The sequence below is a fragment of the Somniosus microcephalus genome, chromosome 9 (assembly GCF_052327205.1).
Source record: "Somniosus microcephalus isolate GS21.2 chromosome 9, FLI_Smic_1.0, whole genome shotgun sequence".
NCBI lineage: Eukaryota > Metazoa > Chordata > Chondrichthyes > Squaliformes > Somniosidae > Somniosus > Somniosus microcephalus.
In genome coordinates, this window is record NC_140995.1 from 164,343,404 (window position 1) to 164,415,492 (window position 72,089).

General features: G+C 44.3%; 1 protein-coding gene across 2 annotated transcripts; it reads left to right on the forward strand.

The window, feature by feature from the left end:
• The first annotated feature begins 2,769 nt into the window (after positions 1 to 2,769).
• On the forward strand, positions 2,770 to 50,561 carry LOC147112814 (desmin). Of its 2 annotated transcripts, none has more exons than XM_085997452.1 (11): positions 2,770 to 3,098; positions 8,671 to 8,821; positions 10,473 to 10,622; positions 22,136 to 22,255; positions 22,685 to 22,780; positions 23,317 to 23,451; positions 31,322 to 31,432; positions 33,089 to 33,199; positions 42,663 to 42,787; positions 46,247 to 46,390; positions 50,289 to 50,561. In XM_085997452.1, exons 1-11 carry the CDS (start codon positions 2,872 to 2,874, stop codon positions 50,380 to 50,382), a joined length of 1,464 nt encoding a protein of 487 aa, XP_085853578.1. In that variant the 5' UTR covers positions 2,770 to 2,871; the 3' UTR covers positions 50,383 to 50,561. The 2 variants fall into 2 exon arrangements, with proteins under 2 accessions (XP_085853578.1, XP_085853579.1); XM_085997453.1 differs by having other exon boundaries at positions 50,294 to 50,378.
• The last annotated feature ends 21,528 nt before the right edge of the window (positions 50,562 to 72,089 follow it).

Below are 72,089 nucleotides of genomic sequence, written 5' to 3' on the forward strand. Positions count from 1 at the left end.
AGCTCATGAATTTATTTTTCTCTAAGATTGAGACCGTCTGCATAGCTACCCTTCTTGTCACAATTCCTTCCTGTTCCCTCTCTTTTTCCTGACCACCACCAGTCCCCATCAATCTGCAATTTCCTTTCCACAACTCCACTCTCCTATTCAATTACATCTCCTCCTGTTCAATTACATCTCCTCCACCAACCTACTGCTCGCTCAATCTCCTCTCTACCCAACACATAACCATTCAGTTACCATTCTTAGACCCCATATTTGTTGACATTGTTAATGACTCCCTTCATTCTGTCACCAACCCTCTTCCCTTTCAAATCTGCCATCTTCAGTCCCCCTCTTCAAAATGCCCATTCTCAATTGGTCCATTATTAACCTCCCTTTCATCTCTAAGATACTCAATCATGTCATCGCTTCCCAGCTCCATGACTATCTCCCTCAAACCTCCTTATTCGAATCCCTTCAGTCTGACTTCTGTCCCACTAATAGCATTGAGACAGCCCTGGTCAAAGTCATAAATGACATTCTCTGCGACTGTTGCCACAAAGGATTATCTCTCCATGTCCTCCTCAACCTCATCACAGCAACTTATGGATGAATCAAATCTTCCTCCAACTAAACATAAAGAAGACTGAAGCCATAAACTACACTCTTGCTACTGACTTCAGCCTCCTCCCTGGCCAATCAATCAGGCTCTGCAAAACTTTGATGCCCTGTTCAGCCCAGAGCTTAGCTTCAAAACCCATAGTCTAGCTTCAAAACCCATAGCCTATGCATTACAAGGACTGCTTACTCCCACTGCTGCAACATCACCCACATCTGTGCAACTTCACCCCACTACTGCTGAAATTCATGTTTACACTTTTTTTTTACCTGTGGACTTGATTTCCTCAATGTTCTCCTAATGCTTTAAATTTTAAATCCTCATCTTCATATTCCTCCATGGTCTCGCCGCCGCCCCCCCCCCCCATCCTACCTCTGACATCCTCCAGCCTTCAATTCCATCTTATACCTTTCAGTTCTCTGACTCTAGCCTTCTGTGCAGTATACTAAACCTATCACGAGACTAGCCCACCCAAAAATACTACTTGCACTGGCAAAAGGTGTGTGTAATTACAGAATTTTAAAATCTTTGCCATTTTTTTGAACATATGAATAACATTTGTTTAAAAAGTGGCTGTAAGTCATTGTAATAGGAGTGTCTGATTGTTACACAAGTGTTTGTAAAAGGAATCACATAAAAATGCACATTTCTAATGGTCTAACTTATTCAAACATGGTTAAGACCCATGTAAATTCCCCCAACCAGCCTTTTATTCAGCAAGACAAAAGCAAAATGGTACCACGCTGTTTAGTGACCTTTCAACCTGATCACAGGCAATTATAGCTTGAGTTCAGTAGTCTTTCAAGGACGTTGTAGTAATTTGTGTCCCTAAACAAATTATTTATTGTTTAAACATGGCACTGTAAAACGAAAATACGGGTTATTTATAAAATCTTATATTTAGGTAAAGGTATGCTACCGACCTGGATTTTGCGGTCGGCAGTGTACCTATGGAGGTAATGGCCCATGGATCCCAGGGGCACAGCCTGGTGCTCCAATCAGCAAACAGAAGGTCTCTCATTCATTTATCATCTCCGGAAAGGAAAAAAAGAACCCTCACTACTGCAGCCTTCCGAGATAAACATCTTATACTTTCGGTTTGGATTTTTTTTAAGCTTATGCTCCACATAGATGCCAAAAAATAAATAATTTTATCAATGTAGCAACCGCTTCCTCCGAACTTTCATGGACAAATAAATACTTTCCATGGACAAAATCCTAAAATGCTTCCATTTCTGGCCTCATAAGTTTTTTTAATTACTTGCATTTATCAGGAGGTAGCCCCTTACGCTGTAGAAATAGGCCCCATGCCTGTTTCCACCAGCTGTAAAATTTTCGTATGTAATTGCTGGGAAGTTGGTGGGCAATTAGCCCAACTCTCCGCCAGCAATTGGGTTTTCAATGTCGGTGCGGTGTCGCTGCAGATGATCCGTCAAATCGGAACTTGACAGATCGCAAGTTCGGGATTTAGCGCATGCCCAAGCGCTAGCGGAAATCCTGAACTTGCGGTCCATTTCAAAGGCGGTATGGCGGCGTGCTCTCAGAGTATGCTGTCATAGCCACCGCAAATTCTGGCCCATTAATTTGGTGGAAAATAATATGAAATGATCAGTAATGGTTAACATCTGTGAAATATAATCTTATTCTGACCTACATATTCAGAGGTAAGTAAGTAACCTTTTGCTAAAGCATGTAATGCAAATAAATCTTGCAATCTAATTAGGTGTCTACCAAGATCTCCTTAATTTGATTACATCACGTTAAGAGTGAATATTCTTAAAATCTAGTACAAAAAGAATAATCTCTTTCCGGCAGAAACTGCTATATATTTTCTGAAAGTAGATTACAAATAAATGTCTTTCGAAATAACTAGCAAAACTTTTTAAACAAAGTCTTCAGCTAGGGAAACGTAGAGAGACGATTTTTGATTGTAGCTAATCAAATACATTTATGTTGTAAAGGGAATATCTGCATGAAGTGCATGTGCTCCACTTTCCATGCGACCAGGCTTCAGTCCCATCCAGAAGGATTACATCAACATGGTGTCTAATTGCTTAAACGCTCTATTTTAAGATCGTGCATTCTTTTGTGCCGCTTAACACGACTTTGACAAATATTAAGGGAGAAGGCCCGCCTACAAGTTGAACTTAAGGTAAAAAAAAATCCAGTCTCATGCGCTGATCTGGCATTGCAGTGAGTGTATAAAATGTCCCTCTGCTGCCCGGGTAAGTTGCACGGGATCAGCCCTCAGTCAACAGCCAGCCAGCAAGATGAGTCGCAGCCCGGAAAGGATGTCCTCGTACCGCCGCCACTTTGAGGACTGCAGCACCAGTAGCGCCTCGTACCGCGTGCGGGTGTCCAGCCCATCCCCACCTCGCCGCCAAGCGCGGCGTCGCTCGGCCAGTTACAGCCGCACCACCGGCCGGCTGGTAGCGGGAGGTAGATTCCAGGCGGGCAGGAGGACCGCCACAGCAGTCTGTGGACCTCGCATTACCAGGTAAAAAGCAGGGGATTGACCATTAAAAAAAAAATCAATTCTTGTGTAAAACAACCGGATTGTGAAAGAGATTTAAAGAAAAGAAATGACTTAATGTCAAACAAAAAATACACAAGAAAGTCTTACAAAAAGAATCTTCAAAATTGTTTGGCATAAGGCGATTTGGTCAGACATGAAGTGCTTCAGTTACGTAGTACCTTGGTCAGACCAGACCCCATCTGGAGTGCTGCATTCAGGAAATATATACAGTATTGGCCTTGGAGGAGGCCCTGTGCAGATTCACCAGCGTTATACTAGGGCTTAAAGGGTTAAATTATGGGGAAAGGTTACATAAACTACCCTTGAATTTAGAAGGGGTGATCTAATTGAACGTTTGAAATGATGAAAAGATTCCATAGAGTAAATACAAATAAACTATTTCCTGTGGTGGAGAAACCCAGAAAAAGGGGGGGGGGGGGTGGTGGTGAACAAGAAAAGAAAGACTTGCATTTACATAGGGCCTTTCATGACCCCAGGACGTCCCAAAGCGCTTTACAGCCAATGAAGTACTTTTGAAGTGTAGTCACTGTTGTAATGTAGGGAAGCGTGACAGCAAGCTCCCACAAACAACAATGAAATAAATGACCAGATAATCTGTTTTAATGATGGCTGAGGGATAAATATTGGCGAGGGCACCAGGGAGAACTCCCCTGCTCTTCGTGGAAATATTGCCTGGGCATCTTTAACAGCTACCTGGGAGGACAGACACAGCCTTGGTTTAACGTCTCATCCGAAAGACGACACCTCTGACAGTGCAGTACTCCCTCTGTACTGCACTGGAGTGTCAACCTAGATTGTGTGCTCAAGTCCAGGGAGTGCAACTTGAACACACAACCTTCTGACTCAGAGGTGCGAGTGCTACCCACTGAGCCACAGCTAACACCTATAAATAATCTTAAAATGAGAGCTCAGCTATTTAGGAGTGAAATCAGGAAACGTTCTCACACAAAGGGGAGTAGAAATCTGGAACTCCCTCCCCCAAAAGGCTGTGCATGTTGGGTCAATTGAAATTTTTAAGACTAAGATCAATTGATTTTTGTCAGGTAAGGGTATCAGGGATATGGAGCAAAGGTGGGTAAATAGAGTTGAGGTACAGATCAGCCATGATCAGATTCAATGGTGGAACAGACTGGAGGGCCTGAATGGCCTCCTCCTATTCCAATAATATTGCACAGCCTTGTGAAAAACGACAATTCATTAAATCAAGCGGTGTCGCCTTTAAAGAGTGTAATTAAATATTTGAATGCATTAGAAACAATAATTCAACATTACAGATGATGTGAATTTGTAATCGAATAATCTGTATTAGAATAACAGGGAGATCGTTAAGAAAAACCCCAAAATGATTGTGGTACCGAATTAGAAGACAACTGACAGGTCAAACAGGTCAAGTTGACACTAACGACAGATGCGTTGGGGGAAACAGTCCTAGGTGTGATTTTTAGGAAGCTCCGACCTGAGGAAAAAGCAATCCTGGAGGCGATGCTCTCTTGCCATTGGGCTGTTTGCACAGTTCACTTCATCAGAGTTTTACTGCTCTATTACATTGGGATTGAACGAGGGTGGGGTCTAGTTTTTTCCTAGATACAGCAAAGATCGTTTCATAAAGTCTTCCCAAACCTAGGGGAATGTACACGTGAAATAAAGTAAAACGGTTGTCAGTTGTTCTGCATGAATATATTTTATTCAGCCGTTGTCTCTTATTTATAACATGGGTATATTACCAACGGAAATCCTGGCAACTTTAGCTGAATGTTCTTTGACCTCCAAAATTGTAAAAGGAAACGATGCTATCAAATGTGAGCCCAGAGGGATTGAATATATGCGTTCAGTCCCGCGATATCACAAACCAATAGGTGTAAATACCTAATAACAATTAAGTAGCAATGGGTTCACGGTGATATCCGATCTGTTATTGACAGAAACAATGTAGTGTCCACAAAATTCTACACAATTACTTCAAGTCCTATGCAGGAATTATATTTTATGTTATTAGTATTAATATTACCCCACTAGAACTACTAATATTTAAATCTATGATGGCTGCAATAGTACTTGCGCACCTTCAAAGCACTATTTAAATTCAATTGATCTTCTGTCTTGCTTCCCTATATTTCACGAATGTAACTTGAAGATAAGAAATTAGTACTTGTTAGGAAAAGTAGGCACGTGATGTGTTTAGAGATTTGCAAGCGACTGGAAGGGCTGTTTCCTCCATGCGCTGTGCCATCTCATTCCACGTTACTAGGGCTATTGTAACTTACTCCCGTCTCTTCTGTCTTTTAATATCCCTTTGTGTCTAATGCTCCTGATGGCGGCACAATGCAAAGTGATATGGGTTGATTCACTTTTGTTTAAATCGTCATTTCAAAGTAACAACAATATATTAATTTCAAAGGAAATATGCATTACAATTGGAATTCCATTGTAGTTTAATCTGTCCATTTTCAATGCCGAGTCTGTTCCACTTTCTCTTTGTTGAGTGTTATACTGGTAGCTCGGTAAGGTATGCTTTCCTTTAAGCGTGCACTTGGACTGTAGATTCGGTCCACCCTTGTTCCTTCTCCTCCCCCGTAATGTTAAATCTGGAATCGAATCAATTCCCTCAATCCAGCATCAAAAGCTTGGGGATCTGAGAATTCATGAGAGTATTTTTTAAAATATGCTTTAATAGGAAACTAGTTTTTTTTGTAGGTAACAAAGAAACTTACTGGAATTTCTAAATAGTGACAATGAGAAAGGTAACATTGAAATGAATGCATCAGAGACGATGGATGTTTGCTCCAGTTTTAAAATAAATGTTACCTTTCTCTCCACTGCTATGGTGGTATTAGAATAATCTAACCTCGTTCAATTTGCTATGGTACTGTATACTATCAGTCACAGTGTAGTAATTTAAATATACCGTGCTTTGTGCAATTCAAAATGAACGTTTTCCTAAGGCTATGGTAAATAATTCAATATAGTTTATGTAGGGACAGGAAAGGAAGCTTTGAGAGCTGAACGGAAGTTCAGTGTTTCAATGAGCTCCCTATTTTGGAATTCCATATTCCAGAACAGGTTTTACCTCATTCACTACAATTATTCATGCTTGCTTGCGAATGAAGCATTCTACTGGCTTCCCGGGAATTTCTGCTGACCCATTCTTATAGTTTCCCTCCATTAGCTTATTTTTTTTTTACCAGTAATGAATGACAATCAAAACTTCGACCATGATGAATCTTCTAGCCAAGATCCCGTTGCTCTTTCATTTGGAATAGAAGGAAAAGGAGAATTGATTCATCTCTGCGTCTCAGTTCCGAAAGAAACCATTGTGGAACATGTATTATGGTGAATATTATTTCATCATTAGTACATATAGATCCACCAGACTGGTTTCACTATGCATTAACGCTTGACCTCTTGATCAGTCAGGTTGTTTCTGCTAAATAGGAACTTATCCAAATAATAAATTTGAAAAATCTATACACATACCCACAACCCATTTGTAAGTAGGCGCTTGGCGGCGGGGGTTGGTGAGTCAAAGGATGGCGAGCAGATTTTTTAACAGAACTTTGTTCTATTTCAGCATTCATCCTTTTTTCAAAATAAAACCACTCTGGGCGGTGAGAGATTTATTCAGCCGCCTACAGGTTAATGGATTTGCACATATTCCCTCAATGAAAATGTCGGGCCAGTAGATAGTAAATTCGGAACTCGTATTTTCACTCCGTTATAAATCGAGAGGGTTAAACCGTAGATTAATAATAGCAGGGTTAGGTGTAACAGTTCAGAATAGAATAACGAGAGCAGATGAAGGCCCGAAACTCGCAAATTCGGAAAAAGTGATAGTATTCCGTAGAATGTCAGGCAATGCTGTGCAACATCGCACGCTGAATGTTTTACATACCCTGTTCCAGAAAGTTATTTTTTTCACACTAATAATTACTTGAAGGATACCTTGAAAGGATCAATTAGTTTTTTCCCCTCTAAAATACGTGTTTAGAAATGTTTATAAAGAGGTTGTGACGTACTTGCTTACAGGCGATTGGGAAATAGCTACATTCTGTGGCGGACCTTCCAAACACTGGGAAAGGAATGGCGGAGATTTGTAGCAAAGGTGTAAACCTGTATCGATCGAGAATCTGACAGCAGCTCGAAATATCACATCTATATTTAATATCGTTAGTCACACGAGGATGAATCTTTGCAACCGTCTCCTTCAAACTAAATTAGAATTCAATTAAAATGCTCCCCTGTCACATCTACTCTTGAAATATCTGTACAGAGTGAATGAATGTCCGTGCAATAAACACATCGTCAGCACTGACACCTGGAGTAGAATTGTTTCATGTATGCGCAATGGTGGTCAAACTATTTTACTCGCTATTCACATTGCTATAGTAAAAGTAATGGGAGTATTAAGGGAACATCAGTTCGTACAAGTCATGAACTGAACAGTTAATTATCTACAATGCCAACAATGACTGGAATATTAATGATTTGCAATTTTAAATCGTACGCTGCCAAATATACTGCAATTTCCTAATTTAAGGAGCGATTCGTGCACAGCATTCTTTAGGGACTCAGTTTGAAGTTTCTGAACATCAGCAGTGCAGAATGCAATCTTCGACACTTACACACACACACACAGACTGCAGGACCTTTGCTGGTCGGCAGGAGTTACTCCTGTTTTAGATTCCGGTTTAAATGATCTAACCTATTCAAATTACACGAAGGGATTCCGTATATTGCGTGAGACACTACACGTACAGCGGGACCTTCCCGTCTGCAAATATATTTAATTCTTGCTAAAAAAAAGTAAGGTAGCCTTTTAATTTTTTTCATCAGTTATCTGAACAGCTGAAAGAAGAGCAGTTTTAAATGATGTTTGTAATAGTAGATTACATTTAAATGAATTCAGACAATGGCATTAATTCAGCATTGAACTGTGTGGTCCGTCCGTCTCGACCAGATGTGCTTTGTACATTGCAAATAACCAGTCGCCAAAGAAAATTAATGTTCTTAATGTAGTCTTCATTTTTTCAAACCATGCTATATATTTAAAACATTAAAAACAAAGCCGCATTAAAGTAATAGATTGGAGAGAGCAGAAAGCTACTCATAAGGATTTGAAGTCGGCGTTTATTTTCAGTGGTCTGAGTCCTACATTTTAGCTGATATTGCAATCGCATTTATATTGTTATTAATAATTAAGTTTGATGCAGCATTAAATATTAGTGATCCCTATAATACTCAAAACTATTACAGCGAAACATTGTGCAATCGAGGGTGAATTGTCTTTTCTTATTTTTCGGTTTCCCCAGCATTCACTCCAACATCTTGTATACATAGTACGGGTACAATATTAAGTTTTGATAACTACACTGGTAATCCAATTCTCTCAAACGTTCGAGAATAACTGGGTTAGACGATTTCGAAATGTAATAGCTAATATATAAATAAAATATAAAGAATCTCGTTGGAACCTCTTGTTAACAAGGTGCGGTTTCAATGTTGTTAACGGCCTGAACTCTTTTTTTTTCTGTGACAGCATGGGGACAATCTACCTGGGAGCGGGGATAGGACCGGCTTTGGATCTGGACGCCGTGTCTGCAACAAATCAGGAATTCCTGAGCACGAGAACCAACGAGAGGAAAGAGATGATCATTCTGAACGACAGGCTGGCTGCTTACATCGAGAAAGTAAGAAACGCTTAAAGCTGTAGCATCCGCAACATAAATCACAAACCCAAGAGCAGTCTTCATCCACAACTAAGTACATCTAAATTTGGTGTGATATGATGAACAATTATTCATATCTAATCAGACCTGTTATAAATTGATTGAGAATTGTTAAGGGGGAAAATCCATAGTATTGAAACGGGATTTTTTTTTTAGAACTTGAAATATCAGTTTCACTAAACTGAAGGAGATGGAGTCAAAATGTAAACAGGTAACATTGACGCAATCCAGCAGTAATCATCTGTTTTCGAAAAAAGAAAAATGAATATTTTTTAGTATATTAAAGAGTAATCTGGAAACGTTACAATATTTTAAATTTGCAAAGGAAGCATCATGGATTGAAAGTAAATTAAAATCAGAAGGGGAAAAAAGGAAGATAAAGGGATCGATACTTTAGACATGTCAATACAAGTAAAAATGGAAGACACTGGGACGTCTCGTGTCGCTGTAGCAATTCTAATACAACAATATCATACAGCAATTCTGTAATCAAGACCAGAATATTGATGTGTGTTTTGTTCCTGTTGCATTGAAATGATATTTATTAGGCATTTTGTAGAATATACTAATGGATCTCCTTGCGGCTGTTCACGTCTGACGAGGCATTGTTTTATAAGACCAGGCGTGTTACAACATCATCATGTACTGTACAATGCATATTGTTCTGTTAAGATGGAGCTGCGTGCCCAAAATCCAGTCGTTAAGTGAACACAGCCTCAGGCCAATCAGTCTAATTGTTGCAAATTGGAAAGTGCTTGTGAATTTCAGGCTCAGGTCTGTCTTTTTTAAAGATTGTTCTGCAATAAAATGACACCTGGAGTGATTCGACATGTGTAGACGGCAGTGTACCATGCTGTATGTAAGACGATGTTGATTTTGTTGCATTCAATAAGGTTGCAGTTACACTACACCACCAATCTGAGGCCAATAGCTGTCGAGTTTAAAGTGTACACTAGTCTGCACACTGCACTGTGCTTGGGACTAAGTGGACAGCTCTTTTCAAGAGCCGGCATAGGTATAATGGGAAGAATTATTTCCTTTTGTGCGGTAACAGTGTAGGGGATAATTTTCACATAATGTGACGCAACGTTTGTTATAGAACTCGTCCAATTCTCATCACAAGGATTTCAATGAGATGAAAATCAGATGAGTTCTACAATTGATGTTGCTCTGCTCCGTCACATTTCAGCTTGACAATTGCCCCCTGTGATTGTAGGGGAGAGCTCTTCATATTTTTTTAATGAGAGCGTGGGATGCAATGGCTGTCTTCTCCTATTATTAAAAAGACTCAATATTCAGTTTATAGCATTCAGGAGATTTAATGGATTGTCTGACAACGTCTTAAATCTGACTTCACCGTGGATTGTATTTTTACTTCAGCGAGTGTGAAGCCCAGATTGTGTGAGATAATTTCTTGAAGGGGATTTCACACTGCTGACTTTAATATGCTTCAGATTCGGATTGGGGTCTAACTCCTGAGTTATAATACCAGATTTACAATGATGCGCTCCTGAAGCTATTTTGCATCAATGTGAAAATGGAAGTATAACTGGCCAATTCACACCTTGTAATATTGATGTGCATTGACAGCTTTGTAATGTGTATGTTGCAGGTGCGGAATCTGGAACAGGACAACCGAATTCTGGAGACAGAGGCCGAGACTCTGAAGAGTCGCTGTCTACATCCACAAGGCCTGAGGGTTCTGTATGAAGAACAACTCCGAGATCTGCGCCGGATAGCTGATCAAATGAAAGTTCAACGGGTAATACACAGTCAATTCTTTAACACAAGCACATCACTGTTTCATAATCTAATCCAGCATTTGGACCAATTTGTTGTACCACACATTGACCCAAACTTTGCGATCGGAAGCTTCCCGTGGGTGGATGTCTCCGACCTGTAAAAAAATCTGCAAGTTTACCTGGTGGTCCGGGAGGTACGGAAAATTGCACTCCTGGGCCTCTCCGGGTACCCGCGGGCAGAGGCCCACATATCCCAAGGGTGCATGTGGTTCGCAAACGCCCCTGGGATCACGTGGGCCGGCCCAAACAATAAAAGAAAGGGAATCCCCATTCATACTTATGGGAGTTCTGTACGTACAAACGCATGAATTAATTTTTTTTTAAATTACATATTTAAAATTAATTACAATGCCATTTAATTAAATATTTTAAACAGAAATGTAATTAATGTTTTAAAATATGTTTTAAAGGGGCTAAAAATAAACTTACCTTATTGGACAGGGTTTCTAATGTATAAATGAGTGATAGCATTTTATTTTTCTATTTTTAAAAAAAACTCTTATGCTGATAAAAGCCGGCCTTACACCTGCTTTTACCAGGCATAAGAATTTCACAGGCATTCAGCGGGCGGAAGTTGGGCAAATAGCACAACTCTCTGCCTGTGGAGGCCCTTTTCCCGGGGATGCGCTTCGCATGCCTAAACCCGGATCTTGTGCGGCCCTTACGGGCGCATACGCATCACATATGCACCCATGGGGGTTGCAAAATACGGCCCATTAATATGTATTAATACCAAATGGTTTCAGATCTGCCTTGATACAAAGCGTGTTACAATTAAAATGTGACATCACTAATCTGACTACATAGAGGTGAATTTTCACGAGGGGTAATCCCACTCATCTACCGCATCTTCAGCAGTAAAGCCGTGCAAACCCTGGAAAAGCAGCGTAAACTGCATGTACGCCATTTTCCCAGGGCTTTCATGGCACTTCCACCAAAGCCAAGTTGGGCGAGTGGGAGAACCACTGTGGAAATTCATCCCCTATCTATTGTTTCTTTCAAGCTTTTTAAAAAGCGACTTTTTATGTTCATCAAGGTGAGTGATGTCAGTGCATCAATGGGAGCTAGATTTGAACCCAGGTCCCAGAGGTGAAAGGTCATTATGTAACCCATCTTGTTCCCATATATCTGTCTTTAAGTTATTTTGCTATCAATGAATATACTCCAATTAATTTACATTTGCTGTGGCATGAATTTAGATAAGATAAAAGTGCACACAGGTACCAAGCAATGTAATTAAGAAACAGTTTGTGTAGGTCAGACCCTAAATCTAGTGTTTCAGGGTAGCTGGAACATAACTTGCAGATTTATCAAACTGTAATGTATGTTAGTACTCAAATTCATTTCCCTCAGGGCTTTCTATGCTTCTAGTAACTATCAGGGTGGATATGTAAGGCAGCTATCCTCATTATAGTTGACTTGTTACCAAACAAAAGTATTGCTAGACTGATAAAGACCATTACACATATGCTTTGTGTTTATAAGAGTCTAAAGCAAACCTTGCATCTACATAGTGCCTTTTACATTCTGAGACTGTCTCCAAGTGCTTCACAGATAATTAATTACTTCTGAAGTGTTGTTACTGTTGTTTTGTCGGCACCAATTTGTGCACAGCAAGATCCCTCACACAGCAATGAGGTGACTGACCAGTTAATATGTTTTGGTGGTGGTGTTGTTAGAGGGATGAGCGTTGGCTAAAACACTGGGCGAACTCCCTGCTCTTTTTCAAAAATGCCATGGGATCTTTTACATGCATCTGAGCAGGCAAAGAATGCTTCAGTTTAACATCACACTTGAAAGATAGCACTTCTGACACCGCTGAACTCCAGCAGTACTGCATTAAAATGTCAGCTGCGATTACATGCTTAGGGCCTGCAATGGGACTTGAACCCACACTCTTTGGAGTTTGAGAGGCGAGTGCGATCACTGAACTAACCTGGCCCAATATAACTATAAATATTTAACCCCGAACCTTTCCACCCTGTACATATTTTTGCATCCAATGTGCAGATTTATTTCCTATTCCTATTTGCAATTGCCTTGGAGTAAAATATCATGGATGAAAATAAACGTTTTAAGGAAGTGTGCTCTTTGATTCACTACTTCACATTTTCCATTAGTCAGATTCTCGTGGTTGTTCACATTCAAATAGCACCCTTGTGTCTATAATATTTGACAGTAACTCATAAGTAACAACTATTTGCAAACAGTGTAAGGTTTGGGAATTTCTAACTATCACTATGAAGATATTTAATTGTATATTTCCCTTTACTTACCTACAGTGTTCCAGTCTAACATCAGTCTCAAGCTTTTTCTTAAGCAGAAGTCCCCTTTCTATTCATGCCTGAAAGAATCCGATACCAGAGTACCCCAGTCATCTGTGTGTGTGTTGCAGTGTCAGTAGCATAGCTTAAAGCAGCAAGGATTAAGGATGACCTGTTTTCCTGGGCTTCTTGATGACTGCTGGTCTTACTGGGGCTAGTAAATGTGTTGCTGCACAGGTAACAGGTGTGTTTTGGTAGTGATGTCATATTGGGTCACAATGTCATCACACAAATATCCCTGTAGTGACATCAATAGTCTGCACATGTGCGCTGGTCAAATGTAGATGCTAGCCTATGCATGTGTGGAGTATTGGACTTCCACAGTGCAGCCAACTTATAGGAAGACTGACTGTGTGTTACAAAACTAAATTTGAGATAGCTTATTTAACACAATCTCCCGAGACACCGGATTGCAATATAAAAGCAGTTAGATGATAATTTTGATATTTTAGCCATACAAATTAAATTCTATGGACTTTTAGATCAATATAAATAAGTTCTAATTTGGTACAGGAATAGCTACAATTGGTCTTGCTTTTAAGTTATTCAACTGAATTGCTTATTATAATATTGTCCATGCAATTAACTATTTCAAAGAGGAAGCTGTGATGAGAGAATTAGCAACACTACTTAAAAAAGCAGATTATCTGGTCATTATATAATTGCTGTTTGTGGGACCTTGCTATGCGCAAATTGGCTGCTGCATTTGCCTACAAAACAACAGTGTCTATGTTTTAAAAGTAATTAATTGGCCTGAGGTGCTATCTAAATGCATGCATTTTCTTCCTTTTCAACAGGGAATAGCCAATTATAGCATTTGCTAAAGAATACAAAATAGACTGTGTCATCATTGGTTTAGAGATAATGGGGCAGAATGCCCTCCATATTACTGCCTGAAAACAGGTAATCCTGTGGTGGAGAATGGAGGAAAAGGGGGCAGGGTCTTTTGCCACATCCCTGTCCCTGCAACTGGCTGCCTGTATTTTCCTTCGCCCTCTCTGCTGCCAGTTGCAGCTGCCCACTCATTGAAGAGAGGAAGTCAGAGCATTGTCCACAGCCTAATTTACTTCAATTTCTGCCCCAGCTTTACCTCATGGTAACAGCACTGGAAAAGAAGAAGCAGATGGCATCTACAGCAGCAGCAGTGGTAGTGAGGTCATTCTAAGGGGCTCTCCCTTTTACATGGTGCATGAGATGGTCAGCAGTATGGGGCCAGAGTTGACCTAGTCTTTTTCTAGAACTGGAAGATCTGTAGCAATAAGGAAATGGGGCTTCTGACATGTATTTATATTTATGTGCTAGCTGCTCCCATTAAAGATGCTGGTCTTTTATACTGCTGTAGCAAGGGCTACAGTGCAACAGCAAAGAATTTCCCTCTCCTACAGTGGTAGACTCCCAATGCAGAGCAGTGACACTGTTCGGAGCTTGCCCTATGCACTTAATTGTTCTCAACCCAGGAAAATAGGACAGGGTCATGTGAGATCAGATGGGAATTCTGATGGCAACCCTACGCTTGAGGAAAATCCAACCCACAAAGTATGATGTCAAAGGTACAGACCTCCCAAGAAAACTGCAGCTTGTTGACGTGTACTGTGATCAAAGATGTTGGTGTATCTTAACAGGTAATATCCATGTGTACTCTGTTACCTTAGTTGAAAGAAGAAATTTTGCATCTTTAATTGAATGAATACTTAGGCCGGAATTTTCCTTACCTTGGTGGGTCCGGTGCGGCCAGTGTCCATGGTAGATCGCGACCCCGCTGCTGACTCCATCCCGCTATACAAAATGAACTTACCTCACTGGGGCCTATTAAGCCTGCCTAGCACATTACCCGGCCCAATTAGATGAAGTGAGTCTGGTGACATCACTCATGACGCCTTTTAAGCCGGGATCCTTAAAGGGACCCTGGCCACATTAAATTTTAAGTTCAATCTAACATAGTGGGTGTTGAATCTTTACTGTATAATCATAATAAGTTATATATGAGTGACAAGGAAATATTTAAATAAAATTATTAAGTAATATGACTCCATCTACAATTACGATCAAAACATAATTAAAAGAGTACATTAATTGGGAAGCTATTGGTGCTTTAGTCACAAATCTATAGACTTTTGTATCAGTAACTGGTATAAATAAAAGATGTGTGTGTATAGGCAATACATAAAATTAAGCAGATTTTAAATGTAATTGTAAAGAGGTGGATTTACAATCTTATACAAGTTCAGCAGAACAGCTGCAGAATCCTTCACAAACAGTGTAAGTGGGGCTTACAATGTGTTTCTGAGATTTCTGCAGCTCTTCCGTTGAAGTTAACAATGGACAAGTGAGAGAACCTCTGCAGAAATTCACCCTAAAGTCTCAGACTGAAAAATTTAATTAGTTATATTCAGGGACTGAAAGCAAATTGAACCAGTGAAATGAGTGATGAGAATGAAATTGTTATGGTTGATGACTTGATTTAATGTGTAACTGGACAATCACAGTATACTGTGAGGAAAAACCTGACCAGAAACAACACAAAAAATTATTGAAATGGTATATGTCATTTTTTATAGTGCAGATCAATTCACCTCAATTACTGTTCAGTTGGAAGGCAACAGCTGAGAATGGCCAGTGAAAAATTAACATTTACCAGTAGCTTTTCAAGTAGAACATAATCTCCATCAATCTGTTAGCTGATGTAATGAACAAGTTTTTATTTTGGTTAGTTTTCCATGCTGTCAAGTAATCAGCTGGAGCAATGGCCATGGAACTCATGCCTCAGGTTGACAGACGTGGTTCCCGAGATGTGTGAATGCTGTGGTCATGCAGGGAAATTTTAAAAAGTAGGAGGAAAAAGGCTCTTAAGTGCCTGTAAAGTAACTGATAATGATTTCAATTGGGTTCCCCGTCACTGTGGGAAAGGCACGTAGGAGCAAGTTGACAGAGGGTTCCTGACCCACTGTCAAAAAAACAACTTTCCCACCCGACCCACCACTGATCGCGTCCACTACCACCACGGAAAATTCAGCCCTTAGTGTTTTCACCCACAGAAAGTATCACACTTTTTTGGTGCTGTCACTTTCTAAAAGTGGTTAAAGATGTAGGCATATTGTAGGGTAAAATATTGGCCTGGATTTTCTGGGGCCCATGACCCATAAGTGCCCCGCAAGTTCCAGGTTTACGCATGCGTGAAAAACCGAAACTTGTGATCTGTCAAGTTTGAGCTTGACAGGTCGCACGAATCCGAAGGAAGTGGACATTTGCTGGCGCAGGGTATTTGCCCAACTACTGCCCAGCGAATGCCCACGAAACTCTTACACCTGGTAAGAATAGGAATAAGGCCTACTTTTACCAGCATAAGGGTTTAAATAAATAGTAATATAACTATTTAAAAATCATTTAAACATTCAAAAACCTTCAAAATTAGTTTAGGTTATTTTTGGCCCCTTTAAAAATGTTTAAATTTATTTTTCAAAAAATAAAATTCTTGTTTAAAATGTTTAATTAAATTGTATTTTAATTAATTTTAAACATGTGATAATTTATTTTTATTTAGAAACATAGAAACATAGAAGATAGGAGCAGGAGTAGGCCATTTGGCCCCTCGAGCCTGCTCCGCCATTCAATGAGACCATGGCTGATCATCCAAACTCAGTACCCTGTCCCTGCTTTCTCCCCATATCCCTTGATCCCTTTAGCCTTAAGAAATATATCTAACTCCTTCTTGAATATATTGAATGAATTGACCTCAACTGCCTTTTGTGGTAGAGAATTCCACAGGTTCACCACTCTCTGGGTGAAGAAATTCCTCCTCATCTCTGTCCTAAATGACTTACCCCTTCTCTTTAGACTGTGACCCCTGGTTCTGGACTCCCCCACCATCGGGAACATCCTTCCTGCATCTAGTCTGTCTAGTCCTGTCAGAATTTTATAAGTTTCAATGAGATCCCCTCTCATTCTTCTAAACTCCAGCAAGTATAAGCCCAATCGACCCAATCTCTCCTCCTACGTCATTCCTGCCATCCCAGGTATCAGTCTGGTGAATCTTCGCTGCACTCCCTCGATGGCAAGAACATCCTTCTTCAGATAAGGTGACCAAAACTGCACACAATACTCAAGGTGTGGTCTCACCAAGGCCCTGTACAACTGCAGCAAGACATCTTTGTTCCTGTACTCGAATCCTCTCACTACGAAGGCTAACATACCATTTGCTTTCTTAACCGCCTGCTGCACCTGCATGCTTAGCTTCAGCGACTGGTGCACAAGGACACCCAGGTCTCGTTGTACTTCCCCTTCTCCCAATCTATTGCCGTTCAGATAATAATCTGCCTTCCTGTTTTTGCCACCAAAGTGGATAACCTTGCATTTATCCACATTATACTGCATCTGCCATACATCTGCCCAATCACCCAACCTGTCCAAATCATACTGGAGTTTCTCGGCATCCTCCTCACAGTACACACGCCCACCCAGCTTTGTGTCGTCTGCAAACTTGGAGATATTACATCTAGTTCCCTCGTCTAGATCATTAATATATATTGTGAACAGCTGGGCTTGCACCAATCCCTGTGGTACCCCACTAGTCACTGCCTGCCACTTGGAAAAAGAGCCGTTTATTCCAACTCTTTGCTTCCTGCCTGCCAGCCAGTTCTCTATCCAAGTCAGTACCTTGCCCCCAATCCCATGTGCTTTAACTTTACACGCTAATCTTATGCGGGATCTTATCAAAGGCCTTCTGAAAGTCCAAATACACCACATCCACTGGTTCTCCCTTATCTATTCTACCAGTTACATCCTCAAAAAATTCCAGTAGATTAGTCAAGCACGATTTACCTTTTGTAAATCCATGTTGACTTTCACAGAATCACAGAAACCCCACAGTGCAGATAGAGGCCATTTCAGCCCATCGAGCCTGCACCGACACATATCCCACCCGATCCCCGTAACCCCTACACCAACACATATCCCACCCTATCTCCGTAACCCCACGTATTTAATCCCCCTAACACTAAGGGTCAATTTATCATAGCCAATCAACCTAAACCCGCACATCTTTGGACTGTGGGAGGAAACCGGAGCACCCGGAGGAAACCCACGCAAACACGGGGAGAATGTGCAAACTCCACACAGACAGTCACCCGAGGCCGGATTTGAACCCGGGTCCCTGGCACTGTGAGGCAACAGTGCTAACCTTTGTCCGGTCCTGTCACTGTTTTCCAAGTGCTTTGCTATTACATCTTTTATAATGGACTCTAGCATTTTCCCCACTACCGATGTCAGGCTTACCGGTCTATAATTCCCCGTTTTCTCTCTACCACCTTTTTTGAATAGTGGGGTAACTTTAGCTACCCTCCAATCCATGGGAACTGTTCCAGAATCTATAGAATTTGGAAGATGACCAGCAATGCATCTACTATTTCCAGGGCCACGTCCTTAAGTACCCTAGGATGTAGATTATCAGGCCCTGGGGATTTATCAGCCTTCAATCCCGTCAATTTCCTTAATACCATTTCCCTACAAATACTGATTTAATTCAGTTCCTCCCTCTCATTAGACCCTATATTCCCCAACATCTCTGGGAGGTTATTTGTGCCCTCCTTTGTGAAGACAGAACCAAAGTATGTATTTAATTGGTCTACCATTTCTTTGTTCCCCATTATAAATTCCCCTGATTCTGACTGCAAGGGACCTATGCTTGACTTCACCAATCTTCCAATCTTTTTCTCTTCATATATCTATAGAAGCTTTAAAAGTTAGTTTTTATGTTCCCTGAAAGCTTACTCTCACACTCTATTTTCCCCCTCTTAATAAATCCCTTTGTCCTCCTTTGCTGAATCCTAAACTGCTCCCAATCCTCAGGTTTGCTGCTTTTTCTGGCCAATTTATATGTCCTCTCCTTGGATCTTATGCTATCTCTAATTTCCCTTGTTAGCCACGGTTGAGTCACCTTTTTTGTTTTACTTTTATGCCAAACAGGGATGAACAAATTCTTTAGTTCATCCATGCGATCTTTAAATGTTTGCCATTGCCTATCCACCGTCAACCCTTTAAGTAACATTCCCCAATCCATCCTACCCAACTCGCGCCTCATACCATCGTAGTTTCCTTTATTTAAATTCAGGACCCTAGTCTCTGAGTCAAATACTTCACTCTCCATCTTAATGAAGAATTCTATCATATTATGATCGCTTCTCCCCAAGGGGCCTCGCACAACAAGATTGCTAATTAATCCTTTCTCATTATGGTGGCATAGTGGTTAGCACTGTTGCCTCACAGCGCCAGGGACCCGGGTTCGAATCCGGCCTCGGGTGACTGTCTGTGTGGAGTTTGCACATTCTCCCCGTGTTTGCGTGGGTTTCCTCCGGGTGCTCCGGTTTCCTCCCACAGTCCAAAGATGTGTGGGTTAGGTTGATTGGCTATGATAAATTGACCCTTAGTGTTAGGGGATTAAATACGTGGGGTTACGGGGATAGGGTGGGATATGTGTTGGTGTAGGGGTTACGGGGATCAGGTGGGATATGTGTCGGTGCAGGCTCGATGGGCCGAAATGGCCTCTATCTGCACTGTGGGGTTTCTGTGATTCTGTGATTACATAATACCCAGTCTAAGATGGCCTGATCTCTAGTTGGTTCCTCGACATATTGGTGCAGGAAACCATCCCGTATACACTCCAGTATTGTTACTAATTAGGTTAGCCCAATCTATATGTAGATTAAAGTCACCCATGTTAACTGCTGTACCCTTATTGCACGCGTCTCTAATTTCCCATTTAATGCCATCCCCAACCTCGGCATTACTGTTTGGGGGTCTGTATACAACACCCACTAACGTTTTCTGCCCCTTGGTATTTCTCAGCTCTACCCATACAGATTCCACATCATCAGAGCTAATATCCTTCCTTAATATTGTATTAATCTCCTCTTTAACCAGCAATGCTACCCCACCTCCTTTTCCTTTTTGCCTGTCTTTCCTGAATATTGAATACCCCTGGATGTTGAGTTCCCAGCCTTGGTCACCCTGGAGCCATGTTTCCATAATCTCAATCATATCGTATCCATTTACATCTATTTGTGCAGCTATTTCATCCACCTTATGACGAATGCTCCTTGCATTAAGACACAAAGCCTTCAGGCTTGTTTTTTTTTAACACTCTTAGACCTTTTAGAACTATTATTTACTGTGGTCATGTTTGATTTAAACCCTTGAGTTCTCTGCCTGCCATTTTTGCTTTTCTCCTTCCTGTCTTTTGCTTCTATCTTTGTTTCCAATTCCTCTGTCTCCCTGCACGGGTTCCCAACCCCCTGCCATTTTAGTTTAAACCCTCCCCAACAGCACTAGCAAACACTCCCCCTAGGACATCAGTCCCAGTCCTGCCCAGGTGCAAACCGTCCAGTTTGTACTGGTCCCACCTCCCCCAGAACCGGTTCCAATGTCCCAGGAATTTGAATCCCTCCCCCTTGCACCATTCCTCTAGTCACGTATTCATCTGAAATATCCTTCTGTTTCTACTCTGACTAGCACGTGGCACTGGTAGCAATCCTGAGATTACTACCTTTAAGGTCCTATTTTTTAATTTACCTCCTAACTCCCTATATTCAGCTTTTAGGACCTTGTCCCGGTTTTTACCTATATCGTTGGTACCTATATGCACCACGACAACTGGCTGCTCAGCCTCCCCCTCCAGAATGCTCTGCAGCCGCTCTGAGATATCCTTGACCCTTGCACCAGGGAGGCAACATACCATCCTGGAGTCTCGTTTGCGGCCGCAGAAATGCCTATCTATTCCCCTTACAATAGAATCCCCTATTACTATAGCTCTCCCCCTCTTTTTCCTCCTGTCCTGTGCAGCAGAACCACCCATGGTGCCAGGAAGTTGGCTGCTGCTGTCTTCCCCCGATAAGCCATCCCCCCCAACAATATCCAAAGTGGTATATCTGTTTGAGAGGGGGATGGCCACAGGGGACCCCTGCACTACCTGCCTGCACCTACTACTCTGCCTGGCAATCACCCATTCCCTTCCTGCCTGTGCAGCCTTTACCTGCGGTGTGACCAACTCCCTAAACGTGCTTTCCACAACGTCCTCAGCATCGCGAATGCTCCAGTATGTATCCATTCGCAGCTCCAGCGCTGCAATGCGGTCTGCCAGTAGCTGCAGCTGGATACACTTCCCACACACATGGTCTTCAGAAACACAGGAAGTGTCCCTGATGTCCCACATAGTGCAGGAGGAGCAAACCACGGCACCGAGCTGTCCTGCCATGACTTACCCTTCAATTAATTTAAATTAACTTAAATCAAATCAATACCACCAATTACACTACAATTAAATGATATACTCAAGGGCCCTTGGTTACTAGCACTAGAAACTATAACCACAAAAAAATTAAGACCTTCTAAACTTTATAAACTATGAACCTTAACTGTCAAACTATAGAGTAGTATAAATACTCCCTGGCCGTACTCACCCAATCAGCTGCTCCCTCCTGCCCGCGTCATGTTTTGAATTGTGACGTGGCTCTGGAACGCCGCTGCCGGTCTGCGAGATTGCTAAGAAAGCCCGCAAAAGTGAGTTTAAATACTCACTGGGTCTCCGGTCTCACTGCTCCCGACACCAGCCTCTGCAAAGAAAGCCCGCGAAAGTGAGTTTAAATACTCACTGGGTCTCCGGTCTCACTGCTCCCAACACCAGCCTGTGAAATAAAGCCCGCGAAAGTGAGTTTAAATACTCACTGGGTCTCTGGTCTCACTGCTCCTGACACCAGCCTCTGTTTGTGTGCAAGTGTTTTTTAGGGGATTCCTATTATTATGCTTATGATAATTCCGTACGTAATTGGAATCCCCATAAGCATAATGGGAATCCCCCTTTGTGATTGGCTGGGCCGGCCCACGTGATCCCAGGGATGCTTGCGAATTGCCTGAGCCCCTGGGATACGTGGGCCTTTACGCAGGCCTACGCCTGCAGGCCCAGGAGCGCGAGCCTTCGTAGGTCCGGGGCCATCAGGTAAGTACAGATTTTCCTTACGGTTCGGAGGCATTCGCCCGCGGGAAGTCTCCGACCGCAATCTCAGGTCCATTATGTCTCAGTTATTCCGTGGAATGTAACATTGCAGGACTAAGAAAAATGATAATGAGGTAAAAATTAAATCTTATTTTATATCCACAAGGACATGGCAGTTGCTGCAAGGGATGCTACGACTGGACAACTGGAGACTATAAAGATCAAATATGAAGAAACCGTTGTGGCTCGGAAGAAGGCAGAAGATGAACTTGAAGCTTTCCGTCCAGTAAATAAACTGTTTGCTATCTTCCTACCTGTCTGTCAGTCTATAGTATTTATCTCCTGTCTGTATGTCTAACTGTCTCCTTCACTGTTTACCTTTTTACTTCCAAAAAGGCTGAGTATTAAAATATCTACATCTCAATCTGTAATAAATATGTTTATAGGAAACAATGGGGATGAATTTCTGTAAGGCTTCTTCCACTCGCCAGCCATAACTTCAGTGGAGAACTGTGGAAACACTGTTTATGTCATTTTTCTGGGGTTTCCACAGATCTTCCATTGAAGTTACAGCAGATGAATGGGAGAACCCCATGGAAATTCATCCCTATTGTAATTACATAACTTAAGGTCTACATACATACCGTTAGATAGTCTTCCTTCATTAATTTCTATTATATCTATCAGTAAGTAACAGGATTTATAATTATTTTAGGATGTTGATGCTGCCACAGCAGCCCGTATGGACCTTGAAAAGCAGCTGGAGAATCTTGAAGTTGAACTAGAATTCCTACAGAGAGTGCACAAAGAGGTATAGTTTCATATTCAACATAACATAAAGTCTGATTATAAGTTACACATTCATGCCGGTTTTATAATTTCTAGTTATAAGGGAGGAAGAGTCTAAAAAGCAAATACAAAACTAGAGATTGAGTTATATAGGGGCTAGTATGTATAATAATAATATTGGTCAGTTCAACTGTTTCAGTTCTCCAACAGCATAATATAGAATATGTATAGAAAGAAACATATTGTGTGTATGAATAGGCAGACAAGTAACAGCAAGGAATAGACATGTAAGAATTTTGTGCTACTTTTTAATGAATTATCTGAGCAGGTAAACATGTCACCTTGACAATAGCTGCATTGAAAATCTTGTTAACTTCCTATCATGAAGATTTTTTATCATAGAGCAAAATATAGCAGTCCATAAGTGACAAAATATTACCAAAGAGTTGTGGTTTTCCTCCAAACCATTCTAGTTATGCTGCATGTAATTGTTAGCTTGAATTATCTTGTTTTTTTATGAAATTATCATTAAATATGTATTATTTATCTGTTAAATAGGAAATTGAGGAACTAATGAAACAGATCTACAGTGTTAGTGCCAGTGTTGAGGTGACATACACTATTCCAGACCTGACTGCTGCACTCAAAGACATTCAACTTCAGTATGAAGACATATCAGTGAAGAATCTGCAGGTAAGATGGTAAAGAAAGTGGGTTATTGCCCACTCTCTGGATAGACCTTATGTGTCCTACATGCAGTATTTGTATGAGACTTAGTGAACACATACATTGGAGCATTGTTCTAACACACAGGGGTGAATTTCATCTTCAGGTATAAATCAGTTCTAATTTGGCTTTTACTGCTTTAAGACCTGCTTGAATCTCAAGCGCTAATAACACTCAATTCTTTGGTCTAAAAAGAAAAAAGGAAGACTTGGATTTATATAGTGCCTTTCACGACCTCAGGATTTCCCAAAGCACTTTACAGCCAATGAAGTACTTTTGAAATGTAGTCACTGTAGCAATGCAGGAAATGTGGCAGCCAATTTGCGCACAGCAAGGTCCCACAAACAGCAATGTGATAATTACCAGCTATTGGCCCAGAAATTCGGGTCGGGGACTTCCCACGGGTGCAAGCCCCCGACCTGCACTTACCTTGCGCGCCGGCAGTTGAGCTCTGGGCTCCCGTGGAATTCCGCTCCGGGGCCTGCTCCAACTCCTGACGCGCTGTGCTTGCGTGTCCCAGGGGCGTAGTTAGTGCGATGCGTCCCCTGGGATCACGTGAGCCATGGGCAGCCAATCAGAGGAGGGAAAAGCCCATTCATAAGATTGACAGGAAGACCTGTCTAAACTTATGAATATACGGGCCCCAAAATAACAGTAAACCTTCAAATACATTTTTTTTTTAAATCACACTTTTTAAATAAACTATAAATTACATTAAATAACTATTTTAAACAATAATTTAAAGTTTTGAAAAAAATAATTTTATGAAAAAACGGGGCAAAAATAAACTTACCTTGCTTTAAAATATTTAAAAATAATAAACCTGTGGAAAAAATGTTTTAATTTTAATTAATTGACCACTTACCTTTTAAAATGCAGGCCTTACGCCTGGTTTTTACATTTCTAAAATCTAAAGACTTAACCTCACAGAAAAACCTGTAAAAAAAACGTAAGTTCAAAGCGCAGACTCCCGCACGCACGCGTTCGACCTCTGAACCCCTTCGTTCAGAGGAACGGAAGTGCCGGTTTCCCGCGCATGCGCAGTGCATGCAAGAAACCGGCACTTCCATCGGGTCCACGCGTGAGTACCCCGTGCGTACTCACGCGTTGGGACCCGAATTTCTGGGCCAATCTGTTTTAGTGAAGTTGATTTGAGGGATAAATATTGAGGATAACTCCCCTGCTCTTCTTTGAAATAGTGCCATGGGATCTTTTACATTAACCTGAGAGAGCAGACGTGGCCTTGGTTTAACACCTCATCGGAAAGTCAGCACCTCTGACAGTGCAGCACTCCCATAGTGGTTAGCACTGTTGCCTCACAGCGCCAGGGACCCGGGTTCAAATCCAGCCTTGGGTAACTGTCTGTGTGGAGTTTGCACATTCTCCCCGTGTTTGCGTGGGTTTCCTCCGGGTGCTCCGGTTTCCTCCCACAGTCCAAAGATGTGCAGGTTAGGTTGATTGGCCATGATAAAAATTGGCCCTTAGTGTTAGGGGGGATTAAATACGTGGGGTTATGGGGTTACGGGGATAGGGCTTGGGTGGGATGGCTGTCGGTGTAGGGACCGGGTGCTAGGGTTTGGATGATCAGCCATGATCTTGTTGAATGGCGGAGCAGGCTCGAAGGGCCGAATGGCCTACTCCTGCTCCTATCTTCTATGTTTCTATGTTTCTATGTTTACTGCACTGGAATGTCAGCCTAGATTTTTGTGCTTAAGTCTCTGGAATGTCAGCCTAGATTTTTGTGCTTAAGTCTCTGGAGTGGGACCTGTACCCACAACCATTTGACTCGGAGGCGAGAGTGCTACCAACTGAGCCACGACTGACAACCAATTGTCTAACCTCATTTAAATAATTGTTCAACATCTCCAGGTGCAAACTCAGGTGGGTCTAGAGATGAAACAACTGGTAGGAGAGGAAAATTGCATGCAAACTAAATTTAAAGGGGTAGGGACAATAAAAGGGGAGTGTTAGAAAGAAGGAGACAAAAATGTAGGAAGCATCTGGAGAGCATTAAAAGGCATTTTAACCCATCAGCAACCTTAGCCAAGACTGAAGGAGCTGGTCACGAAGAAGTGGAATGCTAGCATGAAGGGAAAGGGGCCCCTAGGTACAAGTATGAGTCTGCAGACTAGTGACAGCAGAGTCCTGCACCCGGTCCCTTCTTTGATTGCTGTTGAAGTTGAGGTGCTGCTGCATGAGAAGCTTGCAAGGAGGGTTTTCCTTTTGCTATTTAACAGCACCATCCCATATGTCAACACTGCAGTGCTCCTGCAAGAATGTATGCACACCCAGCTCAGTCAACCCTGCAAAGTCCCCCTCACCAGCATCTGGGGACTTATACCAAAATTGGGAGAGCTGCCCCACAGACTAGTCAAGCAACAGCCTGACATAGTCATACTCACAGAATCATACCTTTCAGCCAATGTCCCAAAATCCTCCATCACCATCCCTGGGTATGTCCTGTCCCACTGGAAGGACAGACCCACCAGGGGTGGTGGCACAGTGGTATACAGTTGGGAAGGAGTGGCCCTGGGAATCCTCAACATTGACTCCGGACCCCATGAAGTCTCATGGCTTCAGGTCAAGCATGGGCAAGGAAACCTCCTGCTGATTACCACCTACCGCCCTCCATCAGCTGATGAATCAGTACTCCGGCATGTTGAACACCACTTGGAAGAAGCACTGAGAGTAGCAAGGGCACAGAATGTACTCTGGGTGGGGGACTTCAATGTCCATCACCAAGAGTGGCCCGGTAGCACCACTACTAACTGAGCTGGCCGAGTCCTGAAGGACATAGCTGCCAGTCTGGGCCTGCGACAGGTGGTGAGAGAACCAACACGAGGGAAAAATCTACTTGACCTCGTCCTCACCAATCTACTTGTCACAGATGCATCTGTCCATGACAGAATTGGTAGCAGTGACCATCGCACAGTCATTGTGGAGACAAAGTCGTGTCTTACGCTCCATTGTGTTGTGTGGCACTACCACCATGCTAAATGGGATAGATTCAGAACAGATCTAGCAGCTCAAAACTGGGCATACATGAGGTGCTGTGGGCCATCAGCAGCTGCAGAATTGTATTCCACCATAATCTGTAACCTCATGGCCCGGCATATTCTTCACTCTACCATTGCCACCAAGCCAGGGAACCAACCCTGGTTCAATAAGGAGTGTAGAAGAGCATGACAGGAGCAGCACCAGGCATACCTAAAAATGTGGTGCCAACATGGGGAAACTGTAAGATAGGACTACATGCATTTTAAAAAGCAGAAGCAGCATGCTATAGACAGGGCTAAGCAATCCAACAATCAACGGATCAGATCAACACGCTGCAGTCCTGCCACTTCCAGTCGTGAATGGTGGTGGACCATTAAACAACTAATGGGAAGAGGAGGCTCCATGAATATCCCCATCCTCAATGATGGTGGAGCCCAGCACGTGAGTGCAAAAGACAAGGCTGAAGCATTTGCAGCCATCTTCAGCCAGAAGTGCTGAGTGGATGATCCATATCGGTCTCCCCCTGAAGTCCCCACCATCACAAAAGCCAGTCTTCAGCCAATTCAATTCACTCCACGTGATATTAAGAAATGGCTGAGCACACTGCATACAGCAAAGGCTATGGGCCCTGACAACATCCCGGCTATCGTGCTGAAGACTTGTGCTCCAGAACTAGCCGCGCCTCTAGCCAAACTGTTACAGTACAGCTACAACACTGACATCTATCCGACAATGTGGAAAACTGCCCAGGAATGTCCTGTCCACAAAAAGTAGGGCAAATCAAATCCGGCCAATTACCGCCCCATCAGTCTACTCTCAATCATCAGCAAAGTGATGGAAGGTGTCATCGACAATGCTATCAAGCAGTACTTACTCACGAATAACCTGCTCACTGATGCCCAGTTTGGGTTCCGCCAAGACCACTCGGCTCTTGACCTCATTAAAGCCTTGGTCCAAACATGGACAAAGGGCCTGAATTCCAGAGGAGAAGTGAGAGTGACTGCCCTTGACATCAAGGCAGCATTTGACCGAGTGTGGCATGAAGGTGCCCTAGTAAAACTGAAGTCAATGGGAATCGGGGGGGAAAACTCTCCACTGGCTGGAGTCATACCTATCACAAAGGAAGATGGTTGTGGTGATTGAAAGTCAATCATCACAGCCCCAGGACATCGCTGCAGGAATTCCTCAGGGCAGTGTCCTAGGCCCAACCATCTTCAGCTGCTTCATCAATGACCTTCCCTCCAACATAAGGTCAGAAATAGGGATGTTCGCTGATGACTGCACAGTGTTCAGTGCCATTCACAACTCCTCAGATAATAAAGCAGTCGATGCCCACATGCAACAAGACCTGAACGACGTTCAGGCTTGGGCTGATAAGTGGCAGGTAACATTCGCAGAGGTGCCAGGCAATGACTATCTCCAACAAGCGAGAGTCTAACCATTCAATGGCATTACCATCGCCAAATCCCCCACCATCAACATCCTGGGGGTCACCATTGACCAGAAACTTAACAGGACCAGCCACATAAATACTGTGGCAACAAGAGCAGGTCAGAGGCTAGGTATTCTGCGGCGGTCTCCTGACTCCCCAAAGCCTTTCTACCATCTACAAGGCACAAGTAAGGAGTGTGATGGAATACTCTCCACTTGCCTGGTGAGTGCAGCTCGAACAACACTCAAGAAGCTCGACACCATCCAGGACAAAGCAGCCCACTTGATTGGCACCCCATCCAGCACCTTAAACATTCACTCCCTCCACCACTGGCGCACCGTAGCTGCAGTGTGTACCATCTACAAGATGCACTGCAGCAACTTGCCAAGACTTCTTCAACAGCACCTCTCAAACTCACAACCTCTACCTCCTAGAAGGACAAGGGCAGCAGGCGCATGGGAACACCATCACCTCCAAGTTCCCCTCCAAGTCACACACCATCCTGACTTAGAAGTATATCGCCAATCCTTCATCATCGCTAGGTCAAAATCCTGCAACTCCCTACCTAACAGCACTGTGGGAGTACCTTCACCACACGGGCTGCAGCAGTTCAAGAAAGCAGCTCACCACCACCTTCTCAAGGGCAATTAGGGATGGGCAGTAAATGCTGGCCTTGCCAGCGACGCCCACATCCCATAAACAAATAAAAGAAAAAAAGTTTCAGGCTACAACTGACCGTTATTGTCTCTGCACATCTGCAAGCAGTACGCTGCATTTTAGCTGCAGCTGTCCTTGCAGCTGTTGCCACAGCTCAACACCTGTCCCTCTGCTGATCCAGACATCGAGAAGGCAACTTCCCATTGCCATTCCCAGGTAAATTTGCTAGGGCATGTAAAAATGGTTGGTGGTATCCTGGCAAGTGTGGCCAAACATGGAATGCTGACTCCTGATCACACTGGCATTCCTTCTTTTAGGCAGTACCATGAGATGCTGTGATTGGAATCATTCGGAAGAACCTTCCAACAGAACGGTTTGTCAGTTATTCACATCACATTGTGATGCCACCGGGGTTCTGCTGGTGCAGTGTCCTTTAGGAAGAGGAGCCTCCACTAACAACATCTGCCAAAGTGAAGTATACTACCTCTCTCTACAGATGTGGAGGTGCGGATGGCAGCAGGATGGCACAGAGCACTTCTCGGTCTTTCTGACTTGCCAAGCATTCCTCCATAGCTCCTCCTCTTCCTTCAAGTGCGCCAGTTCAGATGATCCCGAGCGGCAAATAAAGGCAGTTTGTATCTACAGTTAGCACTTTCCATCTCAAAAAGATGTTGTTCAAACCTCGCACTATGGCTTTGAACCATACAATTTTATAGCACAGAAGGAGACCGTATGGCCCATCATGCCTGTGTCGGTTCATTTGGTCCCATTCGCCACGCTGTTTAAATTTTTTTTTTTTCAAATATTGATCCACTTCCCTTTTAGAAGATATTATGGATTCTGCTTTCACCTCTGGTAGGATATTCCATGTTCTAATAACATACAACATTTTGTTTCTTCTCCCGTGCTCTCTTTTCATTCTTTTGTTGATGATCTTACATTTATGTCTTAAGTATATAATCTAGGCTGACTCTCCACTGAAATACTGAGGGGGTGCAGTATTGTTGGAGGTGCCATCCTTCAGATGAGATGTTAAACTGAAATCCAGTTTGGTTGTTTAGGTGGATATAATGCATCCTATGACATTATTTGCAGAAGTAGAGGGAGTTCCCACAGTGTCATGGCCAACATTTCTCCCTAAACTAACATCACCTGAACAGATTAAGCAGTCCTTCATCTCATTGCTATATATGGTATCTTGTTGTGTTCAAATTGACTGCCATATTGGCCTACACAAGAACATGCACCATACTTCCTAGCAATTTATTGTATATGAAGCACATAAGGGACTGTATATATGCAAGTCTTCTACTTTATTTTGCTTTTTATAATTAAAATCAGACAACCTTTTTATATTGCCATGTTATTTTTCTAATTGAAAAGAGCTGGTTAAAAAAATCAGCTCTTTTCAATCCAAATACAGCGGCAGTGCAGGATAGGGGACTGGTAAATTCTCTGAACATGTGTTTAAATGTGATGAGTAGAGCTCTATCGCCCCTTCCCTGCAGAGCACTGTAAGCAGCTATTAGACATGAATAGCTTCTGGTAAATACACAAGTGGTAATGTATTGATACTGCCATTACAATGGCTACATTACAGAACCTGGGTTAGAGCCATGTATGGAATGGGCATACTGCGCAGCTGCAGTACATCTGTGCTGTTCTTTGGTTGAAGGTGATGTACATCTACAATTGCTAGATTATATGTTTGAATTGGAAGAGTTTGATGCTGTAACTGCGTCAAAGTTATAAGAAGTTCTTATACAATGTCCCTCATCGTGATTGAGGCAGACACCAAACTGTAAAAAACATAAAGGCATATCATGTCAAAAAAAGAAATTGGATTTAGCTATAAGTCAACCTTATTTACTTGCACAGCATTTAACACAAATAATGTGACAGCTTTAATAAATCCATGTTTATATGGACATCGAAGTGCTCATGTCCCAAATAATTTCCTTGCTATACTGGGCTCTCCTCAAAATATATTTGTTTCTTAAATGATTGAAACATAAATTAAAATACAACAAAGAAAAGAACATTATTAATAATGTTGTAAATGACATTTAAGAAATGAGGAGAGCTGCTATGTGTGAGGAAAGAAACAACTTCTGTCCATTTCAATCCTCCACAGTTAGGTTGAAGAAACATTGTCCGAGCAATCTGAGGAGAGCTTGCACTTGGAATCAATCCCTTGCCATACCTGACCAAGATGCTGTTTTATACCGTCAGGAGGTGCAAAATGGAGAATGTTCCATTCTGCAGCACTATCATCCCTGACCTTGAGGGACACAATAAACCATCTGGTTCTATTCATGCGAATACAGTTACTTGTCAGGCTACTGACAGAGAGTTTGAATATATCTTTGTATTGCATTTGTTCGATGAACGCTCAAGGTCTTTCTAGGTGGTGTACCATGCTATTGTGTATGTTGAAAGACTGGGTAAAAATGAAATAAAATAGTGAAAACATTTTTTTTTAACAAAAAAAGCAATAGAATATCCCTTTGATGAGAGGGCCATGCTGTCAGGTGACAGGCTGCTCATCGCTTTGGAGTAGCGTTGTGCTTATCAGGCTATTTTCTTGTTTGTGACTAGAAATTGCCATAAAATGTTTGGTCACTAATTTTGACGAAAAATTATGCAAGAATCTCCAGTGACTAATATGTTCATATTGATTTGTATTACTTTGTTTACCTTTATTTACAAACTATCCTTGATTATTAATATTTACTTTTATGTTTCTCCTAGGAAATGGATGAATGGTATAAAAGCAAATTTGTTGATCTGAATCAAACATCTGCCAAACGCATAGAAAATGTGCGAAACACAAGAGAAGAACTTGCAGAGTGTAAGCGGATTGTAAGTAGTCATCAGCCCAGCAGAGTGCTGTCCTTCCCTTTATTGACAAATTAAAACAAATTCTTGTTGCTTGCAAAATACACTTTGAACTCATCCATTATATCTAACTGCTTTCCCAGTTAGACAAAAAGGGATTATTAGGCAATATGGTTGCATGATGATCTAATGTGTTGGAGTTCATGGTGTGGTAAGATTCAAGTTCATAGCCATGATTCACCCACCACATGATTTTAGCTCTTCCGCCATGGGAGAGAAGGAAAATCACAAGATTAGTCACCTGCAGATACTTCTCAAGCACCTCCTCTCAAACAACTACAAAAAAAAAACTCTAACTTACAACAACAGTCTGAAATACTAGTGAACCTCCTGTAGAGATGTTCATGATGTGGTGTTTATAAAAGGAGGAACTTGCTTTTATATAGCATCTTTCATGTCTTCAGGACATTCCAAAAGCGCTTCACAACAAATGAAGTGCTTTTGAAGTGTAGTTACTGTTGTAATATACACAACAACTTGCATTTATACAGCGTCTTTAACGAAGTAAAATGACCCAAGGCGTTTCACAGGAGCGTTATCAAATAAAGTTTGGCACTGAGCCACATAAGGAGATGTTAGGACAGGTGGCCAAAAGCTTGGTCAAAGAGGTAGGTTTTAAGGAGCGTCTTAAAGGAGGAGTGAAAAGTAGAGAGGCAGAGAGGTTTAAGGAAGGGAATTCCAGAGCTTAGGGCCTAGGCAGCTGAAGGTACAACCGCCAATGGTGGAGCAATGAAAATCTGGATTGCACAAGAGGTCAGAATTGGAGGAGCGCAGAAATCTCGGAGGGTTGTAGGGCTGGAGGAGATTACAGAGATAAAGAGGGGCGAGGCCAAGGATGGATTTAAAAACAAGGATGAGATTTTTTTTAATTGAGGCTTTGCTGGACCAGGTACCAATGTAGGTCAGCAAGCACAGGGTTGATGAGTGAACAGGACTTTGTGCGAGCTAAGATACGGTGCAGCAGAGTTTTGGATGAGCTCAAGTTTACAGAAGGTGCAAGGTGGGGAACTGACCAGGAGAGCGTTGGAATATTCAAGTCTAGAGGTAACTAAGGCACGGACAAGGGTTTCAGCAGCAGGTGAACTGCAGCAGGGACAGAGATGGGCAATGTTACAAAGGTGGAAGTAGGCGGTCTTGATGCTGCAGAGGATATGGGGTCGGAAGCTCAACTCAGGGTCAAATAGGATGGCAATATAGGGAAACATGGCACAAATTTGCACACATCAAGGTCCCACAAACAGCAATGAGATTAATAACCGGATAATCTGATTTAGTGGTGTTGGTTGAGGGATGAAATTTAAACAGGACACCGGGAGAAATCCTATGTTCTTAAACAGAAAATGCTGGAAATATTCAGCAGGTCAGGCAGCATCTGTGGAGAGAGAAACAGAGTTAACGTTTCAGCTGTCCATAGAGAAAAATTAGCCCCCCAAACCAGCTATACCTCAAAGATATTGGCAATTATCCTGACCCCGAGAGGCCCATTGTTCCCAGCGTGTACTCAACTGCTCCAATGCGTCAGTGTATTCTCAAAATTATACAGTGGTTTCACAAAATATACGTATGTATTTTACCTCATTTACATTTTTTTTAAACCAACAATTTTTCTGCTTTTTTCAGCTTCAAAGCAGTCAGATGGAACTGGATGCACTGAAGTCCCGTAAGGCAGTACTGGAGGCTCAGAATAAAGAGGCAGCAAATAAATATAAAAAGGAGATTGAAGAATACCAGGTATTCACAGTGGGTTTACTTCACTTTGGGCCTGAAATGCAATCTAGGTAAACAATTTAAAAGCATTTGCAACCATTTGTCCTGAAAGTTAAAGAACAGCTAATTAGTATTCTGATTGAGGATGAATTCTCTATTTAGCAGTAAATCGATATTGGCCCGGATTTTGCAGTCAGCAGTGAAGGAACGGCGCTCACTGTTCATTGCGCTGACAGCTGCCCGCAGACTTTTTGCGGGCTTTTGAGCGGCAACTTGCTGTCATCGGGCATCTGATCCAGCGCGGCGTCCCCTACAGGAGCTCTGTGGCTTGTGTGAGCAGGGAAAGCAACAGTGTATCTCCTCAACCAATCCAACTGAAGAATCCTCACTGAGACACACTGGGGGAAATTTTAACCTAAAAAAACAGGTGGGTTGTGGGTGTGTGGGTAGTTAAAGTGTTCAAAATGTGAATCCTGACCTGAACCCACCTCCAACCCGCCCACTTCCAGTTTTAACGGAGGCGGGACCGGGGACAAGCAGCAAATCCGCTGCCAGGAGGCAGGTCATCTATTTAAATATAAGGTGGCTGAAAGCCGCTGCTTTAACCGCCATTTTGAACTTAACCTTCGCTGGTCAGGTTTTGCAGGCCTTGTGAAAGCCGTCAGCTAAAGCAAGGCGAGGACTGCTGGATCCAAGAGGTAAATGTCTTTACACTTACTTCCTGGATCCAGGGTCCTTACCTAACCCACCCCCTGTGATCAGAGACCCCCCCCCCCCACGAGGCCTCCCCCACCCCACCATACCATGCTCCTCTGGCCGCCGATCTTTGCTGACATTCCCCCGCTCCTCTGGCCCTCCCCAAGCTGCGCCCGGCCCCCGATCCTTCAGCGAATGTCCCCTGCCCCGATCCTCCTTCGGCCGCCTTCTGGCCCACAATCGCTAATACACCACCTCCCCCACACTCCTCCAGCCGCCCCCTGGCCCCCACGCAATCGCTGCCTCCCAACTCTGTGCAGCCTAGTACCGCTGGCCTACCTGCCCAGAGCCTGCCAGCCTCTCAATCTGGCTGGCTGTGGGTGGGAAATAAAGGCTGTAATGTATATACCTTTAAGGGGGGAACTACTTTTTACAGCTCATGTATACTGTAGTACCGGCAGTGACCACACCTGTATATAGCACTGAGTAGTAATCTGTACAGTTCAGTTCCAGAGTGAGCCACGTTGAGTAAACACCTGTTGTACCGTTCTCCTGCAGTCTGTGTCTTACTACTGACAGACACAACATTGGCGACGAGGCAAATTCGATCCTACCTGCAACTCTGCATCACCTCCCAGGGATTCGTTCCTGGAGACCAGTAGATCGGAGGTCAAGGCCAGAGACACGGGCGTCGACCACGGGCAACCGCCCAGTCATCCAGCAGAGACTCGAGAATTGCGGGGGAGGCTGTTGAGAGCCAGGCTTGGCTTTCCAGTCGCGGTGGTCCAGCGAAACTGGCTGGCAACAGGTAGTGCGCAGACCCTTCCCGGACAGCGGCGGGCTAGAGCCCGACCGAGCGGCACAGCAAAGGGCTGAGCAGCGTCGATGGGAGAGAGAGAGAGAGGGCAGAGCGCACAGGGTGCAGCCGGTGTTCAGGGGCCGAGCAGCGTTGAGGAGAGGGAGAGAGACGCGCAGAAACCCGCGAGGCGCCGCCATTACCATGAGGACCGCCGAGAGCGGCGTTGGCAGCAGCGCAGGAGAAGCACGTGAAACCTACAGGGCGCCGCCATTGCCATGAGGACCGCCGAGAGCGGCGTTGGCAGCAGCGGGGGAGGAAGGAAAGCGCGGGAGATGCCATTTTAAGCCATTTTTAACCACACCCAAAATGCCGAAGAGTGGCAGTATCACCGCATTTGACAATGAAGTCGAAGATTGGACTACATATGTCGAACGAATAGAGGTATACTGCAAGGCAAATGAGGTGTCAGATGACAAGAAAGCGCCGGTATTGTTAAATTTAATGGGTGCAAAAACGTATGGCTTATTACAAAATCTAGTAACCCCAGCGAAGCCAGTGGAAAAGAGTTTTGGAGACATAGTGACGATACTACAGGAACATTTAAACCCCACACCGCTGTTGATAGCAGAAAGATTCAAGTTTCACAAACGGAACCAGCATAAGGATGAAAGCAATGCTGAATATTTAACAGAACTGCGCAAACTATCGAAACATTGCCAGTTTGGAACGGGACTGGCAGATACCTTAAGGGACAAGTTTGTGTGTGGGCTTCAAAGTGAAGGAACCCAGAAACGGCTTTTATCTGAAAAGGACCTTACGCTGGACAAGGCTTTCAGCATTGCGGTATCATATGAAGCAGCAACACGGGGCGCTGCAGAGATACAACAGAGACCGCAAGAATATGGCACAAATGAAATGTCATACAGAACAGAGAAGTGCTATCGCTGCGGCAGAACAACACATGACCACAATGATTGCTGGTTCAAAGACAAAGTGTGCAGACAGTGTGGAAAAGTAGGACACATAGCACGAGTCTGCAGGTCGGGAAAGAAAACCAGCAATAAGAAATCTCAAAGAAAAGTACAAGAAGGTACATAAGGTGACGGAGAATAGTTCAGATGAACAAAAGAGTGATACCGACTCCGAAAGCAGGGAGCTGAGTTGTCTGAAACTACATAATGTGATCAAAACGGAGGATCACCGAACCATTTGGGTCACTCTCAAGATAGCAGGAGTCCAGGTAAAAATGGAATTGGACACAGGATCAGCCCTATCAGTCATAAACCAATGGGACTATGAGCGGCTATTCTCACATATACCCTTGAGAGACACAAACATTATTTTGAAGACGTACACGGGGCAAAAAGTCTACCCCAAAGGAAAAATAAGGGTGACCGTTATATATAACGGTAAGGAAACACCAAAACTAGACCTGTATGTATTGCAAGATGGAGGACCACCATTACTGGGACGTGAATGGATCCGGAAAATACAGCTGGATTGGCATTCCATACAAGCACTGACTGTGGCTGCCAAAAAGGATGACGACATCACACCTGGGCGACTGTCAAAGATCCTAACCGACGCACAAGAAGTGTTCCAGCAAGGACTCGGAACACTAAAAGGCATGACAGCAACAATTAAAATTGAAGAAAACACAAGCCCAAAATTTTTTAAGGCCAGACCGGTACCTTATGCGATCCGCCCAGCTGTCGAAGCAGAGCTGGAGAGTTTGGAATGTTCAGGAGTACTGTCCAAGGTAGACTGGAGCGAGTGGGCTACACCCATCGTCCCTGTGATGAAAAAGTCGTTGAGCAGCAGGCCTGGGGAACCAAGGAAGGTTCGCATCTGTGGGGACTTTAAGGTAACAGTGAACCCAGTCCTTCACACCGTGCAATATCCACTTCCGCAGATTGAAGATATTTTCGCCTTGCTATCTGGAGGGAAATGCTTCACTAAGATTGATCTGGCCCAGGCGTATCTGCAAATGGAGGTAGAAGAAGCATCAAAAAAAAACCTCACAATCAACACCCATAAAGGTCTCTACCAATACAACCGGCTGGTATTCGGGGTAGCATCAGCTCCGGCTATTTGGCAAAGGGCAATGGAACAAGTCCTGCAAGGGATCCCAGGGACCCAGTGTTATTTGGACAACATCCTGGTCACGGGCGAAAATGACAGTGATCACCTCGCCAACCTGGAGCAGGTGCTCACTAGATTGAAGGAATATGGGCTCCGAGCTAACCGCCCCAAATGCGAGTTTTTTAAAAAACAGATCTCGTATTGTGGCCACGTTATCAATAAAGAGGGGTTACATAAGTCCCCAGAAAAGATTGAGGCAGTAGTCAAGGCTCCAGCACCGGAAAACGTGTCACAACTGAGGTCGTTCCTCGGGCTGGTAAACTACTACCATAAGTTCTTGCCAAATTTGTCTACAATACTACACCCGCTGAACACCCTACTGCAAACTGGAGTGCCATGGAAGTGGAGTGACGAATGTAAATGAGCTTTCCAGAAGAGCAAAACACTAATCACATCGAAAGAGGTATTGGCCCATTTCAACCCAGCACTACCAATTCGGTTGGCGTGTGATGCATCACCCTATGGCATTGGAGCGGTGCTGTCGCACAAATTCTCGGACGGCTCAGAGAGGCCAATAGCCTTTGCGTCACGATCACTAACCTCAGCCGAGCGTAACTACGCCCAGATTGACAGGGAGGCCCTCAGCCTAGTGTGGGGAGTGAAAAAGTTCAATCACTATCTGCACGGGCAGAAATTCACATTGCTGACTGACCACCAGCCTCTTGTCTCCATTTTTAATCCGAAGAAGGGCGTTCCGGTGATGACTGCGCAACGACTACAAAGATGGTCACTCTTTCTAGGGGTGCACCACTATGAGATTGAATATAAGGGCACGAAACAACATGGAAATGCTGATGGGCTATCACGCCTGCCACTGCCTACTGCGGAGGAAGCACCAGCAGTGGATCCTGTCGAAATATTTCATTCGACTATAGTTGAATACCTACCGGTAACTAACGCTCGTATAGAAAAGGAGACCCGAAATGACCCGACACTGTCTCGAGTACATGATTTGACGGTGAAGGGATGGCCAGCACATGGCGACTCACTGTTGCCAGCATTCTCGACAAGAAGAGAACAGCTGTCAGTGTGCCGGGGGACCTTGATGTGTGGATCCCGAGTGGTAATTCCACTCAAGTTAAAGGATAGAGTGCTAAATGAGCTTCATGAGGGTCATCTGGGAGGGGTAAAAATGAAAAGCCTTGCTAGGGCTTATGTGTGGTGGCCGGGAATCGATAAACAAATCGAGGACCTGACCAAGAGCTGCTCAGGATGCCAGAAAGTCCAAAATGCACCACCACATGCCCCTCTACACCCATGGGCGTGGCCCTCATCTCCATGGCAACGGTTGCATATTGATTTTGCTGGTCCATTCATGGACTCAATGTTTTTAATAGCCATGGATGCGCACTCGAAATGGCCTGAGGTCATCAAAATGTCCTCCACCACCACGGAGAAAACTATTGCAGTCCTACGGACCATTTTTGCCAGGAACGGCTTGCCGGAACAGATCTGCTCCGATAACGGACCACAGTTTGTGTCCGAAGAGTTCCGGAGGTTTATGAAGAAGAATGGGGTAAGGCATTACACATCCACCCCGTATCATCCAGCCACAAATGGATTGGCTGAGAGGTTCGTACAAACCTTTAAGAAGGCAATAAATGCTATGTACAATGACAACATTCCGCTGCAGCATAAGGTGGACAATTTCCTGTTCGCCTACCGGAATGCGGCACATGCAGTCACCAACCAGGCCCCGGCCATGATGTTCTTTAACCGAAGGTTAAGATCTCGCCTGGATTTGCTCAGACCAAACGTACGAAGAGATGTTGAGAGTAAGCAATTCCAGCACATCCATGAGAAGCCAACAAGGAGCTTCAATGTAGGGCAACCAGTCTTGGCCCGCGACTACCGAACAGAAAAATGGCAGCCAGGAACGATATGCACACGGCAGGGCCCACTAATGTACACAGTGGACGTTGGGGAGAATATCGTGAGACGCCATGCTGACCAGATCCTAGAGTCACAGGAACAAGTCAACCCCATGCCTCGCCCATACGTACCTGGTGAGGAACATAGAAGATAGGAGCAGGAGTAGGCCATTCGGCCCTTCGAGCCTGCTCCGCCATTCAATGAGATCATGGCTGATCATCCAAATTCAGTACCCTGTCCCTGCCTTCTCCCCATATCCCTTGATCCCTTTAGCCTCAAGAAATATATCCAACTCTTTCTTGAATATATTTAATGAACTGGCCTCCACCGCCCTCTGTGGCAGAGAATTCCACAGGTTCACCACTCTCTGGGTGAAGAAGTTCCTCCTCATTTCAGTCCTAAATGGCTTACCCCTTATCCTTAGACTATGACCCCTGGTTCTGGACTCCCCGGCCATCTGAAACATCATTCCTGCATCTAGTCTGTCCAGACCTGACAGAATTTTATAGGTTTCGATGAGATCCCCTCTCAATCTTCTAAACTCCAGTGAGTATAAGCCCAATCGACACAATCTCTCCTCATACGTCATTCCTGCCATCCCAGGTATCAGCCTGGTGAATCTTCGCTGCACTCCCTCCATGGCAAGAACGTCCTTCCTCAGGTAAGGTGACCAAAACTGCACACAATACTCAAGGTGCGGTCTCACGAAGGCCCTGTACAACTGTAGCAAGACATCCTTGTTCCTGTACTCAAACACTCTTGCTACGAAGACCAACATACCATTTGCCTTCTTAACCGCCTGCTGCACCTGCATGCTTACCTTCAGCGACTGGTGCACAATAACACGCAGGTCTCTTTGCACTTCTCCTTCTCCCAATCTATTGCCATTCAAATAATAATCTGCCTTCCTGTTTTTGCCACCAAAGTGGATAACCTCACATTTATCCACATTATAGTGCATTTGCCATGTTTCTGCCCAATCACCCAACCTGTCCAAATCATACTGGGGTTTCACGACATCCTCCTCACAGCTTACCCTCCCACCAAGCTTTGTGTCATCTGCAAATTTGGAGATATTACATCCAATTCCCTCGTCCAGATCATTAATATATATTGTGAACAGCTGGGGTCCTAGGACCGATCCTTGCGGTACCCCACTAGTCACTGCCTGCCACTCGGAAAACGACCCGTTTATTCCAACTCTTTGCTTTCTGTCCGCCAACCAGTTCTCTATCCAAGTCAATACCTTGCCCCCAATCCCATGTGCCTTAATTTTGCACGCTAATCTCTTGTGTGGGACCTTATCGAAAGCCTTCTGAAAGTCCAAATACACCACATCCACTGGTTCTCCCTTATCTATTTTACCAGTTACATCCTCAAAAAATTCCAGTAGATTAGTCAAGCATGATCTACCTTTTGTAAATCCATGCTGACTTTGTCCGATCCTCTCATTGTTTTCCAAGTGCTCTGCTATTACATCTTTTATAATAGACTCCAGCATTTTCCCCACTACCGATGTCAGGCTTACCGGCCTATGATTCCCCGCTTTTTCTCTACCACCTTTTTTGAATAGTGGGGTAACATTAGCTACCCTCCAATCCATGGGTACCGTTCCAGAGTCTATCGAGTTCTGGAAGATGACCAGCAATGCATCTACTATCTCTAGAGCCACTTCCTTCAGTACCCTGGGATGTAGACCATCAGGCCCTGGGGATTTATCGGCCTTCAGTCCCATCAATTTTCCTAACACCATTTCCCTACAAATACTGATTTCTTTCAGTTCCTCCCTTTCAACAGACCCTATGTTCCCCGACATCTCTGGGAGGTTATTTGTGTCCTCCTTTGTGAAGACAGAACCAAAGTATGTATTTAGTTGGTCTGCCATTTCCTTGTTTCCCATTATAAATTCCCCTGATTCTGACTGTAAGGGACCTATGCTTGACTTCACCAATCTTTTTCTCTTCACATATCTATAAAAGCTTTTACAGTCAGTTTTTATGTTCCCTGATAGCTTACTCTCATATTCTATTTTCCCTTTCTTAATTAATCCCTTTGTCCTCCTTTGTTGACTCCTAAACTGCTCCCAATCCTCAGGATTATTGCTTTTTCTAGCCAATTTATATGTCCTCTCCTTGGATCTTATGCTATCCCTAATTTCCCTTGTTAGCCACGGTTGAGTCACCTTTTTTGTTTTATTTTTATGCCAAACTGGGATGAACAAATTCTGTAGCTCATCCATTCGGTCTTTGAATGTTTGCCATTGCCTATCCACTGTCAACCCTTTGAGTGCCATTCCCCAATCAATCCTACCCAACTTGCTCCTCAGACCATCGTAGTTTCCTTTATTTAAATTGAGGACCCTTGTCTCTGAGTCAACTACTTCGTTCTCCATCTTAATGAAGAATTCGATCATATTATGATCGCTCCGACCCAAGGGGCCTCGTACAACAAGATTGCTAATTAATCCTTTCTCGTTACATAATACCCAGTCTAAGATGGCCTGATCTCTGGTTGGTTCCTCGACATATTGGTCCAGGAAACCATCCCGTAAACACTCCAGGAATTCCTCCTCCACAGTATTGTTACTAATTTGGTTGGCCCAATCTATATGTAGATTAAAGTCACCCATGATGACTGCTGTGCCCTTATTGCACGCTAGCATCGGAAGCTGATGACCCAACCGACGACAGGGTGCCAGAATCGCCTCCGCACCAAGAGCGAGACACTCTGGAAAGGCGCTATCCAGAAAGGATCAGAAAGCCTCCCCAAAGACTGAATATATAAATGGACTATTTTCAGCTAACGTTGTATGTTAAAAGTGTTAATTGTAATTAGTTTGATATTTAATTGTTAAGTGAGTGTTATGGTACTGTTAATCTAAAAGGGGAGGAATTGTAATGTATATACCTTTAAGGGGGGAACTACTTTTTACAGCTCATGTATACTGTAGTACCGGCAGTGACCACACCTGTATATAGCACTGAGTAGTAATCTGTACAGTTCAGTTCCAGAGTGAGCCACGTTGAGTAAACACCTGTTGTACCGTTCTCCTGCAGTCTGTGTCTTACTACTGACGGACACAACAAAGGCTTCCCATTCAAATCATTAAATGCCGAATATAACGGCAGGGCCTGTGGGAAAACATTTCTCCCAAGTTTCCCGACCGCTTCCGACCCCCACCCCCACGCTGCTCCCAACCCACCTTCCCCATTAAAATTCAGCCCACAGAGTCTAAATCAAGAAGTATAAATTAGAATATTTAATTCAATGTAAAATCATGTACAGAAAGGGAAATAGAGAGGGAAAGAAAGATAGGGTTGAGAGAGATAAAGACAGAAAGAAAAAGTTTAAAAAAAAATTATTTTTGTTTTATTTCTCCAACAAAACTAAAGGAATGAGATTCCATACTTGTAAAATTAAATTTTCAGTGCCAGAGAGGTTGTTGGCAGTAATTAAGACTTATCACGCCGTTAAAAATTAATTTACACCTGATAAGCCCTAATTTTTTTTGGAGTGTTTAGTGGGTAACTAGTGGGTAAGTACTGCAACTTCACGCTCTTCATGTGTTCTAATGTTGAATCTATCGGCGAGGTACTGGAGTAGCAAAGCTTGTGGGGGAGTAGGGCAAATCGGACAGCAACTCCCAGATTTCTGCGTTTAACTGTGCATGTGCGGACGCCAGAAGTTGCTGTCCAATTTACCCCATAACGGTGAGTGCTGATAGCTATTCCTATTGCAAAATCCGGGTGATTATGTTATGCTGCCAAAATATCTTTAAATTGCTTAAAAAAGTTACAGCAATTTTGCCATTGCACTGTATGCTGTTTATATAGAATAAGTAGTGAAAATGAATCCTGATAACTACCTGCATTTAGACGCTGCACTTTGAGCAGCAATGTGAGTACTGGTGGCTTCAAATAATTGAAAATTTCTCTTGGCAAATTATCACAAAGTAATTTTAAAATGTTTCTCCTGCAGATCAAAATTGAGAGCTTACAACAAGAACTGAGTACCATCAAGGAAAAGATAGCTTTGCATTTACGTGAATATCAAGACCTGCTCAACATTAAGATGGCACTGGAGGTTGAAATTACGACATACAGGTAAGGGACTTTCCATAGAGATAAAAATAAAAACATAAACTGCTGGAAATACAAGCAGGTCCATTCGTATCTGAAAAGAAAAATGATATGTTAATACTTCAGGTAGTGCCCCTTCATCAGATGTTACAAAGAAAGGGTCATTTTCCAACTCTGTGCTCTGAGTGAGGAGTTTCACCTGCATCTTGGAAATTCAGTTGTACGCTACGCCTGAATTTCCAACCATTTACCTGAAGTGTTAACCTATCGTTTATCCTTTCAGGCCCTGGTGGATTTACTATAATTTAATTTACTTCGAAATTAGTTAGAAGAAAATAACAATTAAATGAGTGCAAAAGCAAACCTGGTTTCCGTGGCCCTTCTGAAGTTATGGAGGATGAACTCCTGGGTAAATTCATCCCATAGACTCTGGATTGTCAGTAGAGGAAAAAAAGGAAGAATTTTGTTCACAGTGAAGTTTATTAGAACATGGATTATTACCACAAGTGTCTATTGAGGCAAAAACTGTAATATAATTTAAAAGGGCATTGGCTAAGTGTTTGCGAGGTAAGAATATAAAAAGATACAGATAAACGGCAGAGAAATGAGACAGCTCCAGTTCAAGAGCTAGTATCAGCACAGGTGCGTTGGCCTCAATGGTCTCCTTCTGTGCAATAAATCCTATGGGAGGGGCGATTTTCATCTACAAGTCTGTCAGTTCTAAACAGTTTAAAACTGGTCCTAATCCAACCTGAATTTTAAGTTCAAATACTCTCCAGTCTAAGCTAACTTCAATAATTATTCATAACTCCAGAAGTAAAGTCAAACGTGTCTGAGGAAGATACTAGGAACATAGGAACAGGAGTAGGCCATTCAGCCCCTCGAGCCTGTTCCACCATTCAATGTGATCATGGCTGATCTGTATCCTAACTCCATCCACCTGCCTTGGCTCCATGGGGGAAAAATTCGGTTGGTTTGCGCCTCCTGTTAGCACCTTAAGAGGGCGCTAATGGGGCGCAAAGCAACTAGCGCCCGTACACGGCAATGTTTGCGCCGCTCACGAAATTAACTAGACATTTTGCGGCGGCGCTAAACACTACCGCCACGATCTCCTGCGTTGGCAACGCCCCGGTAGCGCCCCATACCCGATATTGAGTGGTGCCCTCTGCCTTACCACCTGCTGCTAGCAATGACAAGTTGAGGGGAGCGTTTTGCAGTCAGGAAGGGACTGGGGGAGCGTTATTTAAAGGCGACCGCTTCCTGCCTTTTTTTGTTGGTGACATTTTTGCACCACGCATTCTGAGAGAGAGAGAGAGAGACTTCTGGAGAGATTCAACACTGTGTGAAGGAGTTTTGGGTACTGAGCAGCACTTTGCAGGTTCATTTTGACTTGCCCTTCCTTGTATCGATTTAGAAGAGACTGTGGGGACTGCACTCTGAGCTCGTTCCCTGGGTCTCTCCATTGTTCTTTCCAGCAGATTTGATGTACAGGTCTCGCCAGGCCGAGATTCAAGGCTGCAATGAGCAGGATGTGGGTGGAGAGCAAGATGAACCCTCCCCTTTAAGAACTGGCCAGCGCCATTGTGTCTGTGTTCCATTGCTGACTGACATCACATGAGCTTCGCCAGCACTCTGAGGTAGCGCCTCGCTCCTCGGCCTTTGCGTCTTAAGACAGGTGTGTAGCGCCTGATTTAGCGCTCCAATCGCCTCCAGAGGCGATAAAAGCCAAGTTTGCAGTCGGAGGCGATAATTAGCGCCAGGTGCTAATCTTTGCGCCCGGCCGACTAATTGCGCCCCAAATAGGGCGCTACTGAATTTCTCCCCCATGAACTTGAAGCATCCCCATTAGCAAATCTACTGGCACTAGTAAAGGGAAAGTGGGGCAAAAATAAATAATTAATGAGAACTAGCACAAAGGTTGACAAAAAAAAAATCTGCCGTTTAGGCTTTCATGAGACTGGGCCATAACAGGTCTAAAACACCTAGGCCTAGAAATTCGGTGGGGTTAGCGCCCAATTAGAGGCGTTAGAGGGTCTTGCGCCGGAATTATAGCTGGTAACGAAATTGCGTTGGGCCCTACCATCGGCGTTAGCCGGTAGCGCTGCGCCAGCACTGATGACGTCATCGGTGTGCACAGCGTCCAGGTTGCCGTGGTAACCCGGCCCCAAGCCCAAATTCAGTTGCGGCCGCCTCGCCCGTGGCAGCCGCAACCAACGATTGTTGAAAGGGATGTTACACACCTTTGCGCCGGCGCATAAAGGTGGAGCGGCAGCCGGCCGCTTTCCCGGCGGCCGCCTGCCCGCACCTCCCTCCCCGGACTCCTCCACCACCCCCCCCGCGGCACTGATGTGTGTGGCCCGCGAGCCCGGCTCTTCCCCGAGGTGCCGGGCTCATTTGTCGGGTGAATCGACCGGCCAGCGGTCGGCTGCAGGCAGCTCCTCCTTAACAGAAGGAGGAGGCCTGCAGTACCCCAGCCTGCCGCACCGCCTCGGGTGCCGCAGCGGGGGATTAGCGCCTCAAAACTGCACTGAACGCCCATAGTGAGGCGCAAAAACCCTCCATTAGCGCCCGCCGCCGTCTGGGCCCGGGGCAACCGAATTTTCGTCGGGTGCAGCGGCATTAACGCCGGTGCAAAATTTCGGGCGCTAAAGCCCTGGCGGACCCACAACCGAATTTCTAGGCCCTACTTTTGAAATCAGTAGGTCTTTTAAAGGCTCTTTTGCCTAAACGTGCACCCAGCAGCTCCTTGTTTGCACCCAAAATCAGGACTTAAGGTACACACAAATTTGGCCCCTATGATTCTATAAAGGGAAATTTTAGACATGATGATGCACCAGTGAGTGAGATGATGTTTTATGCTTTGTTATTTACAAATTCTCCATGTTTTAAATTTTCAGCTTAGCCCAGTTGGTAGCACTATTGCCTCTGAGGCAAAAAGTTGTGGGATTAAGCCGACTATAGGACTTGAGCACGTAATTTAGGCTGACAGTTCAGTGGGGTGCTGAGGGAGTGCTACATTGGCTGAGGTGCCATCTTTGGAATGAGACATTAAACCAAGACCCCGTTTGCCTGTTCAGGTGGATGTAAAAGATCCCACTATTCAAAGAAGAGCAGGGCACTTCTCCCAATATCCTGGTCAACATTTATCCATCAAGCAACATAACTATAAACACTCACCTTGCTGAGTGAAAATTGGCTGCTGTGTTTGTCTCCATGACTATAGTGAATACACTTAAAAAAATAATTAATTGGCATTAAATTGCTTTGGGATGTCCTGAGGACATGAAAGATGCTAAATAAATGTAAGTTCTTTCTCTAATACATCCATTATTTTCTGCTACTAATTATTTTGAAAAAGTAAAAACACGCTTTGTCCTTTAATCATTTTATTCAACTCCAGTCCATGGTTTCAGGGGTGTTTGTTGGAAGACTGAATTCCTTCCTGTGAAAGCAAACTTTTTTGGTTTTTTACCAACCTCACAGGAAGTTGATTGAAGGAGAGGATTCTCGCTTGTCAACAGTGATGGGTGGGTTCTGCATGATGGGGCAAGGGAACCTCAGCGCCATTGAGAGCATTTCCAAGGAACAGGCTGTGGAGACGACCGAAAGGAAAACTGTACTTATCAGGTAAAAGTAATTCACTCCTCCAGTGCCTGAAGAGCAAATTATAAATTGGAAGTCCCTTTAGGTATTGCAATATACCTGTGATCAGCAGCAAAAGTATATTTCCCACTTAAGTGGTAAGATAGGTGAAGAAAATAATAAAAATATTTTAATTTTACATATGGGTAACTTGCAGAATTTAAGTTTTTGTAAATATGTTTCTTGAGAAATTTTGGTATCAGACTCGTGTGCTTTCTTTCATTTTCCCCCCTTTGGTGGTGGAGAAGAAATCAGGAAAAGGTGTAAAAAAAAATGGAGTGACTGTTGCCAACGAACGAAAGCTGTGCAGAAGCGTACTGCGCATTAATCTGGAACTGGAAGCATGATGTTTCTGGGGTTTTTTTCCCCCAGAGCCCGCTCCCTCCCCGGCATTTAAAAAAAATTAACAAGCCCGCTCCCTTAACGAGCCAGAAGCGCACATGCGCAGAACGCTGCTACACAGCTTCCGGTTCGTTGGCAGCAGTCGTGTCCTACAAAATAATACGTAAAGTGATGTACACTATTTCATTTCAATTGAGATGTCTTCAGGTGTTCATATCTATTTTATAATGGTAATTTCAATCACAGTTTAAATCTCAGTGAATAAATATGCAATACACTGCGCAATAACACAGTTGATTCTTATGTGCTGCTTAATGTGGCAAACAAATGTTTGGGTTTCTACATGAAATTTTATTACTTTATTGACTCTGGCTCCCATTTCTAACACTAAGGAGGTACTTTAATGAATTTGTGCTCCTGGTGCAGAACCTCGCCGCTGGAGGCACGTATTAGGAAATCAGGCACATGCTCTCCATGATTTTCTATCCATTTTCTGATCTGTTCCTGGTGCAGAGCCTTGCCCAAGCTCATAAAATTACCCCAGAAATGTTCCAAAATTCATTCGGACTGGACCCGTGTCATGCTTGGACTGTAACCTAGACCAGGATAATGTTCCAGGGTTTAGTGTTCAATGGTGACTGTGCGATTTATCCATCTATCGCTCCGTCCCAGAAGCCAACGAGTTAGCATATTCTGAAAATTCAGGAAAGAGGTTTGCCTCAGAAGTGAATAACATCCACAGGATTGTCATTAAAAACAGAAAATGCTGCAAATACTCAGCAGGTCAGGCAGCATCTGTGGAGAGAGAAACAGAGTTAATGTTTCAGGTCGATGACCTTTCGTCAGAACTGGAAAAAGTTAGAGATGTAACAGATTTTAAGCAAGTACAGGGGCAGGGAAAGGGGGAGGGGAGGAAAGAACAAAAGGGAAGGTCTGATAGGATGGAAGGCAGGAGTGATTAAATGACAAAAAGTATGATTGTACAAAGCAAAAGGAGATGGTAATGGGACAAGTAAAGAAACAAAAGATGAGTCTAGATGAGGTGTAAATGTGAATAGCAGAATCATCAACAGCTGCAATCTGGAATAAATAGGGGCAGAGGTTATGGTCTGAAAATGTTGAACTCAATGTTGAGTCCAGAAGGCTGTATAGTGCCTAATCGAAAGATGAGGTGCCGCAAAGTGGTCACCCAATCTGCATTTGGTCTCCCCAATGTAGAGGAGACCGCATCATGAGCAGCGAATACAGTATACTAGATTGCAAGAAGTACAAGTAAATCGGTGTTTCACCTGGAAGTAATGTTTGGGGCCCTGGACAGTGGGAAAGGAGGAGGTAAAATGGCAGGTGTTGAATCTCCTGCGCTTGCATGGGAAGCTGTCGTGGGAAGGGGAGTGGGTGTTTGGGGGTGATTGAGGAGTGGACCAGGGTGTTGCAGAGGGAGCGGTCCCTTCGGAATGCTGAAAGGGGAGGGGAAGCTGTGTTTGGTGGTGGGATCACGCTGGAGGTGGCGGAATTGGCGGAGGATGATCCATTGAATATGAAGGCTGGTGGGGTGGAAGGTGAGGCCAAGGGAAACCCTATCGTGGTTCTAGGAGGGATCGGATGGGGTGAGAGCAGAAGTGCGGGAAATGGAACGGACACGGTCGAGGGCCGTGTCAACCACAGTAGAGGGGAATCCTCAGTTGAGGAAAAAGGAAAACATATCGGAAGCACTGATAAGGAAGGTGGCATCGTCAGAACAGATGTGACAGAGATGGAGAAATTGGGAGAATGGGATAGAATCCTTACAGGAAGCAGGGTGGGAGGAAATGTAGTCCAGGTAGCTGTGGGAGTCAGTGGGCTTATAGTTTGTTCATAGCCTATCCCCAGAAATGGAAACAAAGAAGTCGAGGAAGGGAAGAGTCAGAGATGGACCATGTGAAGGTGAGGGAAGGGTAGAAATTGGAAGCAAAGTGAATGAAATCAGTCATCAATGTTCTGGAAAAAGAGGTGAGGGAGAGGACCTGAGTAGGATTGGAACAATGAATGTTCCACATATCCAATGAGAAGGCAGGCATAGCTAGGACCCATGTGGGTTCCCATAGCAACACCTTTTATTTGAAGGAAGTGAGAACAGCCAAAGGAGAAGTTGTTCAATGTGAGAACAAGTTTAGCCAGACGGAGGAGAGTGGTCGTGAATGAGGACTGGTTGGGCTTCTGTTCAAGGAAGAAGCGGAGTGTCCTCAGGCCAACCTGGTGAGGGGTGGAGGTGTAGAGGGATTGGACGTCCATGGTGAAAAGGAGATGGTTGAGGCCAGGAAACTGAAAACTGTTAAAGGGGCGGAGGGCGTCGGAAGAGTCGCGGATGTAGGTGGGAAGAGACTGGACAAGGGGAGAAAAATAGAGTCGAGATAGGAAGAAATCAGTTCCGTGGGGCAAAAACAGGCTGAAACAATGGGTCTACCAGGGCAGTCCTGTTTGTGGATCTTGGGAACAAGGTAGAAGTGTGGGATTGGGGGACTATGAGGTTGGTGGCTGTGGGGGGAAGTTCTCCAGAGGAGGTGAGGTCAGTGACAGTCTTGGAGACGATGGCTTGATGTTCGGTAGTGGGGTCATGGTCCAGGAGGAGGTAGGAGGAGGTGTCAGAGCTAGCATTCAGCCTCCAAGGTAGAGGTTGGTTCGCCAAACAACAACAGTGCCACCCTTGTCAGCAGATTTAATGACAATGTTGGGGTTGGATCTGAGAGAACAGGATTGTCATGTTATGCAATTTAATACATAAACCCATTGTTTATATTGGTTCTTTAAAAATTATTAAAACTAATGCAGAGAAGAAAATATTAGGGTCTGTCCATATTTGATAGTTGCAATTTATTTATAGTGGGGACAATTTTAACTTTACCCACCCAATGGAAAGTGGGTAGGTAGGCAGTTAAAATCACTCTGGTTACATACCTTCCCTGGAAATACCAGGAGATGTCCGTCAACCTGCTCTACTGAGCAGGCAGCAAGGACACCTGTCCAAAATCGGCAGGGTCAATTTTTACATATGCATATCGGGTCCTGATGACGTCATCAGGACCTGACTGTAACTTTAACTGGACGGCCTGAGCAGGAAGCTACAGCCAAGTGAAGACCGCAGCGAAGCAGATCGGGGCCTGAGAAAGCCCAAACAGGTAAAAAAAAAATATTTGTTGGGCCTGGCGTTATGTGCCTTTGCCTGTTTTTCCTCTACCTATTGCGCAGGAAATGGGTGGACATGCGGCATTAAGCTGAGGAAAACCAGCTCCATTTTTTCCTGATATTGTGAAGTACCACAATGATTTAAAAGATACTGCCTTCAGCTAGACATTAGTGAATTATGAAAAGTATACACATAATGTTGCTTCACAGCCCTTATTTCCACTTGGATACTATAGGGACAGACTTTCCCTGCACCTGGGTGTATTGGATCACCTGGGCACAGCACATACAGATGTCACACCCATAAGGGAGCCTGCCTGATTTTCTATCCACTTCACTGTGAAACTGCAAATGCTGTAACCTTTTCTTTTAATCTTAGAACAGTTAAAACAGATGAAGACATGTTGCAAAAAGACACACAAGAGAGAACCATTACAATCTCTGGTGCTGCAGATTATAGCGATGAAGAATAAGAATCTTGGAAATGATGCTGATGGTCAAACAGATTTTAAAAAATTGCTGCAAACATTTAAGTTATAATGCTTTGAGTTCCTTAACAAATGTGCCATTTAAAAATTTAAATTATAGAGAGTCAAGGACATTGCTGAGAATGCTGTCGTGAGATTCCGATGCTGCTTCTAAAGAAATAAAATTACAGGCATTAAATCATTGTGTGGGAGTCGTCATGTCCACTGTATCAAACACTGCAGTTACTTAAACCAAATTCTGTTGCATTTTATAATTTTTATGAAACTTTATATGAACATTCAAAAGCACTAACTATAACAGTCAAGAAATGTTTCCCCCTAACCATGAATTTCTTTAGTATATGTAGCAACTTAGTGGTCATGTTACACTCATAGGTTCCCAGTGCTTTCCAAGCTTAGCACCACCTCCTTAGAAACTGGCACAGGACAACCTCCTGCAAACTCCTTCTATGCACAGCACTTGTGTGCTGCACTTTTCTATCTTCACAATACCCATGGAGAGCACCCTGACACATGGGGGACTAAATAAAGACATGCCACTAATTTCAAATAAGGAATCCATGCCCCTGCTTTTATAGTAGAAAACAAGAGGAAGACTACTCAAGGAGGCATGACCACATAATGAGATTAATGACCAGATAACCTGTTTCAGTGATGTTGGTTGAGGGACAACTGTTGGCCAGGACACCGGGAGAACTCCCCTGCTCGTCTTCAAATAGTGCCAGGGGATCTTTACATCCACCTGAGAGGGCAGACAGGACCTCAGTTTAACATCTCATTTGAAAGGCAGCACTTCTGAATGTGCAGCACTGCTTGGGGTCACTTTAAACTAACTCGGCTGGTGGGAAACTGACAAGGATTGGAACAGCTGCCCGATTTACATCCCGCCCAATTTTACTTTCCATTGACTTCAGCGGTGGGTTAGGTTAAAATGACCCCCAAAGTGTCAGCCTTAATTACATGCGCAAGTTTCTGGAGTGGGACTTGAACTCATGACCTTCTGGTGGTGGGAGGGGGTTGCAAAACAGGCAGTAGCAAATTAGCTGCCCGTTACATATCCTGCCCAATTCAATACCGCCTATTTTGTGCTTCCACCGAAGTTGAATTTCACCCTCTCTGACTCAGAGGGGAGAGTGTTACCACTGATGAGCCAAAGCTGACACCCAAGGGTAAATTGGGAAGTAATGACTCAGGAGATGACCAAGCTTGAATTTTGAAAATTTATAACCTATATGTGGATGGAAGTTGATGAACTGAGATTAAAAAGGACTTTGGGCGAATGGCCATCTAAGCTGGTTGGTTGGACTTGCAAGAAACATAAAGAAACTGTGGGCTAAAAATTGGTCCAGGCTCATTTTCAGTTCTGAAATAGGCAGCACGCACCGAGTGTGTGTCAGAAGCTGGAGGCCCGATGCTCACCTGAAATTGGGCCTTGGGTCTCATTTTAATGATTGTGGCGAGCTACTGGCAATGGTTGTGTCTTCAGAGGCAGCTCGTGAGTCGCCGCGGGACCAATTTGAACCGCTGCCTTGGCGGCAGTGGCCCTCAGATAATTCATGGGGTGGGGGGCAGGAGGAGAATGTGAGGGGAACTAGCATAGGTCGGCACTGGTCCTTGGGAGTGCTGTGAAGCTGGGAGGAGCACTTCTGCTCAACAGGGTTCAAAATTTTTCCTGCATGGCAGGGTTTCCAGAAGTGCAGAGCATTGTAGATGGCACCCATGTACTCTACAGACTGTAAAGTCTGGCTGCCACATCCTGACAGAGATAGACATTTCCCCAGAGAACAGCAGTGCACTAAGTGTCAAACAAGGCAAACCTTCTCACACTCTCCACAGGAGTCGAATGCTGAGCCACTCTGTCACTTGCCCACAGATACAACTTCTTGCCAGCACGTTAAGTTTTCTTTTACTTCACTTTTGCTTGGCACTTCTTCGTCTGTTACCCTCACACACTCCCACCCCCAAACCCCCGTCCCCCAATCACCACACCGTGGCCATGGTAAAGACTGACAAATATCTTGGTTCAATCTAAAGACTTTATAAAGGCTGAAGCAATATTCCAATATTCACCAGTACGATAGCAAAATACTGCGGAGATGCTGGAAATCCGAAATAACAACAGAAAATGCTGGAAAAACTCAGCAGGCCAGGCAACATCCGTGGAGAGAAAATAGTCAACGTTTCGAGTCAAGCTCTTTGTCAAGACTGGAAAGGCACAGGAAATGAAATAGATTGAAAGGCCAGGCTGGGAGAGAACAAAAGAGAAATGAAGAGACATTAAGAGGTATTCAAAACGAGACGAGATGGTGATAGGACTAGTGGAGACAAAAGACGGCTTCAGATTAGATGTGAAATGTGCTGGCAGAATGAGACACAGCTGCCACGTGGGAGAGAAAAAAAAGAGAGAAAAGAGAAAAAAAGAGGGGGCGGGGGGAAAGGGCCAAAACAAAGGTGGGGATAAAAAATAAGTAAAAATGTAATGGGGGCCGAGGTTATGATCTAAAATTGTTGAACTCGATAGAGAGTCCAGAAGGCTGTAAAGTGCCTAATCGGAAGATGAGGTGCTGTTCCTCGAGTTTACGCTGAGCTTCCGTGGAACAATGCAAGAGCCCAAGTACAGTGAGGTCTGAGTGGGAATGGGGCGGTGAATTAAAATGACAGGCGACCGGAAGCTCGGAGTCACACTTACGGACTGAACGGAGGTGTTCCGCAAAGCGGTCACCCATTCTGTGTTTGGTCTCCCCAATGTAGAGGAGACCACATCGTGAGCAGCGAATACAGTATACTAGATTGCAAGAAGTACAAGTAAATCGCTGTTTCACCTGGAAGGGTTGTTTGGGGCCCTGGACAGTGGGAAGGGGGGAGGTATAAGGGCAGGTGTTGCATCTCCTGCGTTTGACTCGAAACGTTGACTATTTTCTCTCCACGGATGTTGCCTGGCCTGCTGAGTTTTTCCAGCATTTTCTGTCGTTATTTCCAATATTCACCCCCATATGTAACCAATTGCTTTAAGTAGGCACATCTCTTTAAGTTTGAGATGCAAGCCAGATTTTCTACATCCTCCATGAGGCTAACTCTTGGCCAAAGGCCAAAGTTATGCTGGGAGTTTATGCTAATTATTCAAATAAGTTGACTCCATAACACTGCAGACAGTCAGCTCAGTGTGCTTTTGGCTAGCTTTGCTCTGGCAACTAGCCATTCCATGCTCCATTTTAGCAGGATTACAAAATCAGCCTTATAGCACCCTCAGAAATTTCTTAAATACTTCATGTAGAATGAATTACATTGCAGAGCAGTGACAGTAGGTATGTAGGAAAATGCAGCAGTTATTTTGTGCACAACTAGATCCTACAAACAACAAATGAGATAAATAACCAGTTAATGAGCTATATAAAAGCACATTCTTTCTCAAATCTGTTTTGTGTTGGTGATATTTGTTGGGGGAAGAATATTGAAGAGTCTGCTTTTCTTTGAATATTGCCATAGGGTCTTTAGGGCTGAATTTTCCTCCAGTAGATTTACGCCCACAAATTGAAGCACAGCAGGGTTGTAGTCAACTTACATCGGCGTAATTTAGCCTCGGAAGACTTTGTAGCTTTACTTATGCAGTACTGAATCAATTTTTCTCACAATTTCTTTTGGTTTTTTTTGTATCACTGAGACGTGCACTAAACTTAACCAAATTGCAGTCAGTCTCTGAACCTGGCAGGATCAAGCAGCTGCAATGGCCTTCCTCCCTGTCCAGCATCATCATGAAAGAGGAAGAGCAGTAACAGAGGAAAGAGTCACTAAGAGTGACGCACCATACCAGGAGACTCACTATTATCCCACCCAGATAGGGTACAGGCAGTGGATGTCATTCCAGGACCCTTTGGAGGAGAAATGCATCAGGACTCTGTGCTTCACAAAGTAAGCATCAGCCATCTATGTGAAATTCTGCAGGATGGCCTCAAGCCGTGCTTCACTTCTCACAGGGCATTATCTATTGAGATGAAGGCCACCACAGTCCTGAACGTCTATAGCTTTGGATCTTTCCATTCAGCTACAGGGGATCTATGCAACATCAGCCAGGAAGCTGTAAGGGCCCTATATTCACCAGGTGACAGATGCCCTTTTTCACAGGGCACCAGAATTAATCTCCTATGCATATGTCAAACAGAACAAAGGACAGGGCCAGGCAGTTCTACAGACTTACTGACTTCTCCAGGGTGCAGGGGGTGATCAACGGAACCCACATGGTGCAGAAACGCTACAGCAGAACCCTATGACTTACATCAACAGGAATGGCAACCATTCGCCTAATATGTAGATTGTCTGTGATGCCCAGCAGCAGATACTGTACATTAGCATGCAGGGAGCTGCCCAGTCACCTTTATCCTTCAAACATTGGCCAGTTATACAGTGAGGATTGGTGAATCAACGGTTGGATCCTGGGGGAACAAGGCCTAACCCCTGACATCATGGATGCTGACACCATTCCGAGTGATGCACAACACAGTAGAGGAGCATTACATACGTGCCCATGCAATGACCAGGCGGGTGGTAGCGAGGACCTTTGGCAGTTCTGAAAGGCTGCTTCAGGTGCCGGGACAGGACAGGGTGTCTCCTGCAGTACACGCCAAACAGGGTGCCAAAAATTATTGTGGCCTGCTGTGCACTGCAGAATTGTGACTGAGCCTAGACATCCCTGGTGAGGAGCCGTGGAACCAGAAGATCCTGAGTTGCAGGCCCCAGAGCCAAGGACAGATACCCACTGAAACGAGTCAACACCCTAATGCAGAGGGCAGTTCTTAGCAGGTGTTCAGCAACTGATTGCTTCCACCATCAGATCAAAGCTTGACCACCTTCACCCTCACTCTAAGACAGTAAGGGGGCAAAATTGGGTACATTTGTGCCTCCCGTTAGCGCCCCCGGGGGCGCTAACAGGGCGCAAACTACTCCCACCATATTCGGCGGGAGATTTGCGGCAGCACTACGGCATTGCGCCCCGATATCCTTCACCTGGAGATCGTGACATCATCGCCGTGTGCATCACCCCAGTAGCACCCTGGACCCGAAATTGACTTCCACCCCTTGAAGCAGCACCAGGCGAAAACACCAACAGCTGCAGGAGGCGTGCATCGGGCGGCCGCCTGCTTCGGGGGTGATGATTAAAGGCGAGGTGGCCGAGGTAAGTAAAAAAAATACTTACCTTTCTTATTCCGCTTTTTTTTGCGGGTTTCTGCCTGCGATTGATCAGCCCAGCACTCTGCTTGAGTGCCGGGCTGATTGCATTGGAACGTGGCTGCCTTGGTGTCCAAGTAGGTCATTTTTCTATTGCAGAGCCTGCAGTGATGGCCCTTCCCTTTAAGGGAAGGAAGGAGCCTTTGAACGCGGCAGCGCTGCACGGCCCAGTGTGCACAGCCCAGTGTGCAGCGCTGCTGAAGTCTCCACCTCGCCTGCTACCGACTGCGCTCCAAGAAGGAAGTGGAGCGTTTGATTTAGCGCTCCACTTCCTTCTTGGAATGCAAAACCAGATTTAGCGCCCCAAACGGGTCTATAATGAATTTTCAGAAGGCTATACCCACCAAGCACATGTCCTCTGACCATTCAATGGCTATGCCAACTTTTATTGGCCGACTGAAGAAGTCTGAACTAATTGTGTGGACCATTCCCCCGTGGCACTGTGGTCTCAAAGAGTAACAAAGCAGAGAATTAAAGTGAAGTTCTAGCTTTCATACAACAAACAATAGAACACAAACTGGCTTCAATGAACACCAAGGGCCCCCAAAAAAAGAACTGTCAACAAGGATACATAAATAGTGGGATTCCGATCCAGCTCCATAAAATACACTAGTGACCAACAACAGAAAAAGTGAACAGTCAAGGTGTATACAAACTTCACAATAAATAATACATGCTCCATTGAACTCTATTAGTGCACTTTGAACCTTGATATGAAGATGGACAAGGACAAGTGGGCCTGCATCAATGACACAGAAAAGAAAAGGAGCAATGTCACCGTTTACAATTTTTGCTAAAGAACATTCTTCACTGGAAGTTTTTAGCACTGTTTTCAATGTTTGCTAGATTAAAAACATTCATTATTGAACTGTATTAATGAACATTTAACCGTAATAAAGAAATTTTCAACGACAAATAGGCTAGCATTACTGACTCAAATCAAATTAAGTGCAGTATTGAAGAGCATAGAGTAATTGCAAGGGAAAACAAAACATTCTCCATGGAATTGTTATAGTGCACAAACAACCTTTATACAGCAATGGCCAAAACCAAACGGGCCAACGTAATAAACTCTGAACAGAAAAAGTGAACAGTCACTTGTCATGAAGTTACAAAGCAGTCCGCAGAAGTAAAATGAACTAAAAGAAGGTGGACTCAGCAAACAGACAGTCACCCTACTCTTTCGAGACACTGCACTTTCCATGGTTTCTGGACATGCCTTTCAGGCAAGTTCTCCACTGTTATTTCTAACTGTGGCTTTGGGATCAGGAAGGTAGGAAATGGGGGCTCCTGATGCTGGAATGAAGAGTCATGGGGCTGAGGTGGCTCGCGACTCAAAGCAGCAGGTTCCTGACATGGAGCTGCATCGCTGGAGTGAGCTTCTGGCGAGCCTGATGTTGCCTGCCATTCCACTGGACTGCTGGTCCTTGGAGGCAGGCCAGAGCCCTGGCAAATGCTACCATCCTGAGAGTTGCCAGCATCAGGCACTTGGACTACAACCACCAACCTGCCACTTGGCCCTGGATCTGCAGCCACCAAATACTGTAAGCACGGAGTCACTGCATTGGTCAGCAACCGGATGGCACAAGTCAAGCCCTCCAATCTGTCCCCCAGTGCCACAAAAACTGCAGTCTGAACCTCTGATGTCACAGCTGTGAGCCGCCGTTCATCACTGGAGATGGTCCCTAGAGCACCCACATACCTATGATGCTCCTGATACATCCATCTCTTAAGGTATGCACCTGTAAGATCTGGGTCACATGGCTCTCCAATCCTTGCCTATCTTTCACTCTTCCTCCATCGAAGAGTGGCCATATGCTCCCCCTTCTGACTCTTTCTTGTCTCCTAGACTATCAGACACAGCCAGCAACCTTACCTGGCTACATCTAACCCCTGGGGACATAACTCTGTGCTTGTGCCTAAAAAGGTGAGCCGGATGATGCTGATGGTGGAATGTGGGATCTTGGAGGTAGCAAGGAAGGTGACCTCCTAGATGAGGAGGCAGCAATTGAGCTCTGGTCAATTAACTGAATATAGTACAATAGCAAAATACTGTGGATGCTGGAAATCTGAAATAACAACAGAAAATGCTGGAAATACTCAGCAGGCCAGGCAGCATCCGTGAAGAGAGAAACAGAGTTAACGTTTCAGGTCTGGGACCAGTTCTGATGAAGGGTCCCAGACCTGAAACGTTAACTCTGTTTCTCTCTCCACGGATGCTGCCTGGCCTGCTGAGTATTTCCAGCATTTTCTGTTGTTATAACTGAATATAGTGCTCAGTTTTAGATTAAAACTGTTCCATAATGTATGAGGAACAGCACCTCATCTTTCGATTAGGCACTTTACAGCCTTCTGGACTCAACATTGAGTTCAACAATTTCAGACTATAACCCCTGCCCCTATTTTTTCAGGTGGTGGTTGTTGATGATTCTGCCATCCCCATGGCAACATTTAACCACTCCTGCCTTCCACCCTATCAAAGACTTTTTTCCCTTCCTCCCCCCTCCCTTTCCCTGCCTCTGCACCTGCTTAAAACCTGTTAAACCTATAACTGTTTTCAGTTCTGACGAAGGGTCACAGACCTGAAACGTTAACTCTGTTTCTCTCTCCACGGATGCTGCCTGACCTGCTGAGTGTTTCCAGCATTTTCTGTTGTTATTCCATAATGTATCTATTGAGTATACTGTCTTCACATCATGAACAGCCTTTGCTAAGTGTGCATTCATAAACCATCTTTAGCATACTGCAGCATGGTTCCTGCTTCACAAAAGTATTAAAGATGGTAGCCTAGAGTTTCCACATGATTTCCGCCCAGATATCAGCGTAATTTGGGTGTAATCGAATGAAATAGTGCTAAGTCTGTTTGCAACCTTGGTGTCATATTTGATCACGAATTGAGCTTCCTACCTCATATCCATTCTATCACTAAGACTGCCAATTTCCACTTTCGTAATATCACTCTTACCTCAACTCATCAGCTGCTGAAATCCTCATCCATGCCTTTACCACCTCTGGACTTGATTATTCTAATGCACTCCTGGTGGCCTCCCTAGTTCTACCCGCCATAAACTTGAGGTCATCCAAAGCTCTACTGCCCATGTGCTAACTCACATCAAGTCCCACTCACCCATCTCCCCTGTGCTCGCTGATCTACATTGGCTCCCAGTTAAGCAATGCTTTGATTATAAAATTCTCAACCTTGTTTTCAAATCTCTCGATGGCCTCGCCCCTCCTTATCTCTGTAATCTCCTCCAGCTCTTTCATCTCCCTAGACCTCTGTGCTCTGCCTATTCTGGCCTTTTGAACATCCCCGATTTTAAATGCTCCGCCATTGGCAGTCGTGCCTTCAGCTGCCTACTGTCTCCCAACTCTCTTACAACAGCACTTACGAAATCACAACTGTTCAGCCTTTGGCCCTCCATTCACCACAACATTTCCTTAACTGCCCATCTGCTCAACCACACCCTCACCACCAGTTTTGATGCCCTAGTCCCTATTAAAACAATTACTCTCCCTCACCCTGGCCGTTCCCCAGGTACGGCCCTCACCTTTACTCCCTTAAGTCCAAAGGACGCAGACTTGAATGGATATGGCAGACAACTGGTTTAGCCATTCACCGCCAGATCTGGCTGGACCACATAAAGCATTATCGGGTCCTGCTCTCGTCTGTCAAAGATAAACCCCAGCTTCGATTCTCTACTGCTAACCGTCTTCTTAAACCCCTCTCCCCTGTCTCCTCCACCTTCACCTCCAACAACAAGTGTGAGGAGCTCATGGACTTCTTAGTCTCTAAGATTGAGACCATTCATTCAGCTGCCTCTGCCACTTCCTTTCCTTCCCCTAGCCCATTGGACCAAACTTCCTCTAAGGCTCCCCTGCTGCCTTAGCCCTGAACTCGCATCCTTCTCCAGTTTCTCTCCGATCTCCCCTCATGACCTCTCTGCGCTCATCTTGTCCATGAGACCGACTTCTTGCTCCCGCGGCCCTATTCCCACCAAACTGCTGACCACCCAATTTCCTTTTCAGGCTCCCATGTTAGTTGACATTGTTAATGGTTCTCTCTCCTCAGGTATTGTCCCCCTCTCCCTCAAATCTGCCATCGTCACCCCTCTCCTCAGAAAACCAACTGTTGACCCCTCCGTCCTTGCAAACTACCACCCCATCTTCAACCTCCCTTTCCTCTCCAAAATCCTTGAATGTGTTGTCGCCTCCCAAATCCGTGCCCATCTTTCCCGCAACTCCATGTTTGAATCCCTCTAATCAGGTTTCTGCCCCTGCCACAGTACCGAAACGGCTCTCATCAAAGTCACAAATGACATCCTTTGTGACTGTGACAAAGGTAAACTATCCTTCCTCATCCTTCTTGACTTGTCTGCAGCCTTTGACATAGTTGACCACTCCATCCTCTTCCAACGCCTCTCCACCATTGTCCAGCAGGATGGGACTTCACTCGCCTGGTTACATTCTTATCTATCTAATCGTATCCAGAGAATTACCTGCAGCGGCTTCTCTTCCCGCTCCCGCATCGTTACCTCTGGGGACCCCCAAGGATCTATCCTTGGCCCTCTCCTATTTCTCATCTACATGCTGCCTCTTGGTGACATCATCCGAAAACACAGCATCAGTTTCCACATGCACACTGACGGAACCAGCTTTACCTCACCAACACTTCTCTCGACCCCTCCATGGTCTCTAAATTGTCAGACTGCTTGTCCGACATCCAGTTCTAGATGAGTAGAAATTTTCTCCAATTAAATATTGGGAAGACTGAAGCCATTGTTTTTGGTCCCTGCCACTGACTCCATCTCTCTCCCTAATATCTGTCTGGGGCTGAATCACTCTGTTAACAACCTTGGTGTTATATTTGAGCCTGAAATGAGCTTCCGACCACACATTCGCGGCATAACTAAGACCGCCTATTTCCACCTCCGTAACATCGCCCATCTCCGCTGCTGAAACCCTCATCCATGCCTTTGTCCTGGCTGGGCTCCCACATTCCACCCTACGTAAACTTGAGGTCATCCAAAACTCGGCTGCTCGTGTCCTAACTCGCACCAAGTCCCGTTCGCCCATCTCCCCTGTGCTCGCTGACCTACATTGGCTCCCGGTTAAGCAGCACCTCGATTTCAAAATTCTCATCCTTGTCTTCAAATCCCTCTATGGCCTCACCCCTTCCTATCTCTGTAATCTCCTTCAGCCCCACAAGCCCCCTCCCCCGAGATATCTGCGCTCCTCTAATTCTGCCCTCTTGAGCATCCCTGATTGTAATCGCTCAACCTTTGGTGGCCGTGCCTAGGCCCTAAGCTCTGAAATTCCCTGCCTAAACCTCTCCGCCTCACTACCTCTCTTTCCTCCTTTAAGATGCTACTTAAAACCTACCTCTTTGACCAAGCTTTTGGTCACCTGCCCTAATTTATTCTTATGTGGCTCAGTGTCAATTTTTGTCTTAAAATACCCCTGTGCAGCGCCTTGGGATGTTTTATTATGTTAAAGACGCTATATAAATACAAGTTGTTGTTGTTCATCTGTACCAACACTGAAGTGAGTTCCCCTGCATTCGGACCACTACTTTCATAAAATAAAGGATTAAACTACTCCCTGAATTCTCAACTTTCACTTGCCTTCATAAACAAAACATTATTTCTCAAAATTATAATAACAGTGCAGCGAGACAAAGGCACGTGTTATAAAGGGCATTGTAAAAGTGCATTGGTATTGTATTCAGCTTGAAATTGGTAATTAAGTATAGGATGTCAATTGAGGAGGTAAATTAATATAAAACATAAAAGATAAAGGAAATCAATTGGATTCATAAAGTGAGATTTCATCCTTCTACCTTTCTACTGCGTTATGAGTTGTAACTGATTTATATTGTGGCGGAGCCACCAAAGGACTCAGGGCGGTTGTACATAATTCCTTTAACAGTGTTGCGGTGAAGATAAATTCACATCTAAACCGTGTAAAAGTAAAAAGATGCAGTTTATTATCAGAGCTCTGGAAGAAGCGTCTCAGACCCTTCTCGTTCTCTCTTGGTTGGTACAGCTTTTTATTCTATTTTCATCCAATCACATTGTATTACAATAATCACCTGATCATATTGTATTACAATAATCACCTGATCACATATGGATTCTTTTCAGTATTAGTAAAGGTTAGTTACATCTTACTATGCCTTTGGTTACAGGTCAAATTCCCATGACCCCTATATTCTGCTGTGTCTACAATTTTTAGCTAAAGCAGCATTTTCCTTATCGCTTACGCAAAACGCACATATTCTGTCTGGTCCCACAACTGCGTCTTATCTTGGTTTTTCGAAGCTTCTCACATTGTTCTTTGTTTAGTTTTGCCTTTTTACGTAAGTCAATTTTTATTGTGATATTTCTTATCTCAACCTGGTTTCTTTTAGTCACTTTCACATGACCCCACTCCTTTGTTCTGATTTGAAGCACTAAGAGGATTTGCTTTTTAACCCTTTCAATCCCTCCTGTTGGTCCCGCACCAAATTTAAACTTTGGCTAGGGATACCAACTTCTCTTCCACTTTTACCATCCCCGGGATTACTCCTATACTGATGGCTTAAACTAAGTTTGTCTTTCCCCTCTGTCTATCTTGTTGTGCTCAGTGTGGTAGTCTGTGCAAATGACTAAAGAACTTTACATGTATGTTACTATCGCTATCAGTTCATTATCCCGCATTAACTGTTCGGTTTCTGGCTCAATATTGATTATATCAACTGTAGCAACCGGCACTATTCGGGACACAGCTGCCCTACAGCATGCTTTCAGAACCGTCATTATAACACAAAATAATACTACAACTATAATGACAATTATAAGTCCTTATCATTTCTATTTGTCTTGATATTCGACCTTGCTGGCTTTTATGCTATCTTTTTCCGCTTGCCTGTTGTCAGTCCCTGGTCTAAGAATTAAAACCCATCTTTGAATCTAACAGCTATTTCTTACAATTCCCTTTTTTTGAGAAGGAAATATCCTTATTGACTTCTCACAATCGACTCTTGACTAATCTAGCTAGCTCTTATTGCTCTCTCAACTTGGGCGTTAGTTAGTAGGGAGTCTTGAAGATTTCTCCCTTTTTTACAGTCCATTCCTTTGAGGAGAAGGAGCAACCTCTGACCCCTTACTCAAATTCAATTCACTGTTCCGGTGTTCCAATTCTGCCCCGTCTGGGTATCCTCTGTTTCTTCTATCTTTCCTGATGTTACCCCGCCTGGGGTCTCCTCTACATTGCTTCGGATCTTCTCTTTCGGTGTGCTCAATTAATTTGTTAGTGCTTGTCAGTCATGGGCATGAGTACCCAATTGGCTTATGTATCAAAATCTTACTACACACGCTACATATATCAAATACACTATCATTACAAGTTGGATAACTACCAGAGCATGTGAAATAATACAAACCTAAGGGTGTGCTGATGTATTAAGCCCAATATCCCATCAATGTGAGTTGTCCCCTATGCTGTCAATTTCAATATCTATTCTCGAGTTGTCTTGCTCCAAAACATAAAAATGCTTTAGGGAGGAGTTCAGTCGCATCATGAGCTCACTGAAACCCACAAATAACAGGGGAATGTCATATCCGAGTATCCGAATTGTGCCACATAATTGTGTAGCTCATACTTAAAAACGTGTTGGTTGATGGGACAGGTCCTGTTAGACCCGTAAAGCATGGTAATTGCAGTAGTAGTGACACAGGAGGCACCACTAAAATCACCTCATGCTGGATTCGTACTGGTTTTTCCCACGCTCTGTTACCTACAAAACACAATTATTACAGTCACAGTTAAATTCAGTCTTACAATCATATCAAATACATTACAGTTCAACATTTAATCAACAAATCATGGATTTAAAAGATTCTCCAGATCTCTTTTTTGCTCGTATCCATCTTGTGGATAATTCTTACTAAACATGATTTCTCCTTGGCCCGCAATTGTCCCAATCCAGATTCCATGTAACTCTCCACTTCAACTTCAATTTCAATCCCTCTAACAGGTACCAGTGTGTTTAACTCTATTCTGATTGTTTCATTAATTAAATAGTTTCTCGATGGAGTATGTGTCAATGCTTTAAAAGTTGTCTCACTCTCCTGAGCCACATTAACCATGTTTTGCTGTTGTCAAGTAACTGAGCATGTCTGAGACCCGTTCTTCAGTGCAAATTCACCATACATTCCTGGATGGTAATTACTTCATACGTAACAAATCACATTTGCACACTCATACCGGTATCTCAATATCATGCCACCCATGCCATCCGATACAAGCCTTTCTCGGGCTTTCAGGTATCTTATCGAAAGATTGTAGTCGTCTAATGGCTGAATACTTCTTCAAGGTCTTACTTGCTGCTATTTAAGCTTTGACCTGAGCTCTTGGCCCTCTGCCTGTAATCTGGCCACTTCAGCCTGCTTGATTTCAAGCTGATTTTTGGCAGTAACTAGCTCTACATTAATCTCTTCCATTTCTTTCTCCTGAAGTGCTCTTTCCTGTAGTTGTGCTTTCACTAATGCAGTTTTCTCAGCTATTAGGCTCTCTAAAAGCATAATCTGTTGCTTAAAGTTATTCTCAAGATTCAACTTTTCTTTTTCCACGGTCTCTATTGTTGCCTGACTTTTCTCAATGTTTTCCGAAAACTGCTTTAACCTGTCAACTTTTTCAAGTAAAGCATCTTCCTTCTCAGCTAGAAGGGAGGCAAAAGAATTTTCATTCTGCTTTGACTTCATTAATTTATTCTCCAAGTTTGAAACCAGTCCTTCCTTGGTCTGGCAATCTACCTGGAGATTTAGTAAGCGGTCGTTCAAATTATTTTCTTCTTGTTTCAGATCATCGAGTTCAGACTGATTTTTTTTCAGTTTTGTTTCTGCTCTTTTAAACTGCCTGAGAGCATTTTGCAAGTTCTCATTCAATAGTGTAATTCTCCTGTTTCAATCTTACACTCTCAATCACTTTCCTTTAATTACCATTCATATCTTATTCATGAGTCCTGGAAAAACTTTACTGTCCAGTACAATATTTAAGATAGAAAACATAGATCAAACGTTCTCACTTGATCCAAGTTATTAACACATTTTATTATCATTATTTTTAGAGGATCTTTTATTTTCCCAAAAGTAACCAAATATATAGTGCCTGAGTCCATTTTGTCATTTCAAAATTATCCCAAAATCCAAATAGCAGTACAGTTGAACTGACAGGTTTTGTCAATGTTCAATTTCATCTCTATCAATTTATCTTCCATTTCCAATTTCAGAAACAAGTGATTCTCAGGCTAGGTAGCTTAAACAGTGTTTTTAATATTAGAGACAGAAATGCTGCAATTAGTTTACAAGGTAACTTCCATATAACAGAAGAAAGAAAGGAATCCATTGTGACTCTGCTTAGAGCCCAAGGGATTAATTTATCAAATCTTAATTTTCCCTCTGTCACTGTGGTGAAATAATAACTTAAAATTAAGAAACTTAAATTTAATAATGTCCAATATCTTTAGATTTCATACTAAAGTTGTTGCTTGGTGAACTTAAACAGCTGTCAGTGGAAAGGGTTAACTCCTTTGCAGGTTTTTAAGAAGGTGGAGCAAAACATTATCAAATGCACGCAACTGCGTCAATTCACGTAAATCAAAAAAAAGAACTTTCCTGATCAAAAGACAGTTGTGTTTTCACACTTTAACTAAACACGAACACGGAGGTAATATGGACAGTGAAGAAAGACAGGATTGAGCAAAGTTCACAAGCTAAGTAAGTCTTTGTAAGGAACTCTGCAACTATCGGATGTTCTTGCGGAGTGGAGTTATCTTATTCAATGCGGTCTACACAAATTTACACCAACCAAAATTTCACCGTGGCCACAATGAAAGTCTGGTTTTAATAGGTTAATTAACCTCATAACTCCAATTTAATCCAAATCTTGTAAACATTCAAATTAATTTTCTTCCAAGCACATTGGCAACTGTAACTTTAAGGCAGAAGCTTATCTTTTGTAAAACTATGAACAGACAAACAAAACAAAATAGCACATTCTTGCAGAAAACAGTAAATTACGTCATATTTTCTTATCAAATCAAACTGCTTTAGAAGATTTCACCATAGCAACCGCGACTCCAAGGTTAAATCTTAGACTGAAACTTAATCTTCTGTTATACAAACTTTTTGTTGCTCTTCAGTTTTTACACACCAGCTTAACTTAAATTAGTTCAAAGGTTTTTTTTTCAATTCTTGGGGCACAATCTTATTCGCACATGCTTCCAAAATCCAAGACAAGACAAAAGTTTTTAAACGCTTTTAACACAGAGAAGTGGGTGGAGCTAAAACAAACATAACAGAATCTTTCTTTTAAGGAACATCTAATCAGACAAAAGAAATACTGTAACTTCTTAAACATTCATAGTCAGGAAAACTTTCACACAAACTGAAATTCCAGCATTTTTTTAAGGTTCCTTTCACTCAGAAAATCTTGTGTTTTATTTGTCTTAGCACAAATGTTAATAACTTCCATGTCAGTAAAACTTTAAGTTTCTCTTTTTTTCCTCTTTTTCCATCGGTGTCCCTATCTTCTTTCTCCTTGTTTATCCTTTAGTTTTGCCAATTTTTTAAATCTAATTTTGTCACCTGCTCTTGTAGATTTTCGTTTAAATTTCCTCGGTCTTTTGAATGACCGTTACTAATTGGTGTACCAATATAACTCCCGCTTTCTTTTGTGTCTCCCACCATTCTTGTTGGTACACTGGTACCTTAGACGGATCCCATCCATCCTTTTTCATCTTATCTATCAAACCTTTCTGATCGTCAGCATAGAGCCAACTCAATGAACCCGGCGGTCCCCAATCTGGGCCTCCGCCTTCTGCCATGATGTATTATTTTTGATACTAGTCTACCGCGTTCCGGTCCTCCCTAGTAACTCATTCTCAGAGGTCTACCTATCATCCACCACTAGTGATGGCGGTCCTGACTTGTAACTATCTCGCTGTCAGAGGTGATTATTTCACTTGTAGCCGTTAATACATTATTACCATACGTCGCGTCATGCAATACAACAGAGAGACTGTTAGCCTGTCTCGGATTCCCAACTAACTCTGGCCTTCACGTGGGGCCCAATTGCCCTCTTAATTCCGACTCAGTATGGGTCCTCGAGACATTTACATTCCGAAATAACACATCAGATGTAAATCAACTTAACCACTTATTTAGACTTATCCACTATTTGAACTTATCCACTATTTAAACTGCATCTCTCACCCGTCACGGATACCAGATTCTTTTGGTACTGCGTCGCTGTCACACCGCCCTTCCGAGTGATCCAATTTCTGGACGGTCAAGATTTGACTACTCGCCCCGTTCACTGGTACAGGCAGTCTTCCAGCTCCGAAGTACCCTGCTCACAGCGCCAATTTGTTGCGGTGAAAATAAATTCACATCTAAACCGTGTAAAAGTAAAAAGATGCAGTTTATTATCAGAGCTCTGGGAGAAGAGTCTCAGACCCCGCGGTCTGTGTACGCACCTTCTCATTCTCTCTTGGTTGGTACAGCTTTTTATTCTATTTTCATCCAATCACATTGTATTACAATAATCACCTGATCACATTGTATTACAATAATCACCTGATCACATATGGATTCTTTTCAGTATTAGTAAAGGTTAGTTACATCTTACTATGCCTTTGGTTACAGGTCAAATTCCCATGACCCCTATATTCTGCTGTGTCTACAATTTTTAGCTAAAGCAGCATATTCCTTATCGCTTACGCAAAACGCACATATTCTGTCTGGTCCCACAACTGCGTCTTATCTTGGTTTTTCGAAGCTTCTCACATTGTTCTTTGTTTAGTTTTGCCTTTTTACGTAAGTCAATTTTTATTGTGATATTTCTTATCTCAACCTGGTTTCTTTTAGTCACTTTCACATGACCCCACTCCTTTGTTCTGATTTTAAGCACTGAGAGGAATTGCTTTTTAACCCTTTCAACAGCAATGTAGTTACTGTCTGTGCCTGTACCTTTAATTATACTGTTTGACTGTATAATGTCTAGTTACCTTTACAACACGGTTTCAACGTGATGACTTCATGCCGTTAGTCACGTGATGCCCCAATGGCGGGAAGAACGTGATGACGTCACGACATCAGTCTCCTGACCAGAGGATCAGTCCTCGTGGAGCCCTCAAGGAGAGTAGACCTGTTATTGATGTGTTCTAGCAGTTTCCAGTTTAAACTCATTTGGTTTCATTAAAGTTCATTAATTTAATTACCTGAGTCGAACTCAGTCTTTTTGATAGGAACCTCCATTCCTACATTGGTGACCCCGACTTCTACGAACGATTTTCGTGGAAGATTCGACATGGACACGAACGCCGTCACGCTGAAACTGCCACAGTTCTGGGAGCAACAACCAGACGCCTGGTTCACCCAGGCTGAAGCCCAGTTCGCCATTCGGAACATCATCGCGGATCAGACCCATTATTATTACGTGGTCTCCGCCCTCGACAGCGCAACTGCATCACGGATCATCAGCCTCATCGGTAGTCCTCCTACTGACAGCAAGTATGATGCAATTAAGGCGCGGTTGCTTCAGGTTTTCGGGCTATCAAAGTCGGAGCGTGCTCGCCGGCTCATCACGCTGCCCAGCCTCGGGGACTCCAAACCGTCTGAGCTCATGAGCCAAATACTCACGCTCTTGGGTGCTGAACCGGAATGTTTCATCTTCCGGGAGCTTTTCCTCTATCAACTGCCTGAACAGGTTCAGGCTGCCCTAGCCAGCTCCGACATTACTGACTGCGCCAAGCTTGCGGCCGAAGCCGATAAGATTTTCACGGTTACCCAGCAGTGCTGTGCGGCCACGAGGCACCCACCCCCACAGACGCGGTCCCGGCTTCTCCTACAGCGGGCTGGTGCTCCTACCACACCCGTTTTGGCATGAAAGCACGATGCTGCCGTTCCCCCTGCAGTTTTTCCCCCCAAAAGAAACAAGAAGGCGTAGGCGGCGTCCCTGGCGACGGATGATCAAGTCTAACGGGCATTCCGCGGTGGCGATGGCCGTCGGTTCTATGGGGAAACTCCTCTATATCACCGATTCCCACTCAGGCCGCCATTTCCTTTGTGACACCGGGGCGCAGTGTAGCATTCTACCTGCGTCGAAGCTCGACACGCAGACTGGGAACCTCGGTTTTTCCCTCGTAGCGGCTAATGGCGCAGCTATTCGAACATTCCGAAAGCAGCGGGTCGAAGTCTATTTCGGCGGTCAGTGCTTCTTTTCGGATTTCATCACGGCTACAGTCTCACAGCCTATCCTAGGGGCAGATTTTCTGTGTGCCAACAGCCTACTAGTCGATGTCCGGCAGCGCCGGCTGATCAACGCGGCCACCTTCCACTCGATTCCGTGCTTCCACTGTACCTCCGTGGCGCGCTCCACTGCCTGTACTTTCCCTCCTCCAGATGACTTCACGTGGCTCCTCGGGGAGTTTCCGGAGCTGACAAGGCCCAACTTCTCCTCTTCAGCGACGAAACATGGTGTTGAACATCACATCACTACTACTGGCTCCCCGGTTTATGTGCGGGCTAGAAGGCTCGAACCCGGCAAGCTTGCAGCTGTGAAGGCGGAGTTTGCCACAATGGAGTGGCTCGGCATCATTAGGTGATCGAAGAGTCCCTGGTCTTCGCCTCTTCACATCGTGCCGAAACCAGGCGGCGGCTGGCGGCCATGCGGTGACTACCGACGCCTCAACGACGCCACCACTCCGGATCGGTACCCGATCCCGCATATCCAGGACTTCTTGGCCCACTTGGCGGGAAATTCTATCTTCTCTAAAGTCGACCTCGTCCGTGGACATCACCAGGTTCCAGTGCACCTACAAGACATCCCGAAAACCGCAGTCATCACCCCTTTTGGCCTCTTTGAGTTCCTGCGGATGCCGTTTGGCTTAAAGAACGCAGCACAGGCGTTCCAGCATTTAATGGACTCCATTCTTCGAGACCTGCGTTTCCTTTTCATCTACCTTGATGACATACTCATCGCCAGTGCCAGCAAGGAGGAGCACATCTCCCATTTGCGTTCCCTCTTTACGCGCCTCAGCCAACATGGTTTAATCATCAACCCGGCCAAGTGCCAGTTCGGCCTGCAACAAATCGACTTCCTGGGACATCGCATAACATCGGACGGCGCCGTCCCTTTGGCGACGAAGGTTGAGGCGGTTACTTCTTTCCCGTGGCCGTCGACAGTCCAGGCCTTGCAGGAGTTCCTGGGGATGGTCAACTTCTACCACTGTTTCGTCCCCAAGGCAGCTCAACTCATGCAACCCTTGTTCGGGGCCCTCAAGGGCAAGTCCGGTAAAGACCCAATCAGCTGGACAGCTGAAATGATCCAGGCATTCGGCGATACCAAGAACGCTTTGGCCAACGCAACCATGCTGGCGCACCCACTTCCAGATGCTACTATCGCCCTTACCACCGACGCGTCAAACTACGCCATCGGTGCAGTGCAAGAACAGTGGCTCAATGGCACGTGGCAACCGCTGGCGTTTTTCAGCCGTCAATTGCGAACAAATGAAAAAAAGTACAGCACCTTCGATAGGGAACTACTGGCCCTTTTCCTCGCCATTCGCCATTTCCGGTTTTTATTGGAGGGGCGCCCCTTCACTGCTTTTGTCGACCACAAACCCCTTACATTTGCCATGGCCAAGACCACCGAACCGTGGTCCGCTCATCAACAACGTCGCTTGACGTTCATTTCCGAATTCACCACGGACATTCAACATGTGTCTGGTAAGGACAACCTGGTGGCAGATTGCCTCTCCCATGCGACGGTCCACACGGTGCACCTGGGAATCGACTACGCCCTCATGGCGGCAGATCAAGTTTCGGATTCGGAGGTCCAATCATATAGAACCGTTCCCTCTAGCTTCCAAGCGACCGACGTTGTCTTCCAGGCCGCAGGTGCCACGCTCCTTTGCAACGTTTCCATGGGAGTTCCTCATCCCATAATGCCAGTTGCATGGCGCCAGAGGGTTTTTGATGCCATACACGGGTTGTCGCACCCAGGGATGAAGGCTTCGCAATGGCTTATGTCAGCCAAGTTCATCTGGAAAGGTATGCACATCGATGTCCGTGACTGGGCTAATACCTGCGTCGTATGCCAGAAGGCCAAAGTCCAGCGTCATGTCAAGGCTCCAGTGGCTGCATTCACTGTTCCGGAGCGTTGTTTCGACCACGTGCATGTGGACCTCGTGGGGCCACTTCCGCCTTCTCAGGGTTATACTCATCTCCTCACCATAGTGGACCGCACCACTAGGTGGCCAGAGGCAATTCCTTTGGTTTCCACCACGTCGGCAGACGTTGCTAGAGCTTTCACCTCCTGTTGGGTTGCCCGTTTTGGGGTACCGGCGGACATCTCCTCTGACCGCGGGCCACAATTTTCCTCAGATCTTTGTAACGCTGTGGCTCAGGGGCTCGCTACCAAACTTCATCGCACCACCGCCTATCATCCGCAGACAAATGGCCTTTGCAAGCGATTCCACAGGTCGCTTAAAGCCTCTCTTCGGGCCAGTCTTCAAGGCGCAGGATGGGTGGACAGACTCCCATGGGTCCTGTTGGGTCTCCGTACAGCGCCCAAAGATGATCTACAATTGTCTTCAGCTGAACTCGTCTATGGCCAGCTGCTCCGCGTACCAGGAGATTTCCTCCCTTCTCCCACAGAGCCATGGTCCGCCTCCCGGCAACTTGTTCGCCACCAAGAAGCGGCCAGATGCTTTGCTCCGATACCTACATCCAATCACGGTTTGCAGACCTCCTACGTGCCACCGGGACTGAAGAATGTGGAGTATGTCTTCACCCGACACGACGCTCACCGGGATCCGCTCAAGCCCCCTTACACTGGTCCTTTCCGCGTCATCGAACCAGGAGACAAATCCTTTTTGGTCGACGTCGGAGGGAAACCGGATCACATCTCGGTGGACCGCTTGAAGCCGGCTCACCTGGACCTGGACCACCCTGTCGTAGTCGCCCAACCATCCAAACATGGCCGACCGCCTGTTGCCGCCGCACCTGATCAACCAAAGCCGCCTGACAACTCGACCGTGCTCGCCGCGCCTGCTCAGCCGCCACCGACTGCCAATTCGACCACCGGTCGTCAACTTCCTCTACCAGGGTATCGAAGTCGATCGGACAGGCTCATCAGGCCTCCTCCTCGCCTCACCTTTTCTGTTAAAGACAATTCTGGGGGGGCACATGTGACAGAGCCACCAAAGGACTCAGAGCGGTTGTACATAATTCCTTTAACAGCAATGTAGTTACTCTCTGTGCCTGTACCTTTAATTACACTGTTTGACTGTACAATGCCTAGTTACCTTTACAACACGGTTTCAACGTGATGACGTCATGCCGTTAGTCACGTGATGCCCCAATGGCGGGAAGAACGTGATGACGTCATGACGTCCGTCTCCTGACCAGAGGATCAGTCCTCATGGA

Excerpts from the sequence above, each read along its gene's own strand:
- LOC147112814 (XM_085997452.1), top strand. The coding sequence starts at position 2,872 with ATGAGTCGCAGCCCGGAAAGGATGTCCTCGTACCGCCGCCACTTTGAG. Across the intron at positions 3,099-8,670 it reads TGTGGACCTCGCATTACCAG|CATGGGGACAATCTACCTGG; the intron begins GTAAAAAGCAGG and ends TTTCTGTGACAG. Across the intron at positions 10,623-22,135 it reads ATCAAATGAAAGTTCAACGG|GACATGGCAGTTGCTGCAAG; the intron begins GTAATACACAGT and ends TATATCCACAAG.